The sequence below is a fragment of the Pelobates fuscus genome, chromosome 5, assembly GCF_036172605.1.
Source record: "Pelobates fuscus isolate aPelFus1 chromosome 5, aPelFus1.pri, whole genome shotgun sequence".
NCBI lineage: Eukaryota > Metazoa > Chordata > Amphibia > Anura > Pelobatidae > Pelobates > Pelobates fuscus.
The window spans coordinates 282,486,755-282,558,843 of NC_086321.1; the positions used below are offsets into that span (position 1 = coordinate 282,486,755).

A 72,089-nucleotide genomic window follows, 5' to 3' on the forward strand; every position below is an offset into this window, starting at 1 on the left:
GTTGGAGTAAACCCATACATTTTGCAATTTGGATTTGATTTCACCACAATTTGTAGTTTAGTGAATAAGCCCCACTATGTACAAAACATGTTCTGTGACATCACTAAATTGTTACTTGAGAGGAATGGACAAGGGGACTGCAAATAGAAGCCTAAAAGAGTTGAGCTGGAAAAAATAACAGAACTGAGTTTATTGCAGGCCTCTGTGTACATGCAGGGATTTAGCTGTCTTGTTATCAGCATGCAAGGTATGTTGCAATATCAGTCAGCCCTGAAATGAAGCAAATGACCTTTGTATAGAGATACCTGTACTGGAGTCCCCCCTCCTCTACCTACAAGCTTCATTCTACTACTGAACGAGTTTCCTGTTCTGGGACTCTCCACACTGAGAGAAGTTCAGCTCCCCATCCCATCCCAGGCCAGGAGAAACAGGAGCCTCTGCAGATATGCGCCTCCAGGAGCCACTGGGGCCCCTGCTACTCTCTCTCACAGCAATCCCTGTTTCCTATGTGGTGAATTCCCTCTCTGCAGTGTCTGAGTGAGTATGTGATTCTCCACTCCTTAGTAACCACTTGGCGACAAGAAAGCCCTGCGTTCCACAACGTTCTTTAACCCCTTAAGGACCAAACTGCTGGAATAAAAGGGAATCATGACATGTCACACATGTCATGTGTCCTTAAGGGGTTAAAGAAACAGAAAGCAAGGAGTCGTGTGACTTTCTAGAAAGGCAGGTTTTAACATGCATTGCAGTGCCAGTAACCGAGAAAGGACTAAACAGGCCTCATTCCTCAATCACCATAGCTTCATTCAATAGAGCTCCCGATTTATCTACTATATATACCGACTGCGAGATTCTTCTTTCACATTACGCCCCCTGGTGGCTCTGATTGAAGACTGCATACATCCTCCAGATTGGACTGCTGCCTTCCACCCTCTAAGAACAACCATTTTTCATAGCACTTACAGGGCTACCCAATAAACTGAGAATTGTAATCAATTAAGATGTGACTGGCAAAACTAACGCTAAAATGGCCAATATGTGACCAGAGAGAATGTTTTTACAAATGACCTATTTATCCTAAATGTTGCCGTTTGGATTTTAATATGGTGTGATTCAAATTTTTACTGAATAGACCCATACGTGCCTTCTAGCTGGGGAGTCTGGCTAAGCGGTATTGGAAATCTATTTCGTAAACATCTGGATTGCCAGTGTTATATATCACTGCCCTAAAGCAACGGAATTAAAAATGTTTTGGCTGATCTACACATGCCGTTCACTTGAGTGCACGGAGATAATTGAGTTGTAGAATTGCATTTATTCATAGTATCCAGTAGTTAAAGAAGGGTCAATGATGTTCACCTAGACCTGTGCACATTAAAAAGTATGCAGAGTGAACTGTTAAGAATCAGAGGGTGTCAATTCTGCTGCACTGTTTTATTCATAGGAATCGTTGATGCAGAATTATTTGGAGTGCTATGTATTAACCCTTTCTTACCCACGGTGAAAGCCATGCTAGGACTGTTGAATTCTATAGTATATAAGAACATACTGTGTAAGGATGGATTACCTCCTACAAAGGGTTACGAAAGACATGCATCCAATTTCACTGTGTAACAGGTCCTAATGAATAAAACATTGATGGCAGACACCCCTCTCTATAATGCTATAGATTCCAAACGCCTTTCCCAGAAGAAACTGCAAATAATTCAGTGCTTGGAACACAAAACCAACACCCCGTGCAAGGAATATTTTAGTTTCACACTGTTTTATAGCCTCCAAATCTGGATTTATGGGAGATAAACAGTTTAAGCGCCAGATTTAGGTGTTACGTTACTTTGCAATGATGTGTGGCCCTATTGAACTTTAAAGGATTGCATTAAACATGTACAGTGGGCAATAAATCACATCAACGGGCCTTAGTCTTGTCGTTTAGCTATGACAGATCCTATGCCTGCACTGGTACAGTTTTAACTCAGCAGAGCCTCATTGTTCAGTGCTGTAAGCAATGTCATTATTTATTAATTCTGGTTTAGGAGCTTAAAGGAACATTACAATGGTGCTGTAGTGGTTATGGTGCCAAGAGTGCGCTGGTGACCCCGCATTGCTCTCAGCCTGCACTGGTGGGCTTATCTGAGACACAGAGCTTCTGGTTCTTGTTTCAGAAGTGGAGTGGAGGTGGAAGTGGAGTCCTGCACAACCCGGGTAAGATGTCCAACCATTCTAAAAAGGTTGGACTACTTACAATGGGGGGTGGAGGTTGCACCAAAAATACTTAAGTGTGCTGTAGTGTTTATGGTGCTTGGAGTGTTCCTTATACCTTCTCCTAATGGCATTTCTGATTTTTCATATGCAATGATCAGGTGCTCCTTACAAACATGCCCTTAGGACCATAGATTTTAAGTGTGTGGAAGAATAGTGAGCATCTGGCATGATAACTCGGTCATGCAGCAATCAATATCACCTCTGTCCAGCTAAAGTAAGGCAGGCCACTGCAATTCTGTGTCATTTATTGACAGCTCTTCATTGTGACACTTTTCCTCCCTCACATCCTCAGACATTATTTTGTGTGAATGCACTTGTGTGTTCTGGCTCCACCGTCCTGACTTAGATTAATGATGCCCTGGTATGATTGTCATTCGTAGTGCTGGTACTGGATAGTATATTTTTTTATTGTATTCAGTGTTCCTTTGTTGGCATTTGACACTATTTTCTAATTTGTCCTGTCCTCTGTTATCCTCACCCGGATTGTACACTCGGCAATGGTCTTTCTGGACAATCTGACTTCGGCTTGTTTCACGCTACAATTCTTGTTCTCCTGGAGAACTTTCTGTTATGTCCAGCCATTGTAAGGACCAGTAAACCAATAAGCTCTCTTTTGTACTCTGCTTTGCAATTTTTCCAAGTAGGGAATTGACCTATTCGGAGTGTGTTGGGTGGTTTCTGCCAGATTCCTGAGAGCATCACACACAGATAACTCAATTTCATTGTTTATCAACACTTCGTGGCTACCAGAACAGCGAGTTCCTAGCCATTGTGACATGCTGTGCATTACCAAGAGCCTTCTTACGAAGCCACACCATATTCTAGCACATGCACAAACCCCAGCCCCCTAACAGTCAAAATGATTCCTGGGTGGCTGAATACTCTAGTCTAGGCCCTTGCCAAGCCACTGAAATCAGCAACAATTGCAAGGGCTGATATTTATTAAAGTAACTGATTAAATAGCCTCCAGTCACAGGATGGAAGAAGTGAAAGTAATCTGTTTATTTTCAAGCTTGCGTAGCCTGCCACTTTCTGTTCCATAACCGTTGTGATTGTGCTTTACAATCAGCGCTAACCATAATTATTTTGCTGTCGGTGATTTGACTTTCCTTTCTCTGTATAATACGTTGACCAGGGTTATGTTTAATGGTAGTTAGGCCCCAGGAAAAATCCTATCAGCAATCCCTCATGAATAATTCATTATATTAACTTTGGGACAGAATATAGAATGCAAGATTTGTATTGGTTTCTGCAGTCATGGAGTATGCAGTCATTTTTAGGTAGCTTACTAAGTATTTATTCATCCTTTTCTACCCTGATATCGATTTTTACCCATTTGTCGTATATGTGCGAACCAGTTGTTTTATTTATAATAACAGAATGATTGGTGACATTTTCTAAAATGTTGTGCTTACACATATAGTTTCCCATATTAAGCAGCTTTGGGTCCAAGAGGGTACATGGTCCTTATTAAATACTCCTTAAGCACTCAATGAAGTTTAATATTTACCAGGATTCTTGATTGTGTGCTGGTAAAATCTAATATGCAATCTAATAGTAGGAAATATATATACCAAATAGAGATAAGGTGCACTCAAAAGGTCTTTGTTCCTTAAAACTTTTATTTATAAATCACATCAAAATTGTCCCATCGACGTTTCGACCCATACAAGGGTCTTTTTCAAGATCAAAATATATACAAAATATCTGATATCAACTTACCAATGTGAAGTGAGAGGCCAAGGGAGCACCAAGGCAAGATTTATTGATTGAAAGCAAAGAGGGTGAGTGCCAAGACTTATTTTTGTGTGTGTATATATATATATATATATATATATATATTTTTTTTTTTTTTTTAATCTCTCCAGAGCAGTGTAATGCTATATAAAAATATGTTCTGCCCCAAAACGTAGTCTGTTTAGTGGACACAGTCCATATGCTGGTGCCTACTGGTCTTTGATTGATCATATTTGACTTGTATCACAATTACTGAGTCAGTTGTGTTCTTAGCAAATTGACAAGATGATAAAGTGTTTCTCAATCTTACCTCACAGTTTTGCTGTGTATACACATAATCTTTTTTTCACCATTTACCGATAGCCTAGGGACAGGCTTATCAACTATTCACTATGTGGTGCCCCACTGGGGTCTCAGGCACCTGTCATGATGAGAGATTGAGACATCTCCCTGTTTAATTATTTAAAAAATGGTAATGTACCATCACGCAGTGACAAGATTTTTTGAAAAAGCCTCTGCATTGGGATAATGAGCTCCTTTATACCCAAAAAAATTGATAAGGAAAAGATTACAACATATAAATGCATGTGCCACGTAAAAGGTCAGGGTTAGCCAACCTTAAAGCGGCCCTGTCATGCCGAACTTACCTTTCCTCAATCTCTTCCTCTTCTACCCCTCTCTCAGGATCTGTTCTTCTTTTCTTCCTGTCTTCTTTAGTTTTCTTTAAAACCATAAGACAAAGTAGGGACTCTTTGTCTTATGGGATTCCTCCGCTTGACCAGCTCTGACCAGCGGAGGAGCAAAGTGTGCTTCATTTCCGCTGGTCAGAGCAATTTTCCCATGATCCCTAGCTTTCCTCCCTGTTCCCACAATGCTTCCTGTCAGTATTGCCAAACGTCCTGTCACTTAGACAGAACGCCGGCAAAACTGCCGAATTGCATCCTAACAGAATGAGAAGAGTTTCTCCATTGGTGTTAGGATGCAATTCGGTACTTTGTTTGTATCGGAATTTCATTCTAATGAATGAAACTCCGATCCTATTCATTGCCGCGGCTGCATCTTGCAGCCGCTTAGTAGATAACTCCCTAATTCCCACGGTATCAGGGAGCTATCTACTAAAAGGCTGAAAGACCTGAATTGGTCTTTCAGCCAACTTTACTAATACTAAGTAAAGATTACTTAGTATTAGTAAATAATATGCCCCTACTCGCTATACCGCGAGTAGGGGCATGTCTGCGCGGGGGTTAAAGATTGGGGGGGGGGGACCTACTGTCCCCCCCCCCCCGGCCCCCACCCCTGCGCGGTGGGTGGGGGCCCTAATAAAACAATAAGGGGGGGGACCTACTGTCCTCCCCCCCCGGCCCCCACCCCTGCGCGGTGGGTGGGGGCCCTAATAAAACAATAAGGGGGGGGACCTACTGTCCCCCCCCCCCCGGCCCCCACCCCTGCGCGGTGGGTGGGGGCCCTAATAAAACAATAAGGGGGGGGACCTACTGTCCTCCCCCCCCCCGGCCCCCACCCCTGCGCGGTGGGTGGGGGCCCTAATAAAACAATAAGGGGGGGGGACCTATTGTCCTCCCCCCCCCGGCCCCCACCCCTGCGCGGTGGGTGGGGGCCCTAATAAAACAATAAGGGGGGGGGACCTATTGTCCTCCCCCCCTGGACCCCACCCCTGCGCGGTGGGTGGGGGCCCTAATAAAATAATAAGGGGGGGGGACCTACTGTCCTCCCCCCCTGGCCCCCACCCCTGCGCGGTGGGTGGGGGCCCTAATAAAATAATAAGGGGGGGGACCTACTGTCCTCCCCCCCTGGCCCCCACCCCTGCGCTGTGGGTGGGGGCCCTAATAAAATAATAAGGGGGGGACCTACTGTACTCCCCCCCTGGCCCCCACCCCTGCGCGGTGGGTGGGGGCCCTAATAAAATAATAAGGGGGGGGGGGACCTACTGTCCTCCCCCCCTGGCCCCCACCCCTGCGCTGTGGGTGGGGGCCCTAATAAAATAATAAGGGGGGGACCTACTGTCCTCCCCCCCCCTGGCCCCCACCCCTGAGCGGTGGGTGGGGGCCCTAAATGAACCCCCCCCCCCATCAAGGTGACTAGGGGTCCCAAGCCCCTAGTCACCCCCCCCCACCCAAAACATTCTATCCCCTACCTACCCCCCTCACCCTAAAAATAGTGAGGGGGGAACAAAATAACTAACCTGTAAAAAAAAAAAATTAAACTTACCATTTGACGTCTTCTTTTTTCTAAATTCTTCTTTCTTCAGCCCCCCAAAAAGCCAAATAAAAATCCATCATACCCGTCGCACTTTAAAAAAAACGAGCGCAAAAAAAAAAATTAATCCATGTTCACCCATGGAGGGCACGCCGCGTACTGAGCTCCGCAGGGCGGGTCAAGGCTTATCTAGCCTTGCCCCGACTTGCAATTAGGCTTAGAACACACTGATTGGTTGGTTTAAGCCAATCAGAGTGCTCTGTGTCATTTTACACAGCGTGGGAAAATTCAAAAGAACTTTCCCACGCTGTGTAAAATGACAGATCACTGTGATTGGATGGTTTTCAAGCCATCCAATCACAGTGCTCTGTGTCATTTTACAAGCGTGGGAAAATTCCAAAGAACTTTCCCACGCTTGTAAAATGACACAGAGCAGTGTGATTGGATGGATTTTTTTTTTATTTTTTTTTTTTTTTATTTTTTTAAAGTGCGACGGGTTTATGGATTTTTATTTGGCCTTTTGGGGGGCTGAAGTAAGAAGAATTTAGAAAAAAGAAGACGTCAAATGGTAAGTTTAATTTTTTTTTTTTTACAGGTTAGTTATTTTATTCCCCCCTCACTATTTTTAGGGTGAGGGGGGTAGGTAGGGGATAGAATGTTTTGGGTGGGGGGTGACTAGGGGCTTGGGACCCCTAGTCACCTTGATTGGGGGGGGGGGTCATTTAGGGCCCCCACCCACCGCGCAAGGGTGGGGGCCAGGGGGGGAGGACAGTAGGTCCCCCCCCTTATTGTTTTATTAGGGCCCCCACCCACCGCGCAGGGGTGGGGGCCAGGGGGGGAGGACAGTAGGTCCCCCCCCTTATTGTTTTATTAGGGCCCCCACCCACCGCTCAGGGGTGGGGGCCGGGGGGGAGGACAGTAGGTCCCCCCCCCTTATTGTTTTATTAGGGCCCCCACCCACCGCTCAGGGGTGGGGGCCGGGGGGGAGGACAGTTGGTCCCCCCCCTTATTGTTTTATTAGGGCCCCCACCCACCGCGCAGGGGTGGGGGCCAGGGGGGGAGGACAATAGGTCCCCCCCCCCTTATTGTTTTATTAGGGCCCCCACCCACCGCGCAGGGGTGGGGGCCAGGGGGGGAGGACAATAGGTCCCCCCCCCCTTATTGTTTTTATTAGGGCCCCCACCCACCGCTCAGCGGTGGGGGCCGGGGGGGGAGGACAGAAGGTCCCCCCCCCCTTATTGTTTTATTAGGGCCCCCACCCACCGCGCAGGGGTGGGGGCCGGGGGGACAGTAGGTCCCCCCCTTATTACCATTTTTTTTTTTTTTTTACAGTGAGCAGCCACAGGCTGCTCACTGTTTAGTGGACATACCCCTACTCGCGGTATAGCGAGTAGGGGTATTGGGGAGATTTTAATCTCCCTTGTCCTATTATGGGGGTCATATTGACCCCCATAGAGTGAGGGGGGACATGGGGGGCTTAGGAAGTGGCGAGGAGCACTGCTCCCTGCCGCTTCTATAGTTACATATTACAAGGAGGGAGCTGCACGTCGTTAGCTCCCTCCTTGTAATAAACTGAAGGAACAAACTAACACTGATACTCAGTGATACTCAGTGTTAGTTTGTTCGTCTGATTTTTTCTATTCATTCATTCGTCTGTCTGATGAATGAATGAATAGATGAAATTCCCGTTCGCATGTCCAGGTGTTTCACTGGGCATGTGCGGGAATCTCACAGTCTGTGTAGTGTGGGTAGATGACGTGTCCCACAGGGACTTCACCTACCCACACAAAGATGGCGGCGCCCTGAATAAAGATCGGGGCAGAAGATAAAGAATTAAAAAGAGGTAATCTGGGGGGCATAGGGGCATTTGGGGGTGACTAGGGGGTCGATTGGATGTAGTGGAGGCGGGAGGGGGGTTAAAAAAAAAAACGGGATTCGGCATGACAGTGCCGCTTTAAGGCACACCAGATAAATGCAGATTTGACTACTTAAACATTTCAAGCACGTTCTGTATGCATTAAGAGTTTAGTCAAATTTTTCTTGTGCCCCTCTAGGTTGTTGGTTTGAAAGAATTTAGTTAGCAATAAGATTAAAATAAAATCTTAACTGTGTTTGAATATAATAGGCAGCTGCTCCTTGTAAAATGAATTGCTTTAGAATATTGGAATCTTAATAAAACAAATTAGAGTTAACAGTTTTGAATTAAACCTTATAAAACTTATAAATGTTGCAGTCACAAAGCAGAACTTGACTGTATCTACAGGAAAATACTTCAGGATATTAATTTCAGCACATTCTAAAATGTAAAATATTTTTTATAAATATGAACAGCCCAGCTGATGTGCAGAGGGCTTTTGGTGTGTTTATTTTTCCTATTTCATTTTTTTATTGCAGTATGTAGGCAAGTAGTGCACTCATATGAGAAGATAGTATAGCTTTGTATGTTTAGCATTATTCAGATATTTGTAGTACATCAGTGACATTATAAGCAATCGTTAAGACTAGATTTATACCAATCTGCTTACTATATAATGCTAAAACTGAAGGTATGATCGATGGGCTGAGTTGGGTGATATGAATTCCACATGTAGGTCTCTACCCTCAAAGAGGATATTGCCAGAGCCCAGAGGACAGAAATAGTGGCACATGTAAAGGGAGAAAACAATCAGAATTAAACACATCCAAATGGAAACAAAATGTTTCGTCTAGGAACATTGCCCTACTCCCTCGTCCAGGTTTTCTGTTGACCCCCAGCAGAGTAAAAAAGTCTAATTTTACCAATGTCTCCAGTCAGGATAGCTGAATACATCTGTTTGTGGGTTCTTGGTTGTTAAGGAATGTCCAAAGCATTTATAAATTTGACAGCTACCTAAAAAATGTGTACACAGGTGTTGCCCATCTTCCTGCTTGATGCTGAGTCTGTATGTATCCTGGTCCTCTTTGGTGAGGATGAGATGGCTCGGTCTCTCAGTAGCTGGATAATAGGCCAGAGCGACTGCCTCTGTCTACACTATTGCAACATCAGCAATGAAAGTAAGGGTGTGCTTCTCAAAGGTGTAAGAAGGTGACACAATACTGCTTGCTTGAGTTTTTCTGCTTAAAATGATTAAAATGTTTTATGGGACCTCTCTGCAAGTGCTTTTGGCAAGTGCATGGTGCCCTTGTGGCTATGTCTCCTCTGATGATAGAATGATCTAGCATGGACAGTGCATATTTGTTAGCATTGCTATGATGTCGGCCATACTTGCAAGAAGCTGATCAATGACTGCAAAATTATCACAGAGGCCATTTTGTTTCCCGAAATTTTGGCGGAACCCCATTTATGTTCTGAGGTTCCGTGTAAGGTTCTGCCTTACACTATAGAATCCCTTTAAACAATAGCTGTCCATGGTCCTGGACTTGTGAACAAAGTAGAAAAAAAGGACTTGATCATCTGCCCTTGTGTGTGTGTGTATGTCAGTATGTGTGTATTGGTGTGTGTGTGTATGTGCCAGTGTATATATGTGTTTGTATGTGCCTATGTTTGTGTGTGTGTGTATATGACACTGTGTGTATGTGTGTATGTGCCAGTGTTTGTATCTGTTGGTGCAAGTGTGTGTATATGTCACTGTGTGTATTTGAGTGTGTGTGTATTTGTGAGTCAAGATGTGTGTATGTCACTGTGTGCATCTGAGTGTGTGTATCTGTGTGTCATGGTGTGTGTTTCTGGATGTCCGTGTGTGTATCTGTGTGCCACTATGTGCCAGTGTGTGTGTATCTGTGTCACACACAGATACACACACCGGCACATACAAACACAGATACATACACACACACACACACACACACATATACACACTGTGTGTCAAGGTGTATGTATCTGTGTGTCAGATTGTGTATCTGTGGGCCACTATGTGCCAGTGTGTGTGTGTGTGTGTGTGTGTATCTGTGTGTCAGATACTACACACACACACACACACACAGATACACATTGACACACACTGGCACATAAAATCAGGCTCTAGGTTGATTTTTTTCGTTTTTTTCGTATAACGCACTGGCACATACAAACACAGATACATAAACCTTGACACACAAACACACACCAGCACCGCGCTGGGTGGGGGGTGGGGGGGGTTCTACGATGTTGATACACTATGTCAAAGGGTTCCACAGAAAAAAATTATTGGGAACCCCTAGTGTGAGGAATACAAAGTTGTATTACTTACACTATAGTTCCTCTGCCACACCCCCCATGCACCCATTTTAATATAAATATATAATAATTAATATTAATATTAACATTAATATAATATAACATAAATAATTACATTTAGTTTTAGTCTTAGGCGATATTTAGTTTTAGTTTTAGGCGATATCACTCGGCCCTGGGTCTGTGCTCCGACTCCTCCAACGTAATTCAACAGGGGGGCAGCTTCAGTTAGGTGACCTAAAGTCCGATAACATCCCGGATGTGCCTAGAGTTTGGAGAGTTTGGAATATTTCTCGGAGTGTTTGTGGGAGGGCATTTGTGATCAACTCAGGTAGGCCGCGGATGCAGATGTTATTTCTCGGGGACCTGAGACCTCTTCCATAGTTTGTATCTTCCCATGGAGGTATGCTATGTCTTGGGCTTGCGCTGTGGTAGTCGTGGAGAGTGTGGTAATCTGGATTTCTGCTTGATCTGTCCTGAATGCCAGGGCCTCTATATCCTCCCTTAGGCCTGATATGTGTTTTTGTAACTCTGTGGCCATGTGAGCCACGATTTCTTTAGTGGCATCTCTCAGCAGGAGCTCTAGGTCCTGCTTGGTGAGGGGATCGTCATGATTAGAGGTGATTTCACTCCCGTCGGAATCAGTATCGTGGTCTTCCACTTCTTGGGAGCAAAATGTCTACCGTGGTTCTTTAGGTATGCGGAATAGTAAGGCCACCTATGGTGTTTGTTCCCTAGTTTTTTTCCTCCACCCATCTTTGTGAGCGTTCTTTGGATGGTGGTAAGGGTGACCACTTATAAATTGGGGAGTTAAGTGTGGTTAGATCACAGATGTTTGCTGATTTTGTGCTCGTGGGATTAGGAGCTACAGGAAGCATCCATCTTCTCCCAAGGTTAGGCTCCGCCCCCTATTTTTTTTTTTTTTTTTTAGTTATCCTCTTGCAAATGATTGGATAGTTGCCAACCATTTTTTTTAAACTCTAAATAAGAGTAATACAAAAGACAATAAAAGAGTTTCTATGCCAACGGCAATGATTTATAAGAGAGCCCACCGTCTCCATAAATGAAATATCCTTATAACTGTCCTAGTAGCCAATAACCAACCTGTTTAGTGATAGATGGCAAAAAAGGAAGGTACTCTTTCTTCTCCTCTGTATGTCCAAAGATGTGGAATGTGCACATGTACTAACCAACAAGCTTCTACACAACACAGCTAACTTATATCTGCTTATAAGCACCCCCTTTGCTGCTGGATCAGCATCCATTTTTTGTGGAAAATTGTTTCAATTCTGTGTTGGATGGAACTTTGTTGTAGCCCCATTCAGTCACAAGTGTGTTCCTAAAGTCATGTACTAGTTATTGGCAATCAGATTTGCCATGTACGTGCTATCCTTCTTCATTCAAAAATATCCCTGTTCATTCAACAACTGTTTAATCAGAATGAGCATTGAGATCAGGAATCTGTACCCAACTATTGTCTAAACATGGTGCTAAAAACACGATATAATGCTGAAATCATTCAAAACTGATTCCACTAATTATCTTCAAATTAGTACAAACAGGACCGGTGCTAGGATTTTTAGTTACACAGGCGAATATGCATTTTGGTGCCCCCCACCCTCGTTTAAAATAAGGTTCATACAAACACAGAAATAATCATACAGAGACATACAGACACAGACAGAGACATACATGCAGGCATATAGACATACCGTATTTTTCGCTCCATAAGATGCACTTTTTTCCCCCTCAAAAGTGAGGGGAAATGTCTGTGCGTCTTATGGAGCGAATATGACGTTTTACTTACCTGTTTTGCAGCGTTGGCCGGCAGCACAGGGCGCACCGCGGTAGTGGAACTTGAATTTCATGTTCCGGTTTCCGGCGGGACTGAAAGGAAGTGTGCACAAGCTGAGTGCGCACTTCCTTTCAGTCCCGCCGGAAACCGGAACATGAAATTCAAGTTCCACTACCGCGGTGCGCCCTGTGCTGCCGGCCAACGCTGCAAGACAGGTAAGTAATTATGGGACAAGGGGAGGGGGACAGTATGGGAGAGAAGAATATGGGGAGGGGGATGAAGTCTATGGGGGGGACGGGGATGAAGTCTATGGGGGGGAGGGGGATGAAGTCTATGGGGAGGGGGGATGAAGTCTATGGGGGGGAAGTCTATGGGGGGGGATGAAGTCTATGGGGGGTGGATGAAGTCTATGGGGAGGGGGTGGGTGAAGTCTATGGGGAGGGGGTGGGTGAAGTCTATGGGGAGGGGGTGGGTGAAGTCTATGGGGAGGGGGTGGGTGAAGACTATGGGGAGGGGGTGGGTGAAGACTATGGGGAGGGGGTGGGTGAAGACTATGGGGAGGGGGTGAGTGAAGACTATGGGAGAGAGGAGAAGACTATGGGAGGGGGGACACTATGGGACAGGGGAGAAAAAAAATATTCTGTACAAACTGTCCCATAGTAAGAAACACTATGGGACAGTTTGTTCAGAATATTTTTTTTCTGGGTTTCTTCTTCTAAAAACTAGGTGCGTCTTATGGTGAGGTGCGTCTTATGGAGCGAAAAATACGGTACATACAGAGGCATACCGTCATACAGACACATACATACATAGACAGACATACAGAAACATACATACAGAGACATCCAGGCATACAGACACATACATACATACAGGCATACAAAGACATACACGCATACAGAGACATACCGTCATACAGACACATACATATATACAGGTATACAGAGACATACAGGCATACAGACACATACGTACAAAGACATACAGGCATACAGACACATACATTTGTACATACAGAGACATACAGGCATACAGAAACATACAGACACATACATGCATACAGAAACATGCATACAAAGACATACAGGCATACAGAGACCTACATACATACATACATACATACATACAGAGACATACACAATTACATACTAGTTAAATCTTGTCCCCTGGATGCATGCTGTCTGGCTCCTTGGAGTCCTGTCCTGCAGCCCAGCCCCATCACAGGGCGCCAGCCGCGCTGTGTGGTACACAGGGAGCAGGGATATGATGTCATTCATATCCTCGCCCCCTCCAACACATGGCGGCGGGCACCTGGTCGCAGGGGTTGCAGGGCTGTGACCCCTGCAACCGCGGTATGTACGCCAGTGCATGCAGATGCACACACAATTAAAGGACCACTAGACCAAAGACACCCAGATCACATCAGCTCAATGAAGTGGTCTGGGTGTCAGGTCCCTCTAGTTTTAACCCTGCAGCTGAAAACATAACAGTTTCAGAGAAACTGCTATGTTTCACCGAGGGTTAATCCAGCCTCTAGTGGATGTCTCACTGACAGCCGCTAGAGGAGCTTCCGCTATTCTAAAACACTGAACGTCCATAGGAAAGCATTGAGTAATGCTTTCCTATGGGCGGTTTGAATGCGTGCGCGGCAAGAGCATTCGGAGCTGAGAGGCGGAGGGATCCCCAGCGCCAAGGGAGTCTGGCGCTAGAGAAAGGTAAGTGCTGAAGACACACACACACTCTCACGAACAGATGCATACACACCAGCTAACAGACACACATTTACTGACAGACACACTCAGCGACAGACATACATACACACTCACTTACAAAACATACACTCTCACTGACAAACACACACTCACTAACAGACATCAAACAGACTCACTAATACACAAACAAACACACTCAGTAAGAGACACACAGTAACACACTTACTGACTCACTAGCAGACACACTCACTGACACTCACTAGCAGACACACTCACTAGCAAACACACACACTGACACTCACTAGCAAACACACACACTGACACTAGCAGACACACTCACTGATACTAGCAGACACACTCACTGACACTAGCAGACACACTCACTGACACTAGCAGACACACACACTGACACTAGCAGACACACTCACTGACACTAGCAGACACACTCACTGACACTAGCAGACACACTCACTGACACTCACTAGCAAACACACACACTGACACTCACTAGCAGACACACACACTGACACTCACTAGCAGACACACACTCACACTAACACATGTTTTTTTTTAATTTAATCCCTCAGCCTCCTTACCTTTTTGGAGTGCTGAAGGGATTCCCTGGGGCCCAGTGGTGCTGCTGGGCTCCTTGGCTGGCTGGCTCCCTCCCTGGCTGGCTGGCTGGCTGGCTCCCTCCCTCCCTCCCTCCCTGGCTGGCTGGCTCCCGGGCGGGCGCGAGGGAGCACTCTCCCATGTGTGCTTCCTCTTCAGCTCCCTCGCGCACCGCGTAGGGATGCCGGCGCCGGAAGATGACGTCATCTTCCGGCTCCGGTATCAGTATGCGGCGCGCGAGGGAGCTGAAGAGGAAGCACACATGGGAGAGTGCTCCCTCGCGCGCCCGCAGAACCGGGCCCTCGGCCACGCTACAACAGGTCGTCGGTTGGAGGGGAGCGCAGTGCGCTTCCCTCCTTCCGGTCAGCCTGATTTTGCGCCCCCAGGGCCGGTGCGCCCTAAGGCGGCCGCCTGGGCCGCCTTATGGTAGCGCCGGCCCTGAGTACAAAATTGAAATGTACGTGCACAGGTTTAAGAAAAAGAATGCCTTAAATGAAGTGATAACATTTGTGTTATAGTTAAATTACAGTTCTCATACTTTAGAGTTTCATAACAGCTCAACATGAATGAAAACAAATTACATAGTATAATTCTGCACAAAATAAAAAGATACATTATTTTGGTTACATCAATATTCATCAACCCCAATCGGTGAGTTTGTGTAGACTACAACTTTGTGAAATTAACAGACTCATTGGTTATAAAGATTTAATGTTGAAGGTCACTGCTCGGTGGGCCATACTACTGCCAATGCTTTACTCTGGAGTGCAGTAATTAGTTTTTTCAGGTTATGCAGATGTAGTCATTAATGTTTCGTATTCATTATAGTTTAAATATGTATCAATGTATTTAAATACTCTGAATGGTGCCCCTGAACGTTCAGTGTTATTCCAAGCAATATATTTTATATAATTTTTTTATTCTTGTAATGATTTTCATTAAAGGAACACTATAGTCACCTAAATTACTTTAGCTAAATAAAGCAGTTTTAGTGTATAGATCATTCCCCTGCAATTTCACTGCTCAATTCACTGTCATTTAGGAGTTAAATCACTTTGTTTCTGTTTATGCAGCCCTAGCCACACCTCCCCAGGCTATGATTGACAGAGCCTGCATGAAAAAAAAAAACTGGTTTCACTTTCAAACAGATGTAATTTACCTTAAATAATTGTATCTCAATCTCTAAATTGAACTTTAATCACATACAGGAGGCTCTTGCAGGGTCTAGTAAGCTATTAACATAGCAGGGGATAAGAAAATCTAAATTAAACAGAACTTGCAATAAAGAAAGCCTAAATAGGGCTCTCTTTACAGGAAGTGTTTATGGAAGGCTGTGCAAGTCACATGCAGGGAGGTGTGACTAGGGTTCATAAACAAAGGGATTTAACTCCTAAATGGCAGAGGATTGAGCAGTGCGGCTGCAGGGGCATGTTCTACACACCAAAACTGCTTCATTAAGCTAAATTTGTTCAGGTGACTATAGTGTCCCTTTAAAGCATTGTTCTTCCCTTCCAGAGACTTATGATTGCCATTTACAGTAGGATATAACTAATAATAAAATTTTATAGAGGTGAAATCAGTTTAACTTCATTAATGGTCCAGCTTTGCATTGTGTAATAACACACATGAACCAGATTTCAAGGTCAATGTTATCCAGCACACTACACGGATAATTTCATAAACACTCTAAAAAGAAAGATTTCAGAAGCCAGTTTCTGCTGAGCAACAGTGAGTGACTGACTAGCCTGTGCATTGTTGTACACAAAATTAAAACTTAATTTGGAACAAGAAATAGTTTAGATTTATACCATTATTATTTTATTTATAAAGTTACAGTCGATTCTGCAGAGCTATGCATTTTAAGACAATGAAATGTTAATGAAGCAGGACAACTGAATTATTAAAAGACATTTAAAAGCCTGTTGGATGCTTACCATAGATAGAACGAGCACATGTCCTTACATGACCTTTTCTCTTCCCTTTTTCTTTTCAGCCCTGTCTCTATAGCAGGGATCGGTACCCTGGTTCTGCTTGGTTTGCTGCTCTTGTTAGTATTTTTTGTCCAAGGAGATCCTCCTAGTGACCCTCTGTTCTATGGTAAGTTGTGGCCTATTTATAACTTTGTTTTTTAAATGTTTGTTTATTACATTTTTTAAATATAAAAAAGTACTGTATGCAGACACTTAGGTACCTTCAGATTGAAAAATATACAGCAAGGGATAAAACATTAAAAGCGTAATGGAGACACGCAGGTCTCAATAATCTGGTGTGAAACAAGTAACATGTGGGACACTCAGGGCCCATGAAACATAAAATGTTAAGTATTGACATGTGTAATGGATCGACGGGCACCCCGACTGGGTAACTCCGTTGATGGATGCTCCTAGTGCTTCCTGAGGACTCTAAGCATTGCAGCAGACACCACAACCACCGAACTGGAGAAGCATACGAATGCTCCCAAGCACATGAATGCTGTAAACAGCTGAACAGGAAAAGCATACAATCAGCTTACACTCCTGGCAATCAGCATACAATCCAATTCCCCCAATAACGAGACGACACTTTGTTTTGAGGTCAAGCAGAACTGAGGTTTAATGACACACACTCTGCTTTTATGCAATTCTCCCATGCAAGGGAGACGCCCACAGACAATTATACATTAGCCAATCAAACAATGGTTACATCCCACACATCTCCTCCCCTTAGCCTGAGAGGTAACCCAATTATCCGTACAGTTTAAAACATACTTTTTACCCAACTTTCATAACTCTAAAACTATACATCCAATATTAATACAAGTACACACATATTATTAATCAGCACATTCCAAATACAAACATACCCAGAAATCATTCAAATCCGTTCGGGAGATAGATATAAGTCACTTTTGACTGACCGCAAGCACATTTTCATGCCCAAAACAGTTCCATGGATTTGGGCTGTGCGGTCGGTCAATTTTACACCAATAAAATGACTAAGTCCCATTCGAACGAGCGTTCGATTCTTCGAACAGACTTAGTCTCCAGCCGCAGTGTCGAAGTAGAGTAGAAGGTACGGGTCAGCGGTGTTTGTGCAATTGGGTAGCCGAAAACAGTTCCATAGATTTGGCTGCACACACCACTGACCGCATTTGAATAAGTTAAAATGGCTGCCGCCACATGTTCGGTATTCGAATGGCGGCCACTTCGACTACTTCGGCACTTCGACTGCATCCGAAGTGCCAGTTCAAACGTACCCATTCTTTGAACAACACAGTTAAAGGGCCAGAAACAGCATAATATAAGTCCATGAGCCCCAACTCAGTTCCTTAAAGGGCAATCCATCCAGGGCCATAGTCGCAGGGCAGGAGGCTAGCAATCAGTCCTCTCCAATGCCCAGTGGCAAATGGTAGTTTGACACAATATGTAACAGGTAAACATATGCTCTAACTTCTGATTTGTCTAGTGGTTCAGCGAGTATTGCTCACACCTGAGCATCTTCCCTTGTTTTTATTGGTACTAAGGTGTTCAGTGATGGGAGAAGACCTAGAAAGGTAGGGAGTAAAAAAGAGAAGGAAGAAACACAGAGTGAAAAAAAGGTAGAGGGGAAGATGGGCTCTAGAACAAGGGGCGTTTGGTGTAGTCCTGGTGGCCCTACATCTGTCTAGTCTGGAGAGTATTGCAGTCTAGGTGCGAAATCTGCAGCGGCAGTTGTTATGTACGCTTTTATCCCAAAATTACAATGAACTATATGCTCTCATAATCCATAATAATTAATTATTATCGTTTGCACTTTATTTACAAACCTCAGCAGAAAACAAATACTTATAATTATTTGGGATAGTTAATTTTTTGTTATAGTTATATATATATTTCTTATATATATTTTAATATGTTGAAAATATTATTTTAAAATTGTATCCAAAAATACAAAATCATTTGGCAAACTTTTCTAATGATATTAAACTGAGGCCTGTATTTACAAAAAGAGAGAAGTCCTGCGCTTAAGCAGCAAGGACTACAACACACATCAGCCCCAATATATAGTAAAAACCAAAGAAAAGAAAAACGTTACCTGCGCTTTCTCCTTAATCCCTATGTATATTTAGACAAATGGAGGTCATTTAGTTGCTCCAATGGCCATTGGAGGGAATGCCCGCCTGCCAACGTCAAGGCAGACCCCCCTAAGCGTGTCCTAACACTGACCCTTCAGCCTGCTTCCTTGAGCTTCTGGCAAAGATATCTCTAATGAGACAGAAAGGGGTATTTTTTATATACACCCCTATACTTATTAACCCTTAATAGGGAACACATGGGATGGGTAGCAGCATTGTAACCAGGCTGTGTGATACAAAGTAAATACAAATACAAAAAGAGAAGTCCTGCGCTTAAGCAGTAAGGACTACAACACACATCAGCCCCAATATATAGTAAAAACCAAAGAAAAGAAAAACGTTACCTGCGCTTTCTCCTTAATCCCTATGTATATTTAGACAAATGGAGGTCATTTAGTTGCTCCAATGGCCATTGGAGGGAATGCCCGCCTGCCAACGTCAAGGCAGACCCCCCTAAGCGGGTCCTAACACTGACCCTTCAGCCTGCTTCCTTGAGCTTCTGGCAAAGATATCTCTAATATCTCTCTATATATATAGATCAGAAGGTGTTTTAAAATATGTAGATGTGTTTGCAGGCGCCATAAAAACGCAGGATTCCATATAACTGTCTATTGCGGTCAGGAAATTTTCTGCATATTAACCCAAAGCAAAACGAAATCAAATTCAAATCATCCTAAAACAGTTTGACTATTTACAGTGGGGAGTGTTCCCTATATAGATAGTATAAATGTTAATAATGTTAGCCACATATTTAAAATTGTCATGTTATGCTTAAAAACGTCCATAACACATCACCTACAATGTCCTAAACCTTTACATTCTCTCCCATACAGTGTTTGCGATTTTCTCCTTCACAAGTGTCATTGATCTTATCATATGGCTGGAAGAAGATGGGTACATCAGTGGCTTCATGGAGTTTTATATGAAAGAGGTGAGGGGTGGGTGACTCTTGGAAACACAGGTTGATAAAAAAAAACAGCTGGGCCCGTCTTGTCTGCCAGTTATGGTTATGACTTAAATTTCTTTAAAAGGACACTATAGTCACCAGAACAACTACAGCTTAATGTAGTTGTTCTGGTGAGTAAAATAGCTCCCTTCAGGCATTTTCATGGCATTTTAATGTAAACACTGCCTTTTCCACGCTCTGCATGGAGACGCAGAATTTTGCTCATAGAGATGCATTGACTCAATGCATCTCTATGAGGAGGTGCTGAATGGCCAAAACAGCATTTGGCCCCGCCCCGTGCCGATTTTAACCAATCTAATACTTTCCCTATGGGAAAGCATTGGATTGGCAAAAAATCTGCCATTTTGATGATGTCACAAAGGGGGCGGAGCCAGCGCTGGAGGACCCGCGCTGTGCTGGAAATAAGGTGAGTTTTAAACTTTTATAGGGAGGCTAAGGAGGGGTAGGCCCCCTAAATGGTGAGTCTAGCACTATAGGAATACATCTTTGTGTTCCTGACGCTATAAGGATCCTTTAATATTCAGTTCTACAATGCTACATTCTATCTACTATATACACCTCTTTAATACTATTTTCCATTCTTATATTGTACTATATTTAAAGAACATGTAAAGATTTATAGAAGACATAACTTTTATTGAGGGAGTATGTGTTTGTATGTAAACCTATATATTTATTACATGTATTATCTAGCTCTGGGTCAATATTTCTGCCTATGACAAATGTTATGTGAGAGAAATTGCACTTGAATATGTGCTATGACCCTACATGAGTCAGATATAGAAATATAAATGTCCACTACAGAAAAAAAACTGTGTTAGAAACTGGGTATATAGAACATTTAAAGGTATTTGCCTCCCGACACATAATTAGAGCCTATAACTTTTATATTCTTCTGTGTGGAACAAATATGACGTGTGGCATGATGGCTTTAGAACATGATTAATCATTTCTTTATCACTACTGAACCAGTATCTGGAATATACCTTAATATGGAGGGGCTTTTTATTCACTGAACACCAGATTGCTAGGAAATGAAAACTGAATTGCAAACATCAGACTACAGCTGAGTTTGTGAATACCCTCCTCCCCCCTAAATTTGTCAGTTTGGCTTAGTGAATAAACCTTATAGTCTATGATGGTAAATAAGTGTAAAGATGTTGATTGAATATAAAGATTATTTTATCGGCTAGTTTACTTCCTTATAGTGCCAGTGGTTGTACAACTATTGCCAATTCTACATAAATCAATGATCGTAATCATACAATTTTGACCTTCTCTGAAGTTTTACTGAAATGATACTTAGATACAATAAAAATTTAAAATTTTATATATTTGGTATATATATTTTTAATATAAATACATTGCAGTTCTTGTTCTTTTCTCCTAGGGGGAGCCATATCTCCGCACAGCACACGGACTGCTCATCTGTCTGTGGGATGGTACCGTGCATTATATACTGTACCTGTTAATGCTGGCTGCCATAGCTCGTGGGTAAGCAATAAAGAGAAAATCAAGTTTTTTATTTGGCCTTTTTTTATTTCACTCTGTGTTATGTTTAGATCCAATAGATCTTTGATTTACCAAAGTACTCATTGTGTTCTAGGATTCCTTTTTGTTGCACAGTCATCAGTATTTTGGGGATTTATTCACTAAACGGCGTTTCATGGCTGGTTCATTAATAACATGCACAATTTAGATTAAATTACAATTCACTAAACTCCAAACTGTAATGAATTGAAACCTAACTGGCAAAATGTAAAAAATAGCCAATTTGTAACTATAACCGTGTTTTATTTTAGATTGCAATTTGCTACAATTTTAACTAGAGCAAATATCTCTGTTCTAGGTGGAGATTTTTCCAGCTTTTCTATTTTGGTCTAAACTGTGCAAAGTCAGTAGTTAGTTCATCACAGATTGCTGTTTATAAATTAACCCCTGATTGTTTGTGACTGACCAGAGGGGGTAGTCTTTATAAAAATATGATGAAAAACCTTGACAAGTTGTTAGTTAAAAGCAAGTCTGAGAGACTTGTGCATGGTGAAAATATTTGGTCTGTCAGAAAAACAAGCAAACAGTTTTTCCGTCAGTCTGGATTCGTCCATGTGGCGTTTCAGTTTGGACGAGTTTCGTTAATGCAAAAGTTTTGGGAAAACAATACAGACATAGCAACATATTATGTATATATTTTGCAGTACACTTCACATTTTTGCGCCATGTGCGTCACATATCAAGTGAGAAGTTACCAATAGAAGGGAAAAGAGGAGGAGCAGTAAATAAATCTATTTTTATATATTATATCTTTATTAAAGAACCACTAAGTGGACCCAGACCACTTCCTGTGCAAGTACCGTCATGTGACGTTCAATGTCCATGAGGATGCAGCTCACAGCAACGCATGGAATTCAGTACTTTCATATAAAAAACATTTGCTTGGACGCAAGCGGCATTCACAATACGCATGCATCTTGTCCCCAGTGCTCCTCAATGAGAAGCCTTCAATTGGATGATTGTTGATGAAGCAACACCTTCACGATGACAACTCTGTAGGTATAGGGGGCAGCAGCACTTAGGAAGTCTCGTAGTTGGAAAACTACTTAAAACCTTTCTCCTTCTCTTTTTCACTAATTTAGTGGCTGCCCCCTCACCAGCGATCATCTTTTTCCCCATTGGTCATCTTTTTTTGGACCAATGGACGGAACTCAAAATCATGAAACAAACAAAACTGTTGACCCATTGACGATTTTGCTTGCTTCGTGATTCGTTGGTATGCTATTTTGGATGAATTGCCGATCTCCCAAAATTTGGGCGAATCATGATTCAGGAGAAACCAAATGCACAAGTCTAGTAATGACTTGTCTTTCTGCATTGTATAGCTATCAGCAGAGCTAGATTCAGTTCAGGGACTCTGACTGTTTAAGACTGTATTGTTTGCGCTGAACAGGACAATTAAGCGTCTCTTTTCTGGTTTGTCTGTAGGAGGAGTTACAAGGCTGTGGGACTATTCTGGTTGGGATCTCTAGTTATGAGCATGCTGGTATTTCTACCTGGAAATGTAGTCGGTAAGACAAGAAAATATCTGTTCTATGACGTGTTCAATCTTCTATCAGTTGATGCTGTGATATGGTATTTGGCACAGAAACAGGTTCAATAATCCAATAATTAACATAAACTATTTAAATAACTAACATAAACATAAAGCTATGACCAATTTAAAAACATTACACACATAAATTAATGTCATTGATCTGTAACGTTAGGCTAACTACTTCTACAGAAAAATAAATAGTTTTAAATTTTTTTGGGGGGAATTGCCATTATTTATAAGGCTATACTTTTTCAATGTTTTTGTTATATACTAGTATAACTGAACATCCCAAGATGCTGTCTGCTAGACTGCTAGAAATCCAATATGGCGGACTTCAGTCTTATAGAACCACACAGCACAGGGGTCTGAATAACCAACCTAGTCAATAATGCATTATGTACACGCATGGCAAGCATTGAGGAAGGTTATCTTATGAATTGGAACTTTTTCTCTGGCATGCAGAACAGTTACAGTAAAGGGAAAAAAGTATTTGGTCCCCTGCTGATTTTGAATGTTTGCCCACTGACAAAGAAATGATTAGTCTATAATTTTAATGGTAGGTGTATTTTAGGTGTGTTGAGAGACAGAATAACCTCCCCAAAAATCCAGAAAAACGCATGTCAAAAGAGTTATAAATTGATTTGCATGTCAATGAGTGAAATAAGTATTTGACCCCCTTCGACAGTACTTGGTGGCAAAACCCTTGTTGGCAATCAGAGGTCAGATGTTTCTTGTAATTTACCACCAGGTTTGCACACATCTATGGAGGGATTTTGTCCCACTCCTCATTTCAGTTCATTAAGGTTTTGAGGCTGACATTTGGCAACTCGAACCTTCCGCTCCCTTCACAGATTTTCTATGGGATTAAGGTCTGGAGACTGGCTAGGCCACTCCAGGGCCGTAATGTGCTTAATTCTTGAGCCACTCGTTTGTTGCCTTGGCTGTGTGCTTTGGGTCATTGTCTCACCCAAAATTTGACGGTACATGGCCCCATCCATCATCTCTTTGATGCGGTGAAGTGGTCCTATCCCCTTAGCAGAAACCCCCCCCCCCCCCCCCCAAAGCATAATGTTTCCACCTCTATGTTTGACGGTGGGGATGGTGTTGTTGGGGTCATATGCAGCATTCTTCCTCCTTCAAACATGGTGAGGTGAGTTAATGCCAAAAAGCTTGATTTTGGTCTCATCTGACCACAACACTTTCACCCAGATCTCCTCTGAATCATTCAGATGTTCATTGGCAAACTTCAGACGGGCCTGTACATGTGCTTTCTTGAGCAGGGGGACCTTGCGGGCGCTGCAGGATTTCAGTCCTTCATGGCATAGTGTGTTACCAATTGTTTTCTTGGTGACTGGTCCCAGCTGCCTTGAGATCATTAACAAGATCCTCCTGTGTAGTTCTTGGCTGATTCTTCACTGTTCTCATGATGATTGAAACTCCACAAGGTGAGATCTTGCATAGAGCACCAGACAGAGGGAGACTGACAGTTATTTTGTGTTTCTTCCATTTGTGAGTAATCCCTTTAAGAGAGTGCTCCTAATCTCAACTCGTTACCTGTATAAAAGACACCTGGGAGCCAGAAATCTTTCTGATTGATACAGGAATCAAATACTTATTTCACTCATTGAAATGCAAAATCAATTTATAACTTTTTTGACATGCGTTTTTCTGGATTTTTGTTTTGTTTTTCTGTCTCTCGCTGTTAAAATACACCTACTATTAAAATTATAGACTGATCATTCCTTTGTCAGTGGACAAATGTACAAAATCAGCAGGGAATCACTGTGTGTATCTTTGTACCACAGTATAGGTAAGGCAACTTAGATTGATATATTTTCTGATTGATTTGGTGCAGTATCTGGATGAGTAAAATAGGATATTGTGATTTATAAAGAAGATGTGCCTTTAAGCTGTAATGAATTACTATTCTACATAAAGGCACAACAATGACTGATTGAGACAACATAATTAGCACACATAATAACACCCACATAACTCACATACTTATATTGACTTCCACTAGACTTAAACACATTTTTGCAATTGGGCCAGGGACATACTTAAAGAACAATAAATGCGGTAGATGTGAATAGGGTAGACATGCATTATTGGCAAATAAAACACATACATTGATCTTGGACAGACTGGGACATCACCTCCTCTTACATATATATGAGATACAATGCATAATTGACTTAAAAATGCTTGGTGCTCAATGCTCAGTTCAAATTTGAATTAGTTGCCTCTTTATTTCTCGTCCATCCAAAACAAAACAGCTGACACCTCCTCAGTAACATTTAGTGCTTCCGAATGAAAGGTTAGCCCTAAAAGCAATAAGGGCTTGTGCGGTCACATCAGAAATCTATGGACTGTTTATGAATGTTAAACGCTGTCCATTCGAACTTCTCATATTATAACCTCACTTATCAGATCCATAGTCTTTAAAGGTAAATAGGAACCAGTTGCCTATGCGATCTGCCCATTAGATACTTAAGATGAGTCTTAATTATGTTGTCTTATTCAGTATAGTGTTATGTTGGTGCTAAACATTCTTGACTTTCCCATGTTCTCTAACCTGTAAGCCATTTCATGCATCCACTTCAAACATATCATTTTTTTTTTTGTCTCAATCCCTCGCTTCTTCATCCTTTAATTTTGGGTCATGACCTACTATTCTATCTGTCCCATTCTCATGAAAAATACTGCTGCCATCTACTCGGCTAAATTCCTTGTAAATAGAAGAGAGATGTAGGCAGAGCTGTCATTGTCACTTGTTGTATGATCGATAGTCTATGAGGAGAGAGAGTTCATATGTCTTATTGCAAGACTTTGAGCCAGAAGGGACCTGTGAACTGGTGCCACTTTATCAACAGAAGAACAGGAACAGGAAGAGGTGACCTCTGACCCTGACCTGTATGACAGGTGTGTTCAAGATAAAACATGACGAAGAGGCCTCAGTTTGTCCCACACAAACTAATCTGAAATAACACCAGAGTGCCTTTACTCTTTTTATGTATTACCCTGTTAGAATAAATCATGGAACACTTTTTTTTAAATATATTTCAGGAAAGTATGGGAATGAAATCCGTCCTGCTTTCCTCCTCAACATCCCATACTTGTTCCTTCCATTTTGGGCAGCAATAAGGATCTTTCGAGCAAGCCATGTCCTTCCTAAAATCCCAATAGAAAAGGTAAGATTAAGCAAAATCTAACTATCACAACTTCATAAGCCATAATTGACCCACAAAGGATTGTTGTCTCAACCTGTTATGGAAGTTATGTTTTCTCTGGTTTCTCTACAGGTGGAGATTTCCCAAAAAGAGACAATCCTGCAACGTCCGCAGGACTTGGCATTGATAGTGTACCTGTTGGCTGCTATAACATTTACAATCTTTAGGGGAATGGTAAGAATGGAGAGTGTCTGCATGCAATAATAAATGTCCTTTGTCCAGCGAAGTCATTTTTTGCAAGTGTTTTATTATACTGAATACTGTAATATTTCTTATATTTTCATTTATGAGCATATATGTACCTGTATGTGTAAGACTTTGAATGCAGAAGCAGGGAGCTGCCTGGGAGCTGACTGTGGATTTTATTCTGAAAAGCTACACTGTATTGTGGCTTTATTGTTCAATTTAAAGTTGGGTAGTAACCAATAGTCGGGCACGGAGAGTAGGCATGCATTTAGTGTTGGTTTGGAGATGTAATTGGCTGCCATAAGAAGAGGCACTGTGAATTTTGCTTTGAGCAGTAGTGTTGCCACCTACATTCTGGGTCTACCCTGCTACACAAATAAGACACAGACTGCAGTCTATTTGAGATTGTAACTCCATATCTGTGAAACTGATGGGCTATTCACAAATTTCCAAGGTGACCTGATTGTGTCTTTCTGTTGATCAAACCACTTAATTTAGGTCTCAGTAGGGTTTAAACTGGTTCCCTTTTAGCAGTGGTATGTTGCAAAATCTCTCTATTGGAATGTAGATGATTCCCAGAACAGTTATCAGTGTTATCAGGAAGGTTGTACATCTGCACCTTTTTATATTATTTATAGGAATGACATGCAATGTTTTAGAAACGTACAGCTCATTCATTGACATTCATCATGTTCGCCTACACACTGTTCTTCATATCTTCTCATTCATTCTCACCCAGATGATATTAGGATATTTATACTCAGTTGGCTAAATTATAGACGTCTTCCTGTCTCTTACTCTATATAATAGGTTGTTGGCACCCCATTTAACAGAGAGCAAGGCCTAGGCTGGTATCCTCTCAAGCTACAGCTTGGAGAATAGATGGTGGGATCCCACCAGTGTCCATCTCACATTGCTTCTGTCGTTATGACTCTCCCTATGCCCAAGGAAAACATGACTCCTTGCACAGATGATGAAAATAAATGTTTATGAAACACGATGTGTTCTACCTGTTGCATCTCTTGTAGTAGAAAACCGATTTCCAATAAGGATGGAATGAGCTGGGTGTCCTAATAGTATTAGGAAAGAGGAAAGATTATTACTGATCGTTATTAGTCACTGAGTTACATCTCTTGTGTTTGTAGCTTGCCCTAGACTGTCCCTCTGATGCCTGCTTTACATATATCTACCAATATGAACCGTATCTAAGGGACCCAGTGGCTTATCCCAAAGTTCAGGTAAGTGGACTATGTAATTATATAATAAGGAAACATAGACCTGGAGTGTCTCTCATACAAAGCAAATGATATTAATTTCAAATTAAATTCTAAAACTTATGGGTCTTATCACTTTTGATAAGACTCATGAGTGTGACTAAAATATTCATCTCCTATGCTCTTTAATTACCTTGTTCCGTCTGTCTGTCTTTCCATCCCTCTCTCTTTCTGCCTTAATTCCTCCATTCTCATATTTCCCTCTACTTCTTTCTCTGCCTTTCTTCAATTTCTTCTCCCGATCTCTCTCCATCATTGTCTCTGTCGATCCTTTTTCATTGCTCACTCGGCCTTTTTTCTCTCCCCTCTACCATATCCCTCTCTCCCTCCATTTTATGTTCTCTGCAGTATCTGAGGACTCTCTCAAATCATTTGTAAAAAGATATTTACCAGACGTATTTCATTTTTTTCATGCTTGCCTTTCTTTTAAAATCAAAGGCTAACTTTATATATATCTAACATTACATCTGTGTAGTCCTTCAATGTCATGTTCTCAGAACAAGATGGATGTGGAAAAATAAATGTCAGGAGCTTACACAATAACGTCCTCTTAAGACGAAGATAAGAGTGTGTGTGTCTGCCATCTACATTCTCATAATGTTATACAGGGCCACAGAGATCTGTTTACAGTCTCTAACAACATGTATTAAAATGTATCGATAGACTGATGTTGGCAAAATTCCAGAGCTGTTACTATAGTAACCCTTTGAAGGGTTCTTAAACAATAGCCTATATTTGCATTCATCCAGTTGCTCCTTGTGTAGCCTATCTATAAAAGGTTCAATAAACTCTTATTCCTTTTCTTAAAAAAACAAGCCGATAATTTGCTTTACTTCTCATGAGGAATAATCCATGGACTGTAACTCTTATAATTCCCTGCCAGCCATAGGTTTGCAGAGAGCAATAGTGGTTGTAGTCTAACAAAATCAGATCAACAACCCTGTTCAGTGCAGTATTTCCATAAGAAATTTGCCTCCTGTAATACTTATATTACATCTTGCACACTGTTTTATAGCATTGCCACTTGTGCCTGGGTCAAGGATTGAACCCAGCTGGTACATAACTTGTTAGAACTTAAACCTGTATATCATGCTGGGAAGTGGTAGGTCTAAGATCCTAAGATCAGTAGGTCATTTTGACTCTAGTGTACGTGATGATTATTGCATTTATGTTTTCTATTATAAACACATCATTTTGTATTTTATTTTAGTCTTATTTCCCATCAGAAATAAATGCACGTCACACTACTTGAGCAGGGTTCTCATTAACCTATTGTTACTTTAAAACAATTGTAATAGTTTGTCTCATTTGTTGTTAAAATCCCCTTAATAATATTGTAAAGTGGTGCAGAATCAGTTGATGCTATATAAATTCCATAACTAATAATAATACAATAATACACTCTGGTTTAACCAGAGTTATGGTCCCCCGGGCTGAACAAAATTTTGTGCCTCCCCCGCCCCCCCTCGCTCATGTACCACAGTCTCCCCCCAGCCCTAATTCACTTTGTTTCTCTGGTTCATTTTTAGCAATAGAAAAATAACTGGTAAAAATTTACCAATGTTTTGTGTGTTTGAATGTATGGTGATCCTTGTTTGCAGATTGCACAGTCCTCTAGGGTAAACAACAGACACAGTCCTTTGGTTTTCATATAACCCAGGCAATTTTATTGGCAAGCACACAACTAAAACATAAATATAACAGGTTTCCCCTTGAAACAAAAACCTAGCTCGTCTGAGCACTGACTCACTTTTAATATCCCTCTCTAATCAGGGTTAAACTAACAGAAACATATCGTTGGGTTGCACCAACCTTATTAGACACTCTGCTCTCCTTTCTGCACTCCAGTGCTCTCAGCTAGCCTGCTGCTTTCCTTTCTGCACTCCCAGTGCTCCAAGCCAGCCTTAACTGCTTTCCTTTCTGCACTCCCAGTGCTCCAAGTCAGCCTTGACTGCTTCCTTCTGCACTCCCGGTGCTCCAAGCCAGCCTTAACTGCTTTCCTTTCTGCACTCCCAGTGCCAAGTCTCAGAGGCGGCTCTAGACTTTATGAGGCCTTAGGCGAAACGCAAACATGAGGCCCCACTAACAAAAAAGTGTCACATATACACATTGATGCACTGTCTACCTGTGTATGTGCCTGAGAGTGTGTCTGACAGAGAGTATCCTTGTGTGTGCGAATGTATGTCTCTGTGAGCATGTTTGCATTTTTGTCTGAGACCCTATGTGTATGGGGTAGCTGATGGTGAGAGGGAGCGGGGGGTGTGATGGTGAGAGGCAGCGGGGGGTGTGATGGTGAGAGGGAGCGGGGGGTGTGATGGTGAGAGGGAGCGGGGGGTGTGATGGTGAGAGGGAGCGGGGGGTTGATGGTAATGTGAGAGGGAGCGGGGGGTGATGTTAATGTGAGAGGGAGCGGGGGGTGATGGTAATGTGAGAGAGAGGGAGCGGGGGGTGATGGTAATGTGAGAGAGAGGGAGCGGGGGTGATGGTAATGTGAGAGAGAGGGAGCGGGGGGTGATAGTAATGTGAGAGTGAGAGGGGGTAATGTGAGAGTGAGAGGGGGTAATGTGAGAGTGAGAGGGGGTAATGTGAGAGTGAGGGGGGTAATGTGAGAGTGAGGGGGGTTAATGTGAGAGTGAGAGGGGGTAATGTGAGAGTGGGGGGGCTAATGTGAGAGTGGGGGGGGCTAATGTGAGAGTGGGGGGTAATGTGAGAGTGGGGGGGCTAATGTGAGAGTGAGAGGGGGGTGATGTGAGAAGGAGGGGGTGATGGTGAGTGGGGGAGGCTGAGGGTGGTGACGGAGGGTTATGCTGAGGGTGGTGATGCTGAGGGTGGTGGGTGGTGATGCTGAGGGTGGTGGGGGGGTAATGCTGAGGGTGGTGAGGGGTGATGCTGAGGGTGGTGATGCTAAGGGTGGTGGGGGTGAGGCTGAGGTGGGTGAGGGGGTGATGCTGAGGGTGGTGGGGGGAGTGATGCTGAGGGTGGTGATGTTGAGGGTGGTGGTGGGAGGTGAGGCTGAGGGTGGTGGGGGGTTATGGGGGATGATGAGGCTGAGGGTGGTGGGGGGTGAGGCTGAGGGTGAAGGGGTAATGGTGAGGGTGGTGGGGGTGAGGCTGAGGGTGAGGAGGGGTGATGGTGAGGGTGGTGGGGGTTAAGCTGAGGGTGGTGGGGGGTGATGGTGACGGTGGTGGGGGGTAATGGTGAGGGTGGTGGGGGTGAGGCTGAGGGTGGTGGGGGGTGATGGTGGGGAGGGGTGATGGTGAGGGGTGATGGTGGTGGGGGGTGAGGGTGGTGGGGGGAGAAGCTGAGGGTAGTGGGGGGTGATGGTGGTGGGGGTGATGGTGATGCTGGGTGATGGTGGTGGGGGGTGAGGCTGAGGGTGGTGGGGGGGTGATGGTGACGGTGGTGGGGGGTGAAGCTGATGGTGGCGGTGGGTGTAGCTGAGGGTGGTGGGGGTGATGGTGGGGAGGGGTGATGGTGAGGATGGTGGTGGGTGGTGAGGCTGAGGGTGGTGATAGTGGTGGGGGTGAGGCTGAGGGTGGTGGGGGGTAATGGTGAGGGTGGGGAGGGGTGATGGTGGTGGGGAGGGGTGGTGGTGGTGGGGAGGGGTGATGGTGGTGGGGGTGAAGCTGAGGGTGGTGGGGGGTGATGGTGGTGGTGGGGGGGTGAGGCTGAGGGTGGTGGGGGTGATGGTGAGACTGAGGGTGGTGGGGGTGATGGTGGTGGGGGGTGATGCTGAGGGTGGTGGGAGGTTATGGGGGATGATGAGGCTGAGGGTGGTGGTGGGTGAGGCTGAGGGTGAAGGGGTAATGGTGAGGATGGTGGGGGTAAGGCTGAGGGTGGGGAGGGGTGATGGTGAGGGTAGTGGGGGGTGATGGTGACGGTGGTGGTGGGTGTAGCTGAGGGTGGTGGGGGTGAGGCTGAGGGTGGTGGGGGTGAGGCTGAGGGTGGTGGGGGGTGATGGTGGGGAGGGGTGATGGTGGGGGTGATGGTGGTGGGGGGTGAAGCTGAGGGTGGTACGGGGTGAGGCTGAGGATGGTGGGTGATGGTGGTGGGGGGTGAGGCTGAGGGTGGTGGGGGGTGATGGTGACGGTGGTGGTGTGTTGAAGCTGATGGTGGTGGGTGTAGCTGAGGGTGGTGGGGGTGATGGTGAGGGTGGTGGGGGTGATGGTGGTGGGTGGTGAGGCTGAGGGTGATGGTGGTGGGGGGTAATGGTGAGGGTGGGGAGGGGTGATGGTGGTGAGGCTGAGGGTGGGGAGGGGTGATGGTGAGGGTGGTGGGGGGTGAGGCTGAGGGTGGTGGGGGTAATGGTGAGGGTGGGAGGGGTGATGGTGGTGAGGCTGAGGGTGGGGAGGGGTGATGGTGGTGGGGGTGAGGCTGAGGGTGGTGGGGGTGATGGTGGTGGGGGGTGAAGCTGAGGGTGGTGGTGGTGGGGGGTGAGGCTGAGGGTGATGGTGGTGGGGGGTGAGGCTGAGGGTGGTGATGGTGATGGGGGTGAGGCTGAGGGTGGTGGGGGGTGAAGCTGATGGTGGTGGTGGGTGTAGCTGAAGGTGGTGGGGGTGAGACTGAGGGTGGTGGGGGTGATGGTGGGAAGGGGTGGTGGTGAGGCTGAGGGTGGTGATGGTGGTGGGGGTGAGGCTGAGGGTGGGGAGGGGTGATGGTGGTGCGGGTGAGGCTGAGGGTGGGGAGTGAAGCTGAGGGTGGTGGGGGGTGATGGTGGTGGTGGGGGGTGAGGCTGAGGGTGGTGGGGGTGATGGTGAGGCTGAGGGTGGTGGGGGTGATGGTGGTGGGGGGTGAAGCTGAGGGTGGTGGGGGGTGATGCTGAGGGTGGTGGGAGGTTATGGGGGATGATGAGGCTGAGGGTGGTGGGGGGTGAGGCTGAAGGGGTAATGGTGAGGATGGTGGGGGTAAGGCTGAGGGTGGGGAGGGGTGATGGTGAGGGTAGTGGGGGGTGATGGTGACGGTGGTGGTGGGTGTAGCTGAGGGTGGTGGGGGTGAGGCTGAGGGTGGTGGGGGGTGATGGTGGGGGTGATGGTGGTGGGGGTGAAGCTGAGGGTGGTACGGGGTGAGGCTGAGGGTGGTGATGGGTGATGGTGGTGGGGGGTGATGGTGACAGTGGTGGGGGGGTGAAGCTGATGGTGGTGGTGGGTGTAGCTGAGGGTGGTGGGGGTGAGGCTGAGGGGGGTGGGGGTGATGGTGAGGGTGGTGGGGGGGTGATGGTGGTGAGGCTGAGGGTGATGGTGGTGGGGGTGAGGCTGAGGGTGGTGGGGGGTAATTGTGAGGGTGGGGAGGGGTGATGGTGGTGAGGCTGAGGGCGGGGAGGGGTGATGGTGGTGGGGGTGAGGCTGAGGGTGGTGGGGGTGATGGTGGTGGGGGGTGAAGCTGGGGGTGGTGGTGGTGGGGGGTGAGGCTGAGGGTGATGGTGGTGGGGGGTGAGGCTGAGGGTGGTGGGGGTAATGGTGAGGGTGGGGAGGGTGATGGTGGTGAGGCTGAGGGTGGGGAGGGGTGGTGGGGGTGAGGCTGAGGGTGGTGGGGGTGATGGTGGTGGGGGGTGAAGCTGAGGGTGGTGGTGGTGGGGGTGAGGCTGAGGGTGGTGGGGGTGATTGTGAGGCTGATGGTGGTGGGTGGTGAAGCTGAGGGTGGTGGTGGGTGATGGTGGTGGTGAGGCTGAGGGTGGTGGGGGGTGAGGCTGAGGGTGGTGGGGGGTAATGGTGAGGGTGGGGATGGGTGATGGTGGTTGGGGTGAGGCTGAGGGTGGTGGGGGTGATGGTGGTGGGGGTGAAGCTGAGGGTGGTGGTGGTGGGGGGTGAGGCTGAGGGTGGTGGGGGTGATGGTGAGGCTGATGGTGGTGGGGGGTGAAGCTGAGGGTGGTGGTGGGTGATGGTGGTGGTGAGGCTGAGGGTGATGGGGGTGATGGTGGTCAGGGGTGAGGCTGTGAGGGTGGTGGGTGGTGAAGCTGGGGGTGAGCCTGAGTGTGGTGAGGGGTGAAGGGGAGGGAGAGCCTACCTTTCCCTGGTGGTCCAGTGGGCTCCCTGGTGGTCCGGTGGGCACTGCTCCCGGTCTGCAGCTCCACAGAGCTGCAGACCGTGTAATCTCGCGAGCAACGCTCTGATTGGCCAATTCTCGCGAGTCACATGGTCTGCAGCTCTGCACACTGCGGAGCTGCAGACCAGTGTCTGCAGTGGCCGGGCAGCCAGGTGGGGCCTCGCACCCGGCGGCATACCGGGCAAGCCGCCGGGCCCCCTCCTGGTGTCAGGTCCTCGGTCAGTGACCGAGGACCTGACACACTCTGCCAACAGGCGGTTTAGGCGGCCGCGAGGGCCAGCGCGAGGCCTTAGGCGGCCGCCTAAACCGCCTAATTAGAGAGCCGCCTCTGCCCAGTCTCCTTGACTCTCTCACATGAGAGACCAGTGTCTCTCCTACCTGCTTCCAGGGAGGAAGCCAGCAATCCCATTTAACCTGCCTAGAAGGGAGGCGTTTATTCCTACTGCTACAGCTGATTATCTGCAGCTGAGAAGTGTGTTGGAGACCGTTCCAAAAAACTCTGGCCTGGACCTTATTTCTCCCAGTTGTGTATAAACTGAGGAGTGGAACATTGGCCCACCCTGCTCTCCAAATGCTCCACCCCAGGGGCCCATTACTAAATGTTGGTTTGTGTTGCCTACAACACAAACTACACATACTCCCCCTGGGGTTAAATGTTATAGGCCTATCTGCCTTCACTTTATCACAGTATGTATATATTTGTGTGTAGTGTTGGTGTTTGAATGCAGTTCTATGTACTGTTGCTATTTTTGCTTGTGTACTTTTGCTATTTGTACACCACTAGTACCTCCACCGCTTCTTTTTTTTATAAATAATTTGAGCTACCACCTGGTGCCCTTGAGTGGGGGCTTGGGTGGCATTGTTATTAATATTAGGGCCCCCACCGATCACCCATGATTGGGGGCCAATGGGTTCCCCATCCCCATCGCATGGAGTCCTTTCTAGTGACTGAGCAGCAAATAGTACTTCAAATTATCTTGCAAACATCAAGTCCATGATAATATTTGAAATGTGCATTCTGTTGTATGCATTTGATTTATCTTTGGTCGGCATGTGGTCTCCGATTCCTGTGCTGTAAATTGGTACGGACAAATTCTAACCGCATTTGGCTTTAGTAAATTTGTGAATTGCCAGTTCAGTCAGAATTTGGTCATTATTTTGTCCATTGTTCTTGTTGTGGGAGAAATCATAGAGCATATGCTATATCGGCTTATTAGTTCTTTAAACATATCATTTCCATGGGAGGGCTGGCAGTACAGGTGATACTCGAAAAATTAGAATATCGTGCAAAAGTTCATTTATTTCGGTAATGCAACGTAAAAGGGGAAACTAATACATGAGATAGACGCATTACATGCAAAGAAAGATAGTTCAAGTCGTGATTTGTCATAAGTGTAATGATTATGGCTTACAGCTCATGAAAACCCCAAATCCACAATCTCAGTAAATTAGAATATTACATGCAATGAATAAAACAAGGAGTGTACATAGAACAATATCGGACCAATGAAAAGTATAAGCATGCATATGGACTCAGTACTTGGTTTGGGCCCCTTTTGCAGCAATTACTGCCTCAATGCGGCGTGGTATGGAAGCTATCAGCCTGTGGCACTGCTGATGTGTTATGGAAGACCAGGATGCTTCAATAGTGGCCTTCAGCTCTTCTGCATTGGTCGGTCTCATGTCTCTCATCTTTCTCTTGGCAAGAATCTATGGGGTTCAGGTCAGGCGAGTTTGCTGGCCAATCAAGCACAGTAATCCCACGGTCATTGAACCAGGCTTTGGTGCTTTTGGCAGTGTGGGCAGGTGCCAAGTCCTGCTGTAAATGAAGTCAGCATCCCCATAAAGCTTGTCTGCGGAAGGAAGCATGAAGTGCTCCAAAATCTCCTGGCAGTCAGCTGCGTTGAACCTGGACTTAATGAAGCACAGTGGACCAACACCAGCAGATGACATGGCTCCCCAAATCAACACAGACTGTGGAAACTTCACACTGGACTTCAAGCATCTTGCAGTGTGTACCTCTCCATTCTTCCTCCAGACTCTGGGTCCTTGGTTTCCAAATGAGATGCAAAAGTTGCTCTTATCAGAAAATAGGACTTTGGACCACTGAGCAACAGACCAGGTCTGTTTTTCTTTAGCCCAGGTAAGACACTTCTGACATTGTTTGTTGTTCAGGAGCGGCTTGACAAGAGGAATACGACATCTGAAGCCCATATCCAGGATCCGTCTGTGGTGGCTCTTGATGCACTGACTCCAGCCTCAGTCCACTCCTTGTGAAAGTCCCCAACACTTTTGAATTACCTTTTCCTGACAATCCTCTCCAGGCTGCGTTCATCCCTGCTGCTTGTGCACCTTTTTCTTCCACACAACTTTCTATTAATGTGCTTTGATACAGCACTTTGGGAAGATCCAACTTCCTTCGCAATTACCTTTTGTCAGGATTACAGAATGATCCAGCACGTAGAAATGTGTAACACAGAGGACTGATAGGTAACGTATACCGGACCTTAGAATGGCCGGACTAACGTACCAAAGAATAGTCAGGAATAGCCGAGGTCAAGGGAAACAGAAAGAGACAAAACGATAAGGAAAAGCCAGGAGTCAGGGATGCCATAAAACAGGGAAGTCAAAAACAATGCCAAAGTCAAATAACCAGAATCAATAACGCGCTCTCGGACAACCACAAGGGAAACCACAAGGGAAACCACAAGGGAAACCACAAGGGAAACCACAACAGGGCACTGAGCAGGATGAGAACTGGGCCTAAATACCCCTCCTCTAGATCCGATAGGCTGTAACCGGCCTTTGACCCCAAAGGCAGTTACCAGTTTCCCATTTGCATAATTGCTGCTCAGCATGAACCCTTCTGTGGAATTGGTTGCTGCTCGGCACAACTTTTCATGTGTGGACAGTAAATGCCATTAACCACATTTTTATAAGCGGATGAATACGTGACACCTTTTGAGGCGCTCCTTCCTTATGGAGGGTGTCAATGGTGGTTTTCTGCACAACTGTCAGGTCAGCAGTCTTCCCCATGATTGTGATTCCTACTGAACCAGACTGAGATACCATTTAACCCCTTAAGGACGGAGGACGGTTCAGTAGGATTTTTGCGTTGCCGACCGGTGACGGTCCTGAACCGTCCTAACCGTCCAATGTACTTGCCCGATCGCCGTCGTTCCCCCGGCGTCGATCGGCGGTGCTCCCAGTGTGGGGAGACTGCCTGCAGCCCAGACAGTCTCCCCATGGCGGTTTAGGACCCCTGTGGCCATGTGATCGCCCAACAGGGCGACCACATGGTCACAATAGGTGTCCTAGTCTCTGCCTGCAGGGGGACTGTCTGTGCTGACAGGCAGTCTCCCTGCAACTGTAAAATCAAAAAATAATTTCAAGTGAAAGTTAATAAAAAAAAAAATATTATTATATATGTGTATATATATGATATATAGACATATATTAAACCTATATAATATATGTCTATATATCATATATATAATGTTATGCTAAGTGTATTTTTATATTAATATGTACATATATTAATATAAAAATACACTTATAATTAATTTACACACGTATATATATAATATATATAATAACTATATATATTGTATATATATATATATTATAAAATACGAATAATAAATAATTTAAATTAAATAAAAAAAATTTAAAATAATAATAAAAATTAAAAAAAAATTATATATCTATACGAAATTTTATTCTAACTGTATTTTGATATTAATATATATATATTTATATCAAAATACACTTAGAATGAAATTGTATATATACCTATGTATATATAAATAAATAAAAAGAATGCGAACTATTCATATGTCCATATACAAAATTACATAAATAATTATATAAATATACACGTAGACTTCAAATATATAAATATGCATATATATTTAAATTCTACGTGCGTATTTATGTAATATTTTTACATAATTAAGTTATTTTATTGATTGCAATTTAAGGGACCTGCCTGCCAACCCAGGCCGAAAGTCCAGAGAATTTAATTTGCTATCACTGTATTTTACCCTGTAACGTTCTACGACACCCTAAAACCTGTACATGGGGGGGTTACTGTTTTACTCGGGAGACTTCGCTGAACACAAATATTAGTGATTCAAAACAGTAAAACATATCACAGCGATGATATTGTCAGTGAAAGTGACTTTTTTTGCATTTTTCACACACAAACAGCACTTTTACTGATGATATAATTGTTGTGATACATTTTCCAGTTTTGAAACACTAATATTTGTGTTCAGCAAAGTCTCCTGAGTAGAACAGGACCCCCCATGTATAGGTTTTATAGCGTTTTTGAAAGTTACAGGGTCAAATATATGGGTCAAATATTTTTACATTGAAAATGGCCAGGTTGGTTACGTTGCCTTTGAGAGCGTATGGTAGCCCAGTGTTACAAATGGCTATTTGTAACTGGCCCTTTAAATGAAAAATTGCCCTGCTTCCCTGGATTGTGGAGAAGCCTATTTGCCAGCCTCCTGCCTCATGACTATGGCCCCTGGAAGATTGTGCCCCTGAAAATGTATTAACTTTTATTGGTGTGTATGGCCCTTTAAGAACCGTCTGGGGACATATTGTGACTTTGCTGAACAATGCCCCTTTAAGACTATGTCCCCAGACCTTTAAAATAACTTGTTCCTGGCTTTCCCCTACTTGGTTCAGTAAATAGGGCTTACTGAACCAAGTACCACACAGGCGGACCACCCAGAAGTTAAAGTGTGCAGGCAATTTACCTCCCAGGCTGTGAGGTTACTGCAGGTTAATTGCCGAGCGCTGGGTGGCCGCCATTCGGCAGCCGAACACGTGGCGGCGGCCATTTTGGTCATTCGAATGCGGTCAGCGGTGTATGTTAAAGATTCTGTGGAACTAAAATCGGCTACACATTCTGCCGAACACCGCTGACCCTTACCTTCTCCCATACGGAACTTGCAGCTCCAGAGACTAAGTCCCGTTCGAAATGGGACTTAGTCGTTTTTTCGCATGAAATTGACCGACCGCACAGCCCAAATCTATGGAACTGTTTTGGGCAGGAAATTGTGCTTGCGGTCGGTCATAAAGGACTTCCAGCTAACTTTTGATCCACTGCAGGGATTTGGCTGATTTTTGGAAGTGTTTATGTTTGATGTATGCTGAGTCTGAATATGCAACTTTTATTGAAATTGGATGTATGGTTTTAAAGTTACAGTGTGTGTGTAAAAACTGTATTTTTATTGTATGTAATAATTGGTTTAACTGTTTATCTGAGGGGAGGGAATGTGTGGGTTGCACCAGATGTGTGATTGGTGATTTTATGCCTCCCCCTGGGAGTGTCCTGTTTGCATGTAACCTCAATAAAAGCCAGGCTGGGTGTGCCAGCACCTCAGACCTCTTCTGACCCTCTAACTTGCAGCCTCGACTCATGTTTGTAGGGGACAGCTATAATCACTACAGGGATTGCTATGCTCTTCATACTCCCTTAGCTATTGAGCTCTTGTAAGAGCTCTTGATCCTGATCCTGCTTCGCTCTACAGAAGGAAGAGGTTCACCTACTGGAACCTGGAGCCTGGTCGTAGGTCCAGGGCGCAGAGCAGACGGCGAGATACCAGCCCAGCAGCGGTGGTTCGTGGAGTCTGCAGTGCTTATGGTGGCAACGGTGCTGATGGTCCTTTGGTGAGCGCTAGGAGCATCCTTTTCTACGGTCCAACCTCCAGCCAGCCTGGAGGCAACCGTAACACCCAGGAATGAGAATTACCCCCATGATGGCATAACATTTGCAAAAGAAGACAACCCAAGGTATTGCAAATGGGGCCAAAAAACACTGGCCAAAATTAGCGTTCAATTTAGTTTTTTACTTTTTTCACACACAAACAAATATGAACGCTAACTTTGGCCAGTGTTTGTGACTAAGTGGCTACTAAAAAAGTCTGGACATACCCCATATTGAACACCCTGGGTTGTCTACTTTTAAAAAAATATGTACATGTGGGGTGTTATTTAGCAATTTATATCAGATAATAGTGTTACAATGTCACTATTGATACATTTTAAAAATGTATGTTTTGAAACCGCAATATCCTACTTGTACTTATAGCCCTATAACATGCAAAAAAATAGCAAAAAGCATGTAAACACTGGGTATTTTTGAACTCAGGCCAACATTTTTAATCTATTTAGCAGTTTTTTTCATTCGCTTTTGTAGATGAGTAAAAGATTTTTCACATAAAATTCAAAAAACCTGTATTTTACCTTACTAACAGCACTGTATACTAACGGCAGGGCACAGGTGCAAATCTCGGGGGCCCCTCTCCGACCGTTCCAACTGTCCAACGGTACGAGGCAGGGCTGCCCCCTCCCCCCCTATTGTTCGTGCTATCGCTGGAGCCCTTGCTGCAGGCACTCCGGAGGCATCCGGATGTCACGGGTGTGGGGGTAGGTGGACGGGAGTTCCTTGTCTCGGCCTATGCGGATGATGTGCTCTTGGCTGTGACCGACCCGGTGCGATCCATGAGGGCCCTACAAGGGGTGCTGGGCACTTACGGGGCCATTTCCGGATATAAGGTGAATATGGCAAAATCGGGCGCCCTCCCCATAGGGGTACCGTCAGAAATCACAGCTAGGATACAGGATACTTACCATATAAATATAGAGCAACAGGCACTCAAATATTTGGGCATCCGCCTAACAGCCAAACCAGACCACCTTTATGACCGAAATTATACGCCACTGCTAAAACAGCTGGTGAGGGAGATGGAAGCATGGGTAGACAGGCCAATTTCATGGATAGGGCACATACACGCCGTTAAAATGAACATCCTGCCCAGAATCTTATTTCTATTCCAGGCGCTCCCTATACGCGTTACCAGGGCCTCCCTACAGCCCCTGCAGAGGGCGATCGGAGCCTTTATATGGCAGAACAAACGACCTAGAATATCCAGGTTTATATTATATAGGCCGCGCTCGAGGGGGGGTCTGGGCCTCCCTCACATATACTTCTATTACATGGCGGCACAATTATCACAGGTGGCGATGTGGCACTCCCCACCAGGGGAGCGCAAATGGGCGGACATAGAGTCCCTGATGACGGGCGCGGATATCCCACAGCTTCTCATGTGGGTCCCAAAGGAATTTAGACCAGAGATCAGGGCCACATGCCCATCAATCATTAACTCCCTTCAAATATGGGACACCTCCAAGCTTAAATATCAGCTGACATCAGACCCTTCCCCGCTTATGCCATACTTACGCAATAAAGCCTTCGTCCCAGGGATGTCGGCGAGAGACTTTAAAAACCTCGAAGGCATAGGCTTACAACGCATATGTCACTTATACGAGGGAACAGAGGTCGTCCCCTTCGAGGCCCTACGACAGCAGGGCCATCTCACTCCCGCTGATTTTTTTTAGATATTTACAAATCAGGGACTTCGCGAACCAGACGCACATAAAGATGGCAGCGCGGAAACAGATGTCGTTTTATGAACGCATTTGCCTCCAAGAGCTCATACCCAGAGGCATGATAGCGCGCATGTACGCTCACCTCTGTTTGGAAGCAAGGGACTGGGGTAAACTAGCCTATACGGATCAATGGGAGAGGGACCTAGGTGACACGCTGGAAGGCATAGAGTGGCAAGAGATCTGGGAGGCGAACCACACCTCGTCAGTATGTGTTTCCCTTCAAGAACAATCTATCAAAACAATGTTGCGCTGGTATACCACGCCAGTTAAACTATACCAAATGCACAAGACCCTCACGGACGTGTGCTGGAGGGGATGTGGCCAGAGAGGGACGTATGTCCACATGTGGTGGGAATGCCCACTGATGGTCATTTTCTGGAAACAAATACAGGCGCTACTGGCGCAGGTTTTCGGCAGACCCCCAGATCTCGACCCATGGCTCTTCCTCTTAAGTAGGACACTAGAGGGCTGGACTAGGCACGAGCAAAAGCTACTCCACAAGATAACTCTAGCGGCCAGGCGGGCGGTAGCCTCCGACTGGCTTAAACCAGGCACACCTCCCATGGCGGGGGTTATTAACAGAGTAAAAGAGGTCCACTTGATGGATGATCTTACAGCTCGATTCAGGGGCACTTCCAGATCCTTTCAAAAAATTTGGGAACCCTGGGAAAACTTCACCCTGGGACACTGACGCATAGTCAGATCCTGATGACGGCCCGGACGTCCGTCCCCCCCCCGATCTTCTCTCTCGCTTTTTCCTTCTTTCTAGTTCTTCTGACTTTTGTCACAAAATAAAAAATAAATGACCAACATTCCGCATACATGGGAACAGTCACAAGAGGCACATCTTATTTAGGGATAGACGACAGCAGCCCAAACAGCCGCTCCACAGGGAGCATCCCATGGCCCGGAAAAACTTTAGACAGTAACTCACTCCGACAATGGGAGGGCAGATACGCTTTAGGATCAGGCACACCAGATTACCCACAGAGAGCCGTAACGTATGCGAGAGTGAACGGGGATGCTGGGAGATAGGGGTAACCCAATAACTTGCCAGGCGATTGATGCATTGCAACCCTGTTACACCTTGTTCAAGCTGTAAACCAATACTATGTGACACTGTATTCTCTGTCAATCTGTTTTGCTATGTCATGACAAATAAAGAATAAAAAAAAAAAAAAAAAACGTGTATTTTTTTCAATTTTTCATCATATTTTTTCATTTTTTTAAAATTAAATTACATGAGATTATATAAATAATGGTATGTAAAGAAAGCCCCTTTTGTCCTGAAAAAAACAATATATAATTTGTATGGGAACAGTAAATGAGAGAGCGGAAAATTACAGCTAAACACAAACACCACAAAAGTGTCAAAAAGATGCCTGGTCGCAAATGTACAACATCGCAAAAAAATTCCGGTCCTTAAGGGGTTAAAGGCAAAGAAACCCATTGCAGGTGTTATGGCTTACTTAGCTGATTAGACACTGTGAGCCTGGAATATTGCACCTTTTCCCAATATTCTAATTTACTGAGATTGTGGATTTAGGGTTTTCATGAGCTGTAAACCATAATCATTGCACTTATGACAAATCACGGCTTGAACTATCTTGCTTTGTATATAATGCGTCTATATCATATATTAGTTTCCCCTTTTACGTTGCATTACTGAAATAAATGAACTTTTGCATGATATTCTACTTTTTCGAGTATCACCTGTATTTGGCCTGAGGGGCAAGTACAAACAACAACCTTTTTTTTGTGCTCAAAAGTAGCACTGTCTCATCTCACCCTGCAGTAACTTGCAAACACCCCCAGGGACTCCTTACATAATAATCATAGTCTGCCAGCCTGGTCAACCCCAGATACTGCTGTCCACCAAGAAATATCCAAGTGGGCCAGTCCAGGCCATAGCATTGAACCCATGAACAAACATATAGAGCACATGATTAGCAGAGGCACTGAACAGATCCTGCCCACAGATCACTGCTGAAGTACTGTGCCAACAGACATCCTATTTTAATTTGCATAATAATGGTCTAAGGCAGCAGCTCACAACCCATTTGTGCTAGTCGAAATGCCCCTTTAGCATGACTGTTTTCTTTGTGTAGATTTTTTTTTGTTTATTCCAGAAAAGAGACTATAAAAATGGCACATTTTATAAGGTTTAGAAGGTTCTGTGCGTAGAGTGTAAGCACATATACTCTTTAAGTCTAATACATTGTTATAGGTGATATAAACAAATGGTACACATAAAGTCTTTAATCAATTTTTCCCTTTTAAAAATACGTAATTAATACTGGAATTGTCACCATGCTGTCCAGAACACCATATGGGACATTATGTCAGCTTTCCCGTCTGACACCCTGCAAGCTTAGCTAAGTGGTTTTTAAGCTTTTTTTTTTTTTTAGCTCATAGTACTTTCAGATCATTAGTGTAGTGACCAACCCTTTAATTAAAAAATGATCCTGATAACTCTTCCTTTCTGCAGTATAATAAATATTAAAATTAAAAACCTTCAAGACGCCTTCAGTATATTATTCTCAATCGTAAAGTGGGAAGCAGTGCTTCTACAATAATCATTTTATTAAAAGTAGTTGCCTGTGACCTGAGTATTATGAGATACCCTTTTCCACACAGTAGGAATCCACTTAAATATTATGGAAACCCAAATTGTGAACTGTTACATTATGCGGGAGTTACAGGTAGTTTTGCTTTTGTGTGCATATAAAGTGGTATATATGGATCTATCTTACTTATAGTAAATGGTGTACAAAAAGCGCACACAGTTACTGGATGCAGCATGCTTACTGACATATATCTTTCCAGATGCTGGTCTCTATGTTCTATATTGTACCTCTTCAATGTTTGTGCATCTATGCTCTGCTGGTCCCTGGTTGCTCTTGGATGTTGGACTGGACCCTGATATATGCTGGCGCAATTGCTCAAGTAAGTAAAATATGCCTTTGTCATAATAAAATAAACTCTGTTTCAAGGGACACTATAGTCACCAGAACAACTACAGCCCTATTGTATTTGTTCTGGTGAGTTGAATAATTTCCTTCAGGCTTTTTTCAGTAAACACTGTCTTTTCAGAGAAAATGCAGTGTTTACATTTCAGCCTACGGATAACTCCACTGGCCACTCCTCAGATGGCTACTAGAGGTGCTTCCTGGGGCAGTGCTGCACATTGCATCGAACTGACATTCAGTGTTTCCACCCTCTGCATTAAGACACTAAACTTTGCTCATATAGATGCATTGATTGAATGCACCTCTATGAGGAGATGTTGATTGGCCAGGGCTGTGTGTTGACTTGTGCTGGCTCTGCCTCTAAACTGGGGGAGATAGACAAGCTTTTAAAGGAACAATGTACCATCCTAAAGATTTGTGGTCTATTCGCCACCCGCAGGTCAGGAACCAAATTCACATGACCATGACCTGGTGTATTAAGGGAGAAAAATGGGGGTGATATGAGCAGTGTATACAACCAAGAGAGACGTTTTCAAGGCCTCTTGGGCTATACACAGAGGGTCTCAAATTGTGTGAGTCTGAAGAAGGAAGAAATTAGCAATGAAAAGGATGCATTGAACACTTAGGCCTTAATTTAATAAGCTCATTTAATGACTCAATACTGTTAGAAATACTTTTCTAAGGATTTATCTACTAAAGTCACCATTAAACTCTAAGGGAATTTTTGTAGATAAATAATTTGGAAAATATAAAGTTTAACCCATAAAAATGTCCACCCTAAAAGAACAGGTAAAGTGAATCTACTCACATATACTAAAGCATGATACTTGTCTCACAGCAAATCTCAGTGCTCACAAAGTAGGGCAAATAGGAAGGTTTATTCAGGATCAGGAGAACAAAATCATATACCACGTTTCGGCGTCAAGCCTTCATCATGTATACAGAGCAATAGACAAAAACACACTATTTATACCTGTGCTACAAGTAAATCACGCGCAAACAGCTTTCACAATGAGGTCATCTGACTAGAATAAGTGAGGTCATCTGACTAGAATGAGTTACACCTGGGGAGGATGCTCATGACACAAGTGGTTGTCATGGAAAACAAACAACAAAACACCAGTGGTATGCAGCATGCTAGACAGGCATTATGCAGAACCAGAAGTGCAAACAATGGAAATTTAGGGGGAATACAAATAAACAATAAACCATGGAGAAGAAATAGGCAGTAATGTGTCAAAATCACAGTGGATATTGTACCCTAAAGTAGAGGGCAACATGGCACAGGCAACATCTATAAAGGCACCGTGTACTCACTATCGTAGGAACATTTAAAAGAGCCAAGCAAGCATAAACAAAAGTACCAAAGGACAATAAAGGTAAACAGAGGGAATACCTGATCTGTAACCAAGAGAAAATCGTCAGGGTCGCTTTGAACTGTTCGCTTGGCTTGAATACAGGATGCAGTCGTTAGCCAATCGCGAATGCGTGACCCGCCTTTAAGGCAGGATCTACAGTAATGCCTCATCTATGTAGGCATAGAGGGACGGACCACGCAGTGACTGAACATGCCAAAACGGCTGTCAGCCAGGTATATGGGATCCGCCTACAGGTTGCAATAAGGGAGTACCCAGTTCAGGTCAGCGGAGAGAAACCCTGATCTCAGAGGAAAAAAAGGAGGATCAAACAAGCGTTCGTTCTTCTGGTAATCAGATGCACAGACCCGGCTGCCATAGCAACTAGCCAAAATAGGAAATCGTGTGTAAAAAATAAATAAAAAAAAGAAGAAAATAAATAAAAATTAAAGCCTGTGAAGGGAGCATATGCTCACTAGACAGAGACATACAGTTTCTCCGATTTATTTTCATATTATTGATTCAATCTTTTACAGAAACGTTGTTTATGGTTTTGTTGTCCTGATCCTGAATAAAACCCCTTCCTTTTTGCACTACTTTGTGAAGCCTCTGGAATTTGATTTTGAATACTCCTAAGGGACTGCAGATCCCTTCCATGATGGTCCAGGTGTGATATCAGACTTTATTGGGTTTCCTGAGTCCATCACTACCTTTGGAATTGAGCAAGTCACAATTCTTACCTGTAACACATAAACCAAAGAGATAGCTCAACAGACAAAACCACCTGTGCAAAATGCAACTACATCATGGCACATTCATTTGACTTATACATGCATTGAAAACAAACACAGAAAATAGAAATGTCTATAAAAAAAAAACAATAAATGTTTGAGATAGTATGTCAATGTGTCAGCTAAACATGTTTTTCAGTTGGTTAGATTAATTCACTTTTGCTAATGCATTGATACCATTAAAGTCTGAGTAATTGTCTGCCCAAAAAACAGAAACAAGAAAACAATGGGACTATTATAAAATGTTCCTGATTTTACCTATTTAAAAGAAGAAAAACTACCACAACAAGAGGACATCGTCTTAAATTAGAGGGGCAAAGGTTTAAAAATAATATCAGGAAGTATTACTTTACTGAGAGGGTAGTGGTTGCATGGAATAGCATTCCAGCTGAAGTGGTAGATGTTAACACAGTAAAGGAGTTTAAACATGCGTGGGATAGGCATAAGGCTATCCTATGTACAGGGCCGGTGCAAGGATTTTTGCCGCCCTAGGCAAAAAAAATTTGCCGCCCCCCCATATGTCCAGCCCACCATGTGACATCACAATGCCCCGCCCATATGCTCTGCCATATGGGCCAACGCCAGTCTTCACAAAGTGTCTTATCTGAAAAGACAGTGTGTTTACATTAGAAAGCCTACAGGCACAGGCTATAGACACCAGAACCACTACATTATGCTGTAGTGCTTCTGGTGACTATAGTATCCATTTAATGTGAGGTAAATTAGAGATTAGTGCCACTAATAATATATTGGATTGCCTACTTACCACCAGATGAGGACAAGAGGCTGATGATGGGCTCAGTCTGGCTCCACAGGTCTGGTGTAGAAGAGGCTCTCTAGAGACTGTTTTTAACAGTGCTCACAACAATTAACGAACAGGAAGCAGCTCCATTTTTTAGGGCCCCTTACACAGCTCAAGGTCTGGGCCCCCAGGGGGCATACGCCTACAATGCCCACCCATAAATCCACCTACATGGCCCATCCGTGAGTTGGGGATGTTTTATGTGTGCAATTTGTGTAAGGGATGTAGTGTGTTTATAGGGGATGTAGTGTGTTTTTGCTTGTAAGGAATGCATTGTATGTTTCTGGGTGTGTGTGTGTGTGTGTGTGTGTGTGTAAGGGGTGCAAGGTTTGTTTCTGTGTATGTAATTGAATGCAGTGTGTGTCTGTAAGGGGTGCATTAATTATGTAAGAGAACGTAAGGGATGAATTGTGTGTTTCGGGTGTGTCTGTGTGTGAGTAGGAATGCATTGTTTGTTTCTGTGTGTGTGGGGGGGATGCATTGTGTATGTGTGTAGTGTAAAAGAGAGGGTTTGTGGGGTAGGATAGGGTCCTTATCCCCCCCTCCCTCCTATAGTGCTCCTTATCCCCCCCTCCCATAGTGCTCCTTATCCCCCCCCTCCCATAGTGCTCCTTATCCCCCTCCTCCCATAGTGCTCCTTATCCCCCTCCTCCCATAGTGCTCCTTATCCCCCCCCCTCCCATAGTGGTCCTTATCCCAACCATCCCTCCCCTAGTGGTCCTTATATCCCAAACATCCCTCCCCTAGTGGTCCTTATACCCCCCCATCCCTCCCCTAGTGGTCCTTATACCCCCCCTCCCCTAGTGGTCCTTATACCCCCCCTAGTGGTCCTTATACCCCCCCTCCCCTAGTGGTCCTTATACCCCCCTCCCCTAGTGGTCCTTATACCCCCCTCCCTTAGTGGTCCTTATACCCCCCCCTCCCTTAGTGGTCCTTATACCCCCCCTCCCTTAGTGGTCCTTATATCCCCCCCCCTTAGTGGTCCTTATACCCCCCCTCCCTTAGTGGTCCTTATACCCTCCCCCCCTCCCTTAGTGGTCCTTATACCCTCCCTTAGTGGTCCTTATACCCTCCCCCAGTGGTCCTTATACCCCCCTCCCCTAGTGGTCCTTATACCCCCCCTCCCTTAGTGGTCCTTATACCCCCCCCCCCTCCCTTAGTGGTCCTTATACCCCCCCCTCCCTTAGTGGTCCTTATACCCCCCCTCCCTTAGTGGTCCTTATACCCCCCCTCCCTTAGTGGTCCTTATACCCTCCCCCCCTCCCTTAGTGGTCCTTATACCCCCCCTCCCTTAGTGGTCCTTATACCCCCCCCCCCTTAGTGGTCCTTATACCCCCCCCCTTAGTGGTCCTTATACCCCCCCCTTAGTGGTCCTTATACCCTCCCCCCTCCCTTAGTGGTCCTTATAACCCCCCTCCCTTAGTGGTCCTTATACCCTCCCCCCTCCCTTAGTGGTCCTTATACCCTCCCCCCCTCCCTTAGTGGTCCTTAAACCCTCCCTCCCTCCCTTAGTGGTCCTTAACACCCCCCCCCTTAGTAGTCCTTAACACCCCCCCCCTCCCCCCCTTAGTGGTCTTTACCCTCCCCTCCTGCCCATGTAGCGTGGCCGGGCGGCGCGGAGCGGGACAGGAACCATTGTTTCCTGTACCCGGCCGCCGGCGGAATGACAGGAAATGCTCACTGAGTGAGCACTTCCTGTCATTCCGCCGGCGGCCGGGTACAGGAAACAAAGGTTCCTGTCCCCGTTCCGCGCTGCCCGGCCACGCTACATGGAGACCGGCAGGAGGGAGCGCTCTGCGCTTCCCTCCTGCCGGTCACTCAAACCCGGCCGCCCTCACACAGCAGTGCTGCGCCGCCTGGGGCTTGCTAAAGCGCTCAGGCAGCGCAGCATGAGGAGGCGCACCGGGGACAGGGATCCGGCGCCCCCTAGTAAGTTGCGCCCTAGGCGGCTGCCTAGGTCGCCTTACAGGTGGCGCCGGCCCTGCCTATGTATAAGATAAGGCCAGGGACTAATGAAAGTATTTAGAAAATTGGGCAGACTAGATGGGCCGAAAAGTGGCGTTGCTGGGGGGGGGCCAGAGGGGGCCATGGCCCCCCCTACATCATGCTGTGTCCCCCCTTGGGCCCTCCCAAAGGCCAGCTACTTGCTGGCCATGTGTTTAAATTCTATTCCCTCGGGCTGTAACAGTTAGTGACTGACAGCCCGAGGGAAAGCAGGGCAGAGCAGCTGGAACAGTGCTGGGTGTTTTCAGCACCCAGCAGCTTCCTCGGCACATGCCCCGCCCCCAAATGAAGCCCTGCCTCCTGTGCTTAAGCCACGCCCCCGCCGTTAAGCAGCAGCCCATGCTGCTGCTGGAAAGGATGGAAGATGGCTGTTTGACCCCCAGCAACAGCCTCCAGTGACAGGTAGGCTTAATGTGCTTGTCTGTGTGTGTGTCTGTCTGTCTGCTAGTGAGGAAGCTTGTGTGTGTGTGTGTGTATGGATTCAGCAGTGTGTGTATGGACTCAGCAGTCTGTGTGTGGACTCAGCAGTCTGTGTGTGTGTGTGGACTCAGCAGTCTGTGTGTGTGTGTGGACTCAGCAGTCTGTGTGTGTGTGTGTGTATGAACTCAGCAGTGTGTGGACTCAGCAGTCTGTGTGTGTGTATGAACTCAGCAGTCTGTATGTGTGTATGGACTCAGCAGTGTGTATGGACTCAGCAGTCTGTATGTGTGTATGGACTCCGCAGTGTGTGTGTGTGCGTATGGACTCAGCAGTCTGTGTGTGTGTATGGACTCAGCAGTGTGTATGGACTCAGCAGTGTGTATGGACTCAGCAGTCTGTGTGTGTGTATGGACTCAGCAGTGTGTATGGACTTGGCAGTCTGTGTGTGTGTATGGACTCAGCAGTGTGTGTGTGTGTGTATGAACTCAGCAGTGTGTGTGTGTATGGACTCAGCAGTGTATGTGTGTATGGACTCAGCAGTCTGTGTGTGTGTATGGACTCAGCAGTGTGTATGGACTCGGCAGTCTGTGTGTGTATGAACTCAGCAGTGTGTGTGTGTGTATGGACTCAGCAGTGTGTATGTGTGTATGGACTCGGCAGTCTGTATGTGTGTATGGACTCGGCAGTCTGTGTGTGTGTATGGACTCGGCAGTCTGTGTGTGTGTATGGACTCGGCAGTCTGTGTGTGTGTATGGACTCGGCAGTCTGTGTGTATGTATGGACTCAGCAGTCTGTATGTGTGTATGCCCCGCCCCCGCCGTTAAGCAGCAGCCCATACTGCTGGAAAGGATGGAAGATGGCTGCCTGACACCCAGCAACAGGCTCCAGTGACAGGTTGGCTTAATGTGCTTGTGTGTGTGTCTGTCTGCTAGTGAGGAAGCTTGTGTGTGTGTATGGATTCAGCAGTGTGTGTGTATGGACTCAGCAGTCTGTATGTGTATGGACTCAGCAGTCTGTGTGTGTGTGTGTATGGTCAGCAGTCTGTGTCTCTGTGTGTGTAAGGACTCAGCAGTCTGTGTGTGTGTGTGTGTGTATGGACTGTATCAAGGGAAATGTGTTTGTTTTTTAATAATCCTTGGTGGAAAATAATGAATTCTCCACCAGGGATTATTAAAAAAAAAAAAACAACAACAACACATTGTGTTGGGGGCGGGGCTTAACATGTGGCAGGGGCGGGGTCAAACTGCGGTGAGGGCGGGGTTAAATGTGCCCCCCTACTTTTGTCCCTGGCCAACCATGTGCCCCCCCTAAAAATTAATCTTAGAGACGCCACTGGGGCCGAATTGTTCTTATCTGCCATCACATTCTATGTTTCTATGTTTACATAAAAAAAAATGTAAATCTCTTCCTAGGCCCAGTTTGCTCATGTGGGAGCTTCACTTTATCACCGTACCCCGTACACCTACCGTGTACCCCAAGATTCCTGGTGGGTATTTATAATTTCCAACGTCTTGTACACCTTGGGGCCCCAACTTCTGGCGTACCGATGCCTGAGGAAACCTGCCTACTTCTTGCGAATAACATCTCACTCTCCAGAAGATGGAAAGAAAAACAATTAATGAGAAAAATGAGAAGGATATAAGAGATGTGTGTACTTGAGAGGTTGATAGGGGTAATGTCTTACTTGCTAGTGGGGCCTTAATGTATGCCTGCACAATTCTTAGTGGCTTACACTGCCCCATATTGCGCCTCAGGTTTTTGGTTTTTTTAAAGAAGATGCTGGCCTGCAAATATGACCCTTATTAGAGACCAGCTGTCAGACTTAATGGAGGAATGAAACGTCCTTGTTTTTTGTGCTGCATTGTTGATAATAAATTAGCTATTAACCTTCACACAGTTTAGTGCAGTCAGTGATCCCACTTACAAGGCCAACATGCATTAGTTAATAGACAAAATACATTATTTGCATAGGTTTATTTAATGCAATTGTTTTCCCTTGTGTTTTTCTAACCCTTGTGCTTTTTGTCTTCTGGACCCATAAAAAACAAAACAAAAAAAAACTCAGTTTGTTATTTTTTTTTACTCAAAAATCAATTTATTTGTATGTATTTCCAGTTTATTGATCTGTTAACTCCTGCTGTGCACATTTTTATCCACTCATTCTCACCTCTGCCAAATTCATTATTTATACTCCAAGACAAAAGTAAACGACAAGGCTTATATCATCTTTTATGTGTAACAATACCTTTTATTAAATAAAATTGTGTTTATCTGACTGCCTCCTTTGTAAGATTGTTAATTCTTGATAATGCTGGACATTCTACTCACACAAGAACACAAGTGGAGGCTTGCATTTCAAGAACTTTTTATTTAGATATCTTCTTTATATTTTCAAGAGCTCACAATAAATACTCTCCAGAAATGTGTTAAGTTCTGCTTTTTTCTGCTTTTTTTTTCCCCCTGAGAATAACATTCTACTGGTTTTCATAAACATATAAAGGATAAAAAGGTACAGAAATGAAATGAGAGGATTTTTACCCAGGCGGATGGAGTGGATGCAGGCCATCTACTCCACTCCCACAGCCCGACTAAGGGTAAATGGACAACTTTTAGAACCAGTACACATAAGGAACGGCATGAGACAGGGTTGCCCCCTTTCCCCCTACTCTTTATTATCGTACTAGAACCCTTCTTAAATGGAGTCAGGGACAACCCAGATATCAAGGGCATTCAAATACAAAGCGCAGAGTACAAAATCTCGGCGTTCGCTGACGATCTACTCTTCACTATACAAACACCAGACACCTCGCTGCCTCCCCTCTTAGAGGAAATCGCCCTATACCACAAACTTTCCAACTTCCAAGTTAACTTCTCGAAAAGCAAAATATTACCAATTCGTATAACTCCCCTATCAAGCACAAACCTGAAAGCAGCATTTCCCTTCACATGGGCAGATGATTCCATTACATACCTAGGAGTCCGCCTGTCGGCAGACCTATCATCCATCTTTGCCCTAAATTATGACCCGCTATACCAAGCCATCTCGAAAGACCTACAAACTTGGCACAAACCACAGTTCTCGTGGCTCTGTAGAATCAACATTCTTAAAATGAACTCCCTCCCTAAGATACTTTACCTCTTTCAAACCCTGCCAATAGCTATACCAAAGCTCTTCTTCACTAAGCTTAGGCAAATTTTCACCACCTTTATAAGGGCACAAAAACAACCCAGAATCCCATATGAGGTCCTCAACAGACACAGATCCTGCGGTGGATTGGGCCTCCCACACATGGAACGATACTATAAGGCAATCATTCTTTCCAGAATCCAAGACTGGTTCACGCATCCACCAACACATCAATGGGTAACTCTTGAAAGCGCGGTAAGTCTAGTACCTCTCTACACACTCCCCTGGCAGAAAGTAATCCCCTCAAAATTGCTATCTTGCTGCCCCGCACACCCCACCATTCTCCCCACACTCAAGACATGGGTGAGCATGCGAGAAGCTAAGAATATCTCCCTTAACCCATCCCCACTCTTTCCCATCACACATAACCCGCTCTTCCCCCCAGAAATGCAGCCGGGGACATACCAACAATACACTAAAATGCTTGACGCCCCCTATTTGATACTAGGATCTGTGGTTGAGAGAAACTCAATACGGACACTAGCTAGTCTGACAGGACCCGAGCCTCCGCAAACGCTACAAGCGTTTCACAACGCCCAGTTGACTCACTTCTTAATGGCCAACACAACCTTGCTGAAGGGCTCCCGCACCTTGTCTGATTTTGAGGCACACTGTCTGACCAATAACCGTAAAACCAAACAGTTATCGACCTTTTTCAAACCTTTGCAAGCACAACACGGAGCCCAGCTTCCCCCCTTCACAGACGCCTGGAAAACAGACCTGAACATACAAATCACAATGCCCCAATGGAGGACCATCCTCTCACAAATTCACGCAACATCCACATGCACCAATATCCAAGAAAGTGGATATAAGAGAATATCCAGATTGCACTACTCTCCTGCCAAAATACACCACATTTTCCCAAACACACCAGATGTCTCCTGGAAATGCTCCCAACCGAAGACGTCCTTCGCACACATCTGGTGGCACTGCCCGCTCACGCAACAATACTGGACAAACATTGTGACAATGATTCATACTGTGACAGGTACACATCTGCCTCATACCCCTCACACACTGTTGTTCCTGATCATACCTACCTCAATCCCTAAGACACAAAAACCCTCCTGACACATCTCCTTACTGGGGCCAATCTGCTCATCCCAGTAAAGTGGAAAAACACTGAGGTCCCCACGATCTGAGAATGAATAGCCAAAGTAGACTCAATCAAAACCATGGAAGAAGAAATACACGCACCCATCTCCCACAGATATACACTCTACAGGGAAACATGGGAACCATGGGTGAGATTCATGGCCGAGAACTCAGTCTGACTACCCGTAGCTCAAAGCCGTCCCTATGGGGATGATCTCCCGGATGGGCCGACTGCACCAAACGTAAGCAGTACGACACATATTCCTCACAAAATGTAATACTACATAGACCACTTGGAATGCCCAAACCTGACCGCCCGCTACACATACACACACTAGTCCACATATATCACCATGGTGGACCCCCCTGGCATAAGACTTAACTAAAGACATATCCACATTACATGAGGGTGGGAGAAGACAATGCAACTCTAACTACACAACAACCAGGACACTGCTCAGGGTTTCCGTCCCAGAACTCAAGAATACTTAAGGTAAAAGGTATCGCCCAATCTCAGTACCAGTTTGAGTCTCAGCCTTAGTTTTAGCTCTAGTAGATGATGCTTGTACTACAATACCAATTGTATAATTCTTGCAAAAATGTATTATCTATTAATATGTATTTATATGTATTTATAATATGCATTTAAAAAAAAAAGTGTTTCTATCCAGAAACGTATCTATCTACTGCAATGTCAGTTGTCGCCCTTGATGCAAATGTAAATGCAAATATCCCCCTTTTCCCCTTCTTTACTTCTGTACCCCCGTACTTTGATGATGTTAACTCTTGAAAAAGCAATAAAAACCTTAAAAAAAAAATGAGAAAAGTTTAAAGGAACACTCCAGACGTAATGCACTTCAGCGTGCACCTTGAGTCTGTTATATTAGTGACAGTATAAAAAAAGGTCTGATTTGAATAGAAATAGCCATTTTTTAAATTGTGGCAGAAGAACTTCCATGGCTGTCACTCAGACAGCAAGGAAGGTATTATTTCCCTTCTGTTAGCTCCACAGAGCTAATGGAAGTGATAGGTTCGCCTGCCTTTCACCCTTCTTAATAAACAGTACAACAGCTCTTTCAGAAGCACATGAAAGCTGTGATTGCATGTGCATGCGCAGCCACAGCTCCAACAACAAGCCTTCTGTGCAAGAAGCCTCTGATGGGTGTGTTCCTAATGCTCAGGAATCTGTGTCAACAAAAGAGGGTGTAAACAGCAGGTGTTCAGCTTTTGCAAGCTGTTTTCTTATTTACCCTTCAAGAAAACATGTAGACAAAAGTAAATTTTTTTCTTTGTGTGTATATCTACTAACTTGTTAAAAAAAAAAAAAAGATTTTCAATGTAGTGTTCCTTTGATGCAGGTATAATAAGGCATAAATAATGATTCAAATGCACTTCAGAAGATTACATTTGTTTTCATGAAAATAGATATCACTTTTCAGTGGAATAGAAGTACATTAGAAGCCAGAAAAACGGGGAGCAGAGTCAAAAACGATATATTATGTATTATATAAATGAATATTAAGAGCAAAAACATCTTTGAAAACCAACCTCGGACTACTTAGCGAAGACTACTCACTAAGCAAAGGCATATACATGCTCCTCCTGACTCAGTTTGAAGCCCATCAAAGATTGGGTTGAAGGTAAGAGTTTTATTTTTTTCTGGTATGCTTTATTGGGTCGAAGATGAAGATTAAGATATAAGATGAATATAATACATATAGTGATAAACAAACAAAATTTTTCCACTTTTAATTTCATGGAAAGGATTGGAATTTTGTTGTAGGAGGCTGTGTTACCCGTGGTCTCCTGTGGGTGAGGTAATAGTTCTTTATAACCAGTGAACAGGGCATCCTGTCGATATCTACTGCTATTTATCCAGCATCATGCAGTGTTGCCTAAGTCTGTAGCCCTAGCCAACAATTCATTATTATCCTCAACCCCACTAGCCAAAGACTGAGGCAACTCTGCATTATGAGGAGACTATGGGGAGGTAGTTCCCAGGCCCCCTAATGTTTGTGGATCTCTGTGTTGTTGTTTTTTTGTTTTCTTTTATGGTAACCCATGGTTTGTTGGTAATAATTGCTGGTGATTGGCCTGGATGTGTTGGAGGACATAATGTTGTTGGTGACATTAGACTCTATGGTCTATGTGGCATTGGAGAGGAAGTAAATTCCTGTCTTTCCCCACTTTCTCTCTTTCTCTTGCTGTGAAGCTGTTTTGCCTATCAAATATTATATATAATTCAACTCTGCTAAATATCCATGTCGGGAACTTATTGTTGCTCCCCTATTACCTTGTAAGTGATATGCAATCCACACTTGCCATAGCAGAATTCAGCTGTGCCTAGTTAGGAGTGGAGTCATTAGGGTTAGGGTTAATGCATTCCTCCCAACTGTCCCTATTTAGTTTGAAACGTGTAGTGAAAAATTGTTGGAGGCACAATAAACTAGATCTGCAGCCTTAGTTTGTATTATGAGACTATAGGGGGCTGGCCCGCTTAACCCTGGTTAGGTACCAATCTGTCAAGTCGAAAGTGGATTTCATTTTGGACTTGGACAGAGACCTAGTGAGTTAATATAAGATTTCAAGGTGAGAGAGAGCTTTTTTTAATGAGGCTTCTATCCAATATGGAATAGGAAGAAACTTTTAATTTGTAGCAAGTCAACAATATTGGAATCCAAACTTAAAGATCACAGTTTATTGATAAGCCCTCTATAGGCAACAGTGTCAAAAGCCTTACTGAAATCTAGGTAAGCAATGTCTACTGCACCACCCTGATCTATTATTTTAGTTACCCAATCAAAAAAATCAATAAGATTAGTTTGGCATGATCTCCCTGAAGTAAACCCATGTTGTCTCTGATATTGTGTTTTTAGATGTTGAACAATCCTATCTTTTAACATGGCTTCCATTACTTTCCCCACTACTGAAGTAAAACTTACTGTCCTATAGTTGCCCGACTCCTCCCTACTACCTTTCTTGTGAATGGGCACAACATTCGCTAACTTCCAATCTTCTGGGACTTCTCCTGTTATCAATGATTGGTTAAATAAATCTGTTAATGGTTTTGCTAGTACACCACTAAGCTCTTTTAATAACTTTGGGTGTATTCCATCAGGTCCCATTGACTTATTTGTCTTTACTTTTGACAGTTGAAATAGAACCTCTGTAAACTCACGTGTAATAAATGACTCATTTGTCCTTTTTCCTAAATGACCCCCCTTTCCTTCATTTTTATCTGTAAATAATGATCAAAAATATTCATTGAGGCAGTAAGCTAGACCTTTTTTTCTCTTCTACATACCTTCCTTCTTTTGTTTTTAATCTACCTAATCCTTGTTTTGCTTTCCTTTTCTCATAAAAAATGTTTTGTCCTCTTTTTTCACTGACTGTGCTATTTTCTCTTCTGTGTGTGATTTGGAAGCTCTTATAAATTGCTTAGCCTCTTTCTGCCTAATCTTATAGATCATTCTGTCTTCCTCACTTTTTGTTTTTTACTATTTTGGCCAAACCTGTGGAGTACCACAGTGGTTTCTTGAATTTTCTTACTTTTACTGACAAGCCTAATGCAATTTTCTGTTGCCTTCAGTAGTGCAACTTTTAAATAATCCCATTTCTCTTGGACTCCATTTAAATTGCTCCAGTCTAATAATGACTCCTTTACACATATTCTTATTTTAGAAAAGTACATTTTTTTTAAAATCTAAAACTTTTGTTTTTGTGTGGTGTGACTCAGTCACTGTTATTATATTAAACCACACTGACTGATGATCACTGGATCCTAAACTTTCACCTGCAGTAATATCTGATACCAAATCTCCATTTGTTAACACTAAATCTATTATGGCCTCTTTACGAGTTGGCTCCTCAACGACTTGTTTTAGAGACAATCCCAGTAGGGAGTTTAGAATATGTGTGCTCCTGACACAAGCAGCTATTTTGGTTTTCCAATTCACATCAGGAAGATTAAAGTCACCCATGATGATAACTTCCCCCTTCATTGTCATTTTAGCTATTTCCTCAACAAGTAGATTATCTAACTCTTCTATTTGTCCTGGCGGCCTATAAATCACACCTACACGAGTTACTGTGTGATTACCAAATTCTAACATTACCCAAACGGACTCTATGTTGGCCTCAATAACTTTTATTAGGCTAGATTTTATGCTATCCTTCACATACAGATCCACCATTCCCCTTTCTTGCCTTCCCTGTCTTTTCTATATAAAGAGTACTCTGGTATTGCTATGTCCTCATTATACCATGTTTCAGTAACAGCAACTAAATCTACATTATCAGTTGCCATTATTGCCACAAGTTCATGGATCTTATTCCCTAAAATGCGAGCATTTGTAGACATGACTCTAAGCTTATCATTTTTTAATACACTTGCTACAGACACCTTCTGTCTTTGTTTTGGGGGGCAATTGGATTGATGTTTTATCACCCTTTTGCCCCCCCCCCCTCCTAGTTTAAATACATCCTAGCAAAACCTCTAAACTGCTCACTGAGAACATTTGTTCCCTTTTGAGAAAGATACAAACCATCTTTTTTGTACAGTTTATTTCCATTTATTTCCATTCCAAACAGAGCTACCATGAGGAATAAAGCCAAATCCTTGTTCCCAACACCATACACCAAGCCACAAGTTAAAATCCCTAATACGCATCCGCCTGTCATTTGAGTGTTATGCACAGGCAGAACTTCAGAGAATGACAGTGTGGAAGCAACCTGCCATATCTCATTGGAAAAACACCAAAAACTTCATTTATCTCTGAAACCTCATTGCAAGCCAAGTCACTTGTCCCTAGATGGACAAGTACATCCAATTCCCCTTCCTGCTTTGCTCGCTTAACAATATTACAAATACGTCTCCTGTCTCTGAGACCACCATTGTCCATCTCCACACCTCTTATGATAGAATCCCCTAACAACAACTGCTTTCTATTAGGCCTCACCATAGTCTCCAAGCCTGTCTCCACAACACCACTACCCTCAGTGCCCACTCCCCTCAGTGTCTGAGCCTGTCTCCACAACACCACTCAGTTCATCCAGGAAATTATGTATATTGGTATGACCTGCGGCTGCTTATGAATAGTATGGATGTTGGGTTTCCCCATCCTGAGAGTGCGAGTTACGTAAGATGGGTATGAATCTAGTATATTGCCACAGGAATTCTATGAGCTGTTTCACCAATTTTCATGTTTTAATAGCGAATGCTGTCAGGATTATAATTGGTCCAGCATGCAGAATAGTATCACACTTAGGACTAAGGATAACATTTAACTGGACCTTAGAATGGCCGGTCTTAACGTACTGGAGAATAGTCAAATTATTTGCCGATGTCAACGTTGAGGAAAGCCAGAAGTCAAGGGAAGTCACAAAGCCAAAGTCAAATACCAGAAAAAACATGCTCAGGAACACACTATCGGATAACCAGCTAGTGGAAACCACCCAAGGTAATTTGGGTTTAAATAACCCTCTTGAGGCTGTAATTGGTTGCCTCTGGCCTCTAAACCCCAAAACGTGCGTGTCTATGATGTGACGTCGCACACACATTGGCGCCATCTTTGATGTGGGCGAAGGTGAGTTTCCGGAACCGGAACTGCAGCGGCTGGCGTCTCTAGGAACATCATGTTTGCTGGGGACCGGAACAGAAGGAGGTCGGGCGGCGGTTTGCTGCAGCCAAGGTAAGTATACAATATCTCTGTCGGTGTGGCCACTTAGTTTATGTGCGGCCACGCCGGCAGAAGAACGGGGAGCTGTGCAGATGCCAATAAAGGATTTTTACCCACCTCCTCTGGGAGGGAGGCGTATGGGGTATGTAGCAACAAAGAGAGTGCAACTCCAGAGCAAAATCATGCTACTATGTGTACTGCTGTAAATTGTCCCAATCCTTTTATCCAGTCTAGAGCGTGATGCTAGTGTGCTGCTGTGTAAAAAATTTGATTTGTAATATTTAAACCCAGATTAAATCTGGGGTGAGATAATTTATGCATTGCAATTCTTGGATCTTTATATTGCCTAAGAAATTTGGTGAAGAGCTGATTAAGAATTTTCTCATCTGATTCTGAAAGTATGGGTAAGGCCTGTAAAGGAGTTTGAGAATTATAACTAATTTAAGGAGGGTAGCTCTTCCAGAAAGAGACAGAGGGAGAAGCTCCCATCTAGAGAGAAGATCCCTCACCTCAGCCAGAATAGTTTTATGTTAATTCAATATATAGTGGACATTTTCTGGGGGATAAGCACCCCTAGATATTTAAAGTTTGTCCATGTTAGAGTGGTCGGTGTCTGTAGGCTTATTGGTTGACCTGGGCCCAACCAAATTACTGTTAACATGGACCAGTTAATTGGAAAGCCTGTTATCAGGGCCATATCGATCGAAATGGATACAGTGTCCGAGATATAAAGTAGAAGATTTCCAAACAAAACCCATAATATTCATAGTGTAGGAGACTAATTGAATTCCTTGTATGTTCTCAGAAGAGTAAGTATATCTAATAAGTGGATCTAAAGCTAAATTAAAAAGGATAGTTGATAATGGGCAGCCCTGTTTTACTACTCTTGTATTTTGAGTCTAGGCTGTTAGTGGTAATTTTTGCAGATTGCTGGGAGTATATTGCCCTCCTGAGGTTAAAAAGCAAGATTCCAAAAAAGCGATAATTTAGAATTCTAAAAAGATGAGACCAAGATACTTGATCAAAAGCTCTTTGAGCATCTAAGCTGAGTAAAATGGTTTGATTTTTATAAGAGTGATTATCATACATTGAGACAGCTGCAATTACCGTTCTAATTCCTTGAATAGACTGTCTGCCTCTAGTGAATCCCAAATGTTTAAATTGTAAAATGGAGGAAAGAAACTGCTGACGTCTATTGACTAAGATTTTAGTAATAATTTTAAGTCATTATTTAATAATGTGATTGGTCTGTAGGAAGCCAGGAGGGTTGGATCTTTATCAGGATTTAGGGTTAGAATTTTCCTCGAGGCTTTCTTTTGTGGTGATTGTTTAAATCAATTTTGAATCTTCAGTTTATGGGTAGCATTTAGCACATATTTTGAATGCTCCTTTTTGAGAGGTAGAGCTCTCTCTTTCATGTAGGCACATGCTTCCTTTTTCGTGCCCTTAGGTAGTCTTATGGTTTGTGTATTCATCTTAATAGACCCAGGTTTCCCAGTTCATGGGTATAGTAAGCTCACATATTAATGCTATTTGCAAGAGTCCATTCTCCTTATAGTATTTAGCACTTTACCTCTTTTTTCTCTTAAACTGCCTTCAGCTGGGTTTAACAAATGTTTTTGGTAATATCATATTTTAGACTGTATGTTACTCTTTTCCTTCCTGGATATTATTTGTTAGATATACTCTACCTACCTAACTAAACCAACCAACAAGCTGCATTCATAGTCTGTTACTCTGAGAGAAACGGAATTTATTTCTAGCTATCTAGCCTTTGGTATTTTAGGTCTTTAAAGTTACTTACCTATTTGTGAGAATACGGCGGTCTGGATTCTAGTAGTAGACATATGTTATCTGTCCACAGTGTATGTGTTGTATGGTCTTGTACTCTCTATGTGTCATATTCAATAAAGATTATGTACTTTTTTGCTTAGTCTATTCTATGCCCATGTTAACCATATTGTTTCGCCTAGGACTAGGGCATATTTATTTTTGTTGCTTTTTATATGCAACTGTAAACCCATCAGGTTCCAGTTCTTTTCCCACATTTCCTGTTTTTATTGCCAATGCTACCTCTTCTACCCTGATGGGAACATTTGTCTTTGATCATTAGTCAATCTAGGTGGGTTTGCTCTCTTCATGAATTCTATTCCCATCACTGGGTCGTCTGGTTACAAGGGTAAATATTAGAAAAATGGATGTAAAATATTTATCTTAACTGAGTTAGTGGTATATAAACCCCTAAGCGTTGGCAATACAGGTTATATGTTGGTGTCCTGCTTTTGGGCTGAGCATGATTTATAATTGTCACTAGACATGTGCAATTCGCTTCGGTCCGAATTTCGGGTAATTCGGACATTCGGGTGCTTCCGAATGTCCGAATAGCTGAATTGCCGAAGTGCCGAAGTCCCAAAGTGCAGAAATTAGCGAATTTCCGAAGTGTAGTAGTGCCGAATTGCTGAAGTGCCGAAGTTCTGAGGTGTCAAAGTGCCGAAGTTCCGAAGCACAGTATTGCCTAAGTACTAATATACTTACCCAGTGAAAGAAGAAGAATGTTACATTGTATACAATTTTAAATAAAAAGTATACAAACATAGCCAGGATTCAGCTGTAAGCGTTTGCAACACTTACAACAATCAAGTAACACACATTCATATAAAATGTAAGTTACTTAGCCAGTCATGTAATGACAGGAATGAATAAGTACATAACTCCCTAACTCCCTAATTCCCAAGGTATTAGGGAGCTATCTACTAAAAGGCTGAAAGACCTGCATTGGTCTTTCAGCCAAATTTACTAATACTATGTAAAGATTACCTAGTATTAGTAAATTATGCCCCTACTCGCTATATGTCTATTAAACAGTGAGCAGCTTTAAAAAAATAAATAAAATAAAAGTCCCGTCCCCCCCCGGCCCTAAAGTAAATAAAGGGGGGGACACCTAATGTCCTCCCCCCTGGCCCCCACCCCTGAGTGTTGGGTGGGGGCCGTAAGTTTATCCTCTCTCTCTGAAGGAGAATTTAGTCATGGAGAAATACATCTAGGAGGCACTTCAAAAGGTTGTTTTTTTAGATGCTCTTCTTCACCCGCAGGAGCAGGATTTTTTTTTTATCCAAAAAAGAAGGTGATAGACTATCGAGGTTTGAACAAAATTAAAGTGAAAAACGTATATCCTATTCCACTCATCACAAACTCTTTGACCATCTTCAGGGGTCCACATGGTTTACTAAACTTTATTTAAGAGGTGCCTATAATCTGGTTAGGATCAAGGAGGGTGATGAGTGGAAAACTGCATTTAATACTCCTAGTGGTCATTATGAGTACCTGGTAATGCCATTCGGGTTTAGTAACGCACCTGCCATGCTCCAAGATTTTGTTAATGATGTGTTACGAGAGTACCTTAACAATTTTGTTATTGTTTATCTCAATGACATCCTCATACACTCACCTGATCTTGAAACTCAGCACATTCATGTACATACTGTTCTTCGAACACTTCTTGAGAATGGCCTGTATTGCAAACTTGAGAAGTGTTTATTCGACCAAACTAGTGTACACTTCTTGGGTTATGTTATTTCTGGTAAAGGGTTTCAAATGGACACAAAGAAATTGAAAGCAGTGTTGGAATGGCCTCTGCCATTGGGAATCAAGGCTATCGATGAGATTTATGGGGTCTCCTTTACATCCTTGTGGCTTCTTTTCAAGGAAATTGACAAAGACAGAAATTAACTATGACACAGGGAACAGAGAGTTGTTGGCTATTATTCTTGCCTTGAAAGAATGGAGACACCTACTGAAGGGTTCTAATATACCAGTTATGATACTTACGAATCATAAAAGTTTGTCCTACATCAGCGATGCTAAAAGGTTGAATCCTAGACAGGCTCAGTGGTCTTTTCTTTTATCACACTATAACTATGTGATTACATATAGACCTGGAAGTAGAAATATCAATGCTGATTCCCTTTCCAGGCAATTTGATGCTCCTGACTCTGAAGACAAAGAAGAGTCACCTATAGTACTTCCTGACAAAATCGTAGCTATGACCAGTACCGTTCTGTCTAGTTCTTTGATGTAGTATATTCAAAGGGCACAAACACATGCTCCCCCCTGACACACTCAGGGGAAAACTGTTTGTCCCAATGGAGGAGAGAATGAATGTCCTTAACCATTTACATGACACCAAAACTGCAGGACATGCAGGTATAACTAAGACAGTTCATTTAATTTCTCAGGATTTCTGGTGGCCTACTTTCCGGAGAGAAGTTAAGGAGTATGTCCTGACATGTACTGTATGTGCACAATCCAAGGCCTCTCATCAAGTACCTTGTGGCTTATTATAGCCGTTAATCCCCACAAAACCAGGGACTCATCTTTCCATCGACTTCATGGTGGACTTACCTCCTTTCAAGGGAAACACTGTGATACTCATGATAGTAGATCGTTTTAGGTATCATGACATTATCCCCCCTCCTCCCTGTCCAGGACCGCCCCCTGGGCAGACAGGACCAGGACATGAAGGAGACCTGGCATTGAACCTACGAAGTAGGACTGGAGCATGAATGTAATGATATTGATGTTACAAAGTTTTGGAGTCCTGTAGCCAGATCAGCAATGTTTTCTGCCAGAGGTAGCCACTCGTTACCCAGGTGGTTGAGCCCCTGAGCCTTGAGTGGCCTTCTGGTCTTAAGCAGAGATGGGAGACTGGAACAGAAAGATGATAATCGTAGTGAGGCAATGCGAGGTCAATGGGAAGGAGAAGCAGCAAAGTCAAAACAGTCCAAATTCAGCAACAGGTAGGAGAAACAGGAACAAGCTTGATTAGAGAGTACAGGAACCACAATAATCTGGCAAAGGTACAGAGACCGGAAGGGGCTTTTATAGGTTAAGAACCAGACACCTGACCAGACACAGCTGAAGAGAGTTGTCACTGATAACCTTGACTCTACAAGCAATGGTATCAGATCTCAGGTAAATTTGCAAAAGGCAGGCTGGTGTACTGGTAAGGAAGAGGTTTAGCACCATGTAAACCAGTGTTCGAAATCCAGCAGAGTCAGTTCCTCACAATGAATGTCAGCAGCCAGAACCCAAGAACTCTCTTCTGGGCCAAAACCCTTCCACTGCACTAAGTACTGGAGGGAACGCCTAGAATACAAATTTACAAGTTCCTGGATCTTGTATTCCTCCTCTCCATCAACCAAATTAGGAGGAGGAGGAGGGGTCATTGAAGTATACCGGTTGCACAGTAAAGGCTTCAATAAGGAGGTGTGAAACACATTAGGAATACAGAGATTATGAGGTAAATCTAAAGCATAGGATACAGGGTTCAATTTGAAACCCTTTACCAGAAATAACAAAACCCAAAAAGTGTACACTAATTTGGTTGAATAAACACTTCTCAAGTTTGCAATACAGGCCATTCTGAAGAAGTGTTTGAAGAATGTGGTGTGTTTCAAGATCAGGTGAGTGTATGAGGATGTCATTGAGATAAACAATAACAAAATTGTTAAGGTACTCTCGTAAGACATCATTAACAAAATCTTGGAACATGGCAAGTGTGTTATATAACCTGAATGGCATGACCAGGTACTCACGTACCAGGAACCCTGAGTGCCTGATGATGGGAGTCTCAGTGTGGTAATGGACCATCAGGGCCTGGTGCAGGGTAACCACACGCCCCCTGGTGAGCACCAGCATTTGTGCGGCCACATACCAGAGCTTGGGATGAGCTTGGAGCTTGATGATAAGCAGCAGATATGTATCATGTACAGAACAAGGCAAGACTAGAACAGGCACCAAACAAGAAGACAAGACTAGAAGAACCCAGAACTGGAGCAGGACAGAAAGCAGAACATGTACACAAGACATGAGGGAAACATGGGCAGGACAGGACTGTACATGAACTGGGAATACAAGACAAAATAAAACAAGACCAGAGATACTGTCACGACACTCCTTAGTTGATTTGCCCTCGTGCAGTACCGACACTCACCATCACTGCTTGGCACTGTTCCTAATTTCTTTTCATTAGCACTTCACCTGGTCCTTGTTTTAGCACCTATATAGTCTGTTTTTTCACCTCACTCCTTGTCAGATCATTGAACCCGTTTCCCGGTTCCTGTGATTCTGACTCTTCGCTCCTTGATCCTGTATCCTGCGTTTCCTGGTCCTCTGTTCTCGTGTCTTCTTGGTCTTATGTTCCTGTGTCCCCCTGGTCCTGCGTTCCGGTGTCCGCCTGGTCCTGCGTTCCTGTGCCTCCCGATCCTGTGTTCTGGTTCAGTGTTCCTGTCCTCTGCCTTATTACCAGTGATCCTGACCCTGCAGCCTTGTTCATTTGTCCTGCTTCGGACTTTGCTTCCTGGTGTCATATATTTGTTTTGTGGCTTTGGATCTGTGTCCTACCTGTTTCTGTGGTGGCTGCACAATCCTGCCCAAATACATTCTTTATACCAAAGGACTGTTTAAGTATACTCTGCCTGCTCAATTTGTGGTAATCCTGATTTATTGTAAATATTGTTCTGTGGCATTGTATATATTTATTACATGTTGTTTTGTTATCTTTTGTCCTTTGGTTCCCTTTAATATATATTTCTTGATTTACTCTATTCATTGTGTCCCTGCATTTATTCTTTGCTAAATTGGTTCCCACATTTAAAGGGATAGTGCTGTCTCAGGGCAGCACCCCGTCCTTACAGATACAAGGCAAAACAAGAGGAGACGTAACTAAGCACTATATATATAAAACACTGGAGATTTAGACATACATAAATGGCCAAGATGTATGCAGCCCACCACTGCATCAAAGTACTCCAATTACGGTGGGCTCCTATCTGCCTAGATATGCATGACTAAATAAACAATAATAAAACACACACAGCACTTACCTGCAAGAAAGGGGCAGAGGACTTGGAACAACTGCCTGCAGGAACCAACTGAAACAAAAGGATTAATGGAAAAGCAAAGGGTGTGGCAACATAAAACAAATATATAAAGAATCCAGGAGACTGGGAATTCCAGGAACGGAAAAAAGGAATGAACCCAGAAAACCCAGCATAAAGAAAACCAGACATGAAACAGAAAAACTAAACAAGAATTGTAAAAAGTGTACTGGATACCAGAAGCCAGACATCTACGCAGAACAGAACAGGATGTGACATTATCTGACCATAAAACACCACATTGAAGTCCCCTTCTATATGTATTTTGCAACCTGTAACTGTCCCAATTTAGGAGGGACAGTGCATATTTTTTACCCCAAATCCCTCTGTCCCTCTTTTCTATCCTAATGTCACACTTTTCTAGGAGCTTCATATTGTTGCATGTGTTTGAGTGTATAGCATTTCATCACAGTAATGTCTTTAAACAGCATTGCATTTGTTTGGAAATCGATCTTTGTAAATAAGATACATTGTTCTTGTTCTAAATGACATTTTGTTGCATAATGTGTTATTCCTGGCTAATCATGGCAGCATCACTTATGGGTAGCTCCTCCCTTAGCAGTCACAGGACAGGAATTAATTAGATTAATTAATTAGACTGATAGGTATAAAGAGTCCCTCCTCCCCTTACACCACAGTCTTTTTTCCTGTCCTTAGCAAGTTCTACAGGACTTTTTACTTTTTATTTTATGGCCACCTTCCTGCGTTTGTCGTGGGTTCGTTCCAAATGAAGTTCAGCCTCTCTTCATTTGAAGGACCCAGTAAACAGCCTGCATGAGCAGGACTAACTGGGTCAGGTTCAGAGTAAGTACTGAACTGCTGCGTGGGATGTATATCTAGTGTTTGAGGGAGACACTGTTCTAAGCTTCCTGGGGTTGGTTATCCTTAAAAATTTCCCCTTGTTCTGGAAGTGCCCCTAGTAATTGGGGTTGAAATCCCCCCCTTACCTTGCTGGCAGTGCTTTGGGGATCCATACTGCTGTCTGCCTAATGAAGGGTGCTGTTGTGTTCTATTGGGAGTTGTGTTTTCTTGCCTGCACGCCCTGGGTTGCCCTGAGGGCTTTCTGGGAGTTGCTGTCCTTGTGGGGGCTGTGTTCAGCTCTTCCTCGGCCAGCGTTGCTGTTTTGCCGAGGTGTGCGTTCCAGCCGCGGAATTGCCGAACCCGGAAGTGCCTCGCGCCGGCCGCGAGGCTTGGAACGCATGGCGTGCGTTCCAGCGCTCTGCGCATGCGCGGACCGGGCGCAGAGGTATTTAAACAGGGGAATACTGACACTTGCCTGTCAGCTGTTCGGAACTTCTGATTTTCGGTCTGTATTTCGCCAGTACTCCTTCTTGCTGTCTCCTGGCTGCCTGGAGTGTGTTTTCTGCCGTTATGAGGTAGGATTGCCTGTTTCCATGGTTTTTGCTGGGGGCTTTGGGTTTGCTTTCCAGTTTGCACTTTTGGACTTATTAGGAATGTGTTTCTGATTTTGCCTTTGTTCCTTTTATAGTATGGATTCTCCCTCTGCCTCTGCTAGATCCCTCTCTAGAAAACATAGGTGAGCCATTTATTTTGTTCAGGGGGGGGTTGTTAAAAGAGTGCCATGCTGAGCCTGTAATATATGTTATATATGGCTTTATTTCAGCCCCAGCAAACAGTTGGATTCTCCAGCGAGAAAATCCAGAGAAAAAACCAACAGATGCATCAATTGTTCATCACCTGCTCCACCTGGAAGGAACCTCTGCAGGGAATGCTTGTCGGAAGCGGCTAATGTCCCCAGTAAGACTTCACCGCAGGACGACCTTAAGCTTTGGATTTCCCGTGCAATTGCTGAGGGCTTTAAGTCTACCACGGGATGTGGCGGCCCTCCTAAGAGACGCAGAGCGGAACCTCAGTCTTCCAGCTCTGAGGAGGATCCGGACCTGTGGGAGGTCTCTGATGAGTGGGAGGAGGAGGCTGACTATGCCTCCAGGTCTCTGGACTCTAAATCTGTGGATCGGCTTATTACCCTCCTCAGAGACACTCTTAGCCTCACGGAAGAGAAGTCTGAATTGAGAGAGGCTGACAGGTTCTTTGAGGATTTGAAACCTAATAGACCAACGTTCCCAGTGCATTCCTCTATAAAGGACATGATCCTTCAGGAGTGGAATAAGCCGGAGAGGAAGTCCACCTTGAAAAACAAGTTCGCAAGGACTTATCCTTATTCTACCATGGACTGCTGCCTTTGGAATTCGGTTCCCAAGGTTGATGCCGCAGTGATCCATATGGCTAAAAAGACCACGCTTCCTATAGACTCCATGGCATACTTAAGAGAACCTATGGAAAAGCGTATGGATGGTGACCTAATTAAAGCCTATCTGGCGCTAGGCTCCGCCCTTCATCCGGCAGTGGCGCTGACCACTCTTTCCAGGGCCTTACGAGTTTGGCTCGCTAATTTGGAGGAAGATATTGATCAAGGTGTCCGTAGAGAACATCTCCTGGGAAGTCTCAAGGATTTGTGCCTTGCTACTGAATTTTGCTCTGAAGCCTCCCTGGACATCACTCGCATGATTGCCAAAGGTATGGCCCTATCGGTGGCCTCCAGAAGGGCTTTATGGCTTCATTCCTGGGGGGCGGACTATGCCTCCAAAGCGTCCTTGTGTGGTCTACCGTTCCAAGGGGACCTCCTGTTTGGTAAGATCCTGGAGGATGCCATTCAGAAAGCGGCTGATGGGGAAAAAAGCGTTTCTTCCACAAGTCAGCAGAAAGGGTTTTTCCTCCTCCTGGAAAACCAGGCGATTTAAGGATCGGTCCTTTCGGGACAGTAGAAGCTACAAGCCCGGAAGGGAGTATTCCAGGAACTCTTCGTGGAAGTCCTTCTCTCACTCCTCTTCCAATAAGGCTTCCAGAGGTAGAGGTGCCAGGACCTCCGGGAAGACCTTCTGAAGGTCCTCGGGCCCATCCGGGTACGGTGGGTGGAAGACTGCAGTTCTTTTACCCGGTGTGGGCCGCAAATGTCACAGACGAGTGGGTCACCTCAATCATAAAAGAAGGCTACAGGATAGAATTTTCCTCTCGTCCACGTGCTGCCCTTTTCAGAAAATCAAAAGTGTCAGAAGGTGTCAAACGAAGGGCCATGAGGACTTGCATTTCCACTCTGTTGGGACAGAAGGTGTTGGAGGAAGTCCCTTCTCACGAAAGATTCCAGGGGATGTACTCCACTGTGTTTTTGGCCCCAAAGCCCCAGGGAAAGTGGCGTCTCATCCTGAACCTGAAAGGAGTGAACGCCTTTCTAGACGTAAGGACATTCAAAATGGAATCCTTACAGACTATCCTAAAGTGCGTAAAACCAGGAGATTGGATGACCTCCATAGACTTAAAAGACGCCTACTACCAAATCCCTGTAAACAGCAATCACATGCAGTTTCTTCGATTCTGGGCCTTAGGAAGACATTTCCAGTTCCGAGGGCTTCCGTTTGGTCTCAGCTTAGCGCCAAGGACTTTCTCGAAGGTCCTTGTCTCTCTGATTGCCGTCATAAGGATGAGAGGTATCGAGATATTCCATTACCTGGACGACATACTCATCGTAGGGCCTTCACAAGGAATAGTGGAGCTTCATACATTAATGGCAATGAACATCCTGCAAGATCACGGGTGGCTTCTCAACATAGAAAAAGCTCCCTGATTCCATCTCAGACCATCGTGTTCCTCGGAGCGGTGATAAATACAATTTCTGCTCATGTGTTTTTGTCTCCAGAGAGGGTCATGAAGTTACAAGATAAAGTCAAGAAGCTCCAGGTTCTCGAAAAGGCCTCGGCAAGGGAAGTCATGAGTCTCCTGGGTTCTTTGACGTCTACGATAGGTTTGGTGAAGTGGGCCCAATGGAAGTTTCGCCCTGTACAGAGTTGTTTTCTTCTCCAGTTCGACAGAGAAACAACGGATTGGGATCAGGAAATTTCTCTGCCCCTGCCAGTAAGAAGAGAGTTGGACTGGTGGAGGAACGGGAAGAACCTAGCAAAGGGTTTTCCCTTGGAAGAACCTCCGTGGACCGTTATTACGACGGATGCCAGTTCTTCTGGTTGGGGTGCCCACCTCGATTCCTCATGGACTCAGGGGTGGTGGACTCGAGAAGAAAGTCGGCTTCACTTGAACCTAAGAGAACTGCGAGCTGTTTCCAAGGCCATTCAGGTGTTCCTTCCAAAGATCAGGAATTCCTGGGTGTTGATCAAGACGGACAACCGAGCGGTGGCCTCTTATGTAAACAACCAGGGAGGCACAAGGAGCAAGCGGCTCTTAAAAGAGCTAGCTCCTCTAATGGTGATGGCCATGACCTATCTCCAGGGACTGAAGGCTATCTATCTCCCAGGCTCGGAGAACGTAGCGGCGGATTTTCTCAGCAGATCAGAAATTCTCCCGGGAGAATGGAAACTTCACCAGTCAGTTTTTGCTTGGATCACCCGTCGGTGGGGCATGCCCCAGATCGACCTGATGGCCTCGTTCAGGAATCGCCAGGTGGAGAATTACTACTCCCTCCACCCAGAGAGTCAGGCACTGGGCCAGGATGCTCTATCTCTTCCTTGGTCGTTCGATCTGGGGTATGCGTTCCCTCCCCTACCCATGATACCCAGGTTCCTGAGAAAAGTTTGGGCAGAAGGGAAGACGGTTATTGCCGTAATCCCGATTTGGCCTCGAAGGCCGTGGTTTCCCCTACTGTCAACGCTGAGCCCGGAACAGCCTCGGCCCCTGCCTATATTGAAGGATCTGCTAACGCAGGGTCCAATATCCCATCCTCATCCGGAACGCCTCAAATTGGGGGTGTGGGTCTTGAAAAAGAAAGACTTCAACAATTAGGCCTTTCAGAAGCAGTGGTCAATACTCTCTTACACTCAAGGAAGGCTTCTACGTCTTCATGCTACCATAGAATCTGGGATGTGTTTCAGGAATGGGCTTCGGCCAAGCGAGTTGACTTCATACGCCCTCGCAACACTGAAATCTTGGAGTTCCTGCAAGAAGGTCTGGATAAGGGTCTTAGCATCAGCACTCTTAAAGTTCAGTCTTCGGCCCTGTCAGCTTTGTGCAACACCTCTTGGTCATCAGACCCATTGATCTCCAGGTTCTTCAAGGCAGCTTTCAAGTTGAGACCACCTTCGAGATCCACTACCCCTCCTTGGGACCTTCCGCTTGTTCTCGACTACCTGACTGAGGATCTATTCGTTCCTCTTGAGAATTTGGATGCTGTCCTCCTAACTTACAAAACATTGTTCTTAGTAGCAATTACTTCCGCTAGGAGAATTTCAGAGATCAAGGCCTTCTCCAACCTGCCTTCTTGTCTCCAATTCTACCACAATAGGGTGTGCCTGAAACCTAATCCTGCATTTCTGCCTAAAGTGGTCTCTCGTTTCCATCTATCTCAAGAGGTGGTCCTGCCATCCTTCTACCCCAATCCTTCTTCACCTGAGGAGATCAAGTGGCAACGTTTGGATGTCATGAACTGCCTGTCTATGTACCTTGAACGTTCTGCTCTTTACAGGAAAACTCACCAGCTTTTCGTTTTGCCTTCAGGGGCCAGGAGAGGTGAGGCAGCTTCTCTATCTACATTGAAGCGTTGGATTGCTCTTGTAATCAGAAAGGCTTATCTCAATAAAGATCGCTCTCCTCCACTGAAGATAAAGGCTCATTCAACCAGAGCATTGTCAACTTCATGGGCTAATTGGGCAGAGGTTCCATACGATGACATTTGCAAGGCAGCCACCTGGTCTTCCCCGATGACGTTCATGAAACACTACAAACTTGATGTGGATGCTCCTTCCACCTCATTTGGGAAGAGTGTCTTGTCTACGGTTTCTTTGTCCCGTTGATGTTAAATTCAGTTATAGCATAATAATTTGTTCTGTGTGTTTTTATCATAATTTTATTCCCACCCTAATTTTGTGAGCTTGGATATTACCCATAAGTGATGCTGCCATGATTAGCCAGGAATAGAGAAAATTTATGCCAAACTTACCGTAATTTTCTTTTCCT

General features: G+C 44.3%; 1 protein-coding gene across 1 annotated transcript; it reads left to right on the top strand.

Annotated features, from left to right (window-relative positions):
• The first annotated feature begins 343 nt into the window (after positions 1–343).
• TM6SF2 (transmembrane 6 superfamily member 2) lies at positions 344–50,994 on the top strand. The gene is made up of 10 exons (XM_063455371.1): positions 344–537; positions 16,518–16,621; positions 19,451–19,548; positions 20,975–21,078; positions 22,564–22,646; positions 25,739–25,863; positions 25,975–26,076; positions 27,234–27,326; positions 43,695–43,814; positions 50,622–50,994. Exons 1-10 carry the CDS (start codon positions 446–448, stop codon positions 50,826–50,828), a joined length of 1,128 nt encoding a protein of 375 aa, XP_063311441.1. The 5' UTR covers positions 344–445; the 3' UTR covers positions 50,829–50,994.
• The last annotated feature ends 21,095 nt before the right edge of the window (positions 50,995–72,089 follow it).

Bases quoted from the DNA above. Each gene is read 5' to 3' on its own strand.
- TM6SF2 (XM_063455371.1), top strand. From the start codon at position 446: ATGCGCCTCCAGGAGCCACTGGGGCCCCTGCTACTCTCTCTCACAGCA. The intron at 25,864-25,974 runs GTAAGATTAAGC...GTTTCTCTACAG, and splicing joins CTAAAATCCCAATAGAAAAG to GTGGAGATTTCCCAAAAAGA. The intron at 43,815-50,621 runs GTAAGTAAAATA...ATCTCTTCCTAG, and splicing joins ATGCTGGCGCAATTGCTCAA to GCCCAGTTTGCTCATGTGGG.